We start from the raw sequence: 72,089 nt of genomic DNA, 5'->3' as shown, positions 1-72,089 counted from the left end.
GCATGATATGAGAAGTCAATTGTATACACAATTGAAATTGAAATCAACAGAGCTATTGATAAGAGCAAACTTGTTAAAGAAACATGCGTGAACATACCTGCTGTGTCATTGGAGTTTTGATTGGATCCTTCAATTTAAAAATAACTTTGTATTTAGTAAATACAGTGATACAAGAGCAAAGCAGTATGCACGATACCAATCATAGTTAAAAAAGGCACGCCTAAGCGAGCGCTTAAGCGCACCTAGGCTCTAGGCATTGGCAAAACGCATTGCGCATAACTATGCTTAATCTGTGCATAACTGCGCATAAGCATGCGCTTTGGTCAGTAAATCACAAGGCGGTGGCAAAACGCACAATTAACGCCTAACACTTTTTTGAACTATGATATCAATGGAATCTTAAATTAGAATAGTTGTTCTTCAGGTTTAGGCACTTGTTCTACATGAACAGAGTACAGTAAGACGCAAGAATATAGTACTTAAAAATAGAAAATGAGCTCATAGACCTTACCACATTCTTGGTTCGGGACCAGTACAGAACAAGGCGTTCCCAGTCATAGTCCAGTAAATGTGTCTTAGGAGAACGTAAGGAATTTGATGAGTTTCTTTCCCGGTGAAGTACATTTTCTTCAGGTACTTCCGATACTGCCACCAAGCATTCTTGAAGATAGCAGAGGTATTAGCACAGGTTACCTCATCTTGAGTTTCCAAATCGGTCCTTCTCTATAGAGAAAAATAGGAAAATTTGCTGTATTATAACCATCATGGAGGTAGGATGTATTGGACAAAGCAAAGTAATTGCCATGAATAACATTACTTACACATAACTCCTGGACAAACACCTGCAACTGGCATTTTCCTTCATCTTCAGTATAATATTTCCAAGATGGGAAGATATGCACATACGATTTAACAACATCAAATGCGATAGATGCTAAACTACGACTACCTGGTTGTGCTTCCTCCACAGGAATAGGCATACTAACTGGTGGAGTTGGGGTTCATCGTGGTAGTACTGGCCCTTTGGGCACTGGAGCTGCCTTACTAACTGCTCTTGTTTGGGAGCTCTGTGGTGGAGATGGTGTTGTGTCAACATGAACTGGGTTACTATCTGCTGGGGTTGGGGTTAGATTGGGTGAAGCTGGTTCTCTGTGCATCGTAGTAGGGGTACAATCTGTGAGAGTTTGGGTTATGTGTGGTAGGGCTGGTTCTCGTGCATGTACAACAGGGGTGCTATCTCCACCAAGAGGTAGCACTGTTTTATTTGAAGATCGTGTTTTTAGTCCGCTAGATACTGGCATCACCCGCTCCAATTCAAATGGCTGATAAATACAAACATTGTATGAGAGAAAGATGCAATAGATAGTGTGGAAAAAAGAGGGCATGAAATAGTTGACATGTATATTGTTTAACTAAAACGGATAGCATGACATAATTTCACATATATGATGTCTATCTAAACTGGATAGGATAGCATAACATAATTCAAAGATATGATGAATAACTAAACAGGATCGCATGACATAATTCGCCTACATGTTATCTAGGTAATCAGGATCGCATCATTTAATTCACATATGTGATTTATATGCTAAACAGAGGGCATTCGATATGATGTCTGAACTAAGAACATGGTGTTGAATATTGTGTATATGATGTCTAAACTATGCAATGCAAGACACCATATGCATGATATGAGCAGTATAACCGTGCCAAGTTAGAGCATACACCTCGGTGGGGGAATAGGACTGGTCATCTGTCTCTGAATCCATCTCTGAGGGGCTATCGGGACCCAACAAGAGATCTGCTTCGACATGTAGCACTGTTTGCTCTGAAGGCCTTGTTTTCACTCCAGATTTTTCCATCTCCCACCCAAATGGCTGATTCATAAGAAGAGTAGTTTAATGTACAAACATTGTCGACAAATGGAAATGTAATGAAGAAAAGGATGGGCAAGATATCATTCAAATATATGATGCCTGGTTAAACAGGATGGCATTGCACATTTCACATATATTATGGCTGGCTAAAAGACCTAAGACAACATAATTCCCATATATGATATTGAAACTAAACAGGTGGCACTACAAAACATGTCTAAACTAAGCAGTTGACAAATATGATGTCAAAAGTAGGCACTGCAAGGCAACATATGCATGATATGACTAACATCATCATGGCAAGGTAGAGCAAACACCTTGGGGGTAAATAGGACTGGTCAGCGGCGTCTGAATCCGCCTCAGAACAGATATCTTCCTCTGGATTACAATCTGGAGAGGGGTGGGGAGGGTTTTCCATTGAACCCACCATGGAGCAATGTCTGCATGACATTGTATTGCCGCGCAAAACTCTTCTCTTTTTCTCTACATGTTCAGCATGACTGTGTACAATATCTGACATGCATATGAAAAAAATATGGTGAGATTATGTAAGGAGAGCATGCAGAAATTTAGAGTGATGGTAACAACTAGTGGATGGATCCAAAAAAATGATAGCAGACTGATGATTGCTTTAATTTAATAAAAAGACAGATGATGATTGCTTTACTATTTGTTTCCCACCCAAGATGAACAACATAGGCATACCTTAGGTGAACCAGATATTAGACAGAGATACTATTCATTGCTTCCTCGATATGTGCCCCACAACTAAACATTAATTTGGACCTGACTTGGAGTCCAAGAGGTGAACAGGATGATAAAATAGCAGGTAATTTTAAGCAATGCATAACATAAGCAGAAACAAAAGAGTGCGACCTCTCTTGTGGACCCATGTACTCCTCAGGTTCATCTGCTGAGTCGATGATGGTGATGCCATTGCGGTGGGTGCCGGTGGCAGGGAAGGAGATCTGAGGCAGCCAAAGACGGTCAGGAGTCGTGATGTCTGGTTTGGTGGATGCTTCTGTCGATGAAGCAGCTCTGGTGAGGTGGACGATGTCGCGGCAGGAGCAGGACAAACCACACAAAGTTCCCTTCGACACCTACCTGTAACTGAAGTAATTCTGTAAGGGCTCATTTGGCTTGCATGATTCTAAAAATGCAGGGATGGGAAAAACACCGAAATAGGCACTACTAGGAAAAGGCCTACTAATGGCGCACCTAATTTGGCCATTAATGGCGCATTAGTGGTGCGCCATTAGTGCCACGCCATTAGTATATTTTACTAATGGCGCACCACTGGTGTGCCATTAGTATCTGGTATACTAATGGCGGACCAAAGATGCGCCATTAGTATATACAACAATGCACCATTAGTATGCCTCCCAGGGGGCCATGTATACCGAGGTGCTTTGGCATACTAATGGCGCACAACAACAAGATGCGCCATTCATAACTTCGGCATACTAATGGTGCACTATTTAATGATGTGCCATTAGTATCCTTTGGCATACTAATGGCGCACTGTGATGTGATGCGCCATTAGTATGAATATTAGGTTTTTTTATTTTTTTATTTTCTGTTTTTTGCACAGGTTACAAAATGTATAATTGGACAAAATATAGACAGCACACATCAACAACAGATTCATCGAATACAATAGAAGATTAGTCTCTGAATACAATTCATCATATTAGTCTCTGAATACAATTCATCATATTAGTCTCCGAATTGAAAAGACCGAACAAAGATAGAACATTATATTACAAGTCTCGAGACCGCGAGTAGCGAGTTTGTCTTCACATTACAAGTCGATATCGATCATCTAAACTACCATCACATAGAAGAGAGCTGCGGTCATCACGATGAGCATCATCACGATGAAACTCGTCTTCATCCGGTTCCTCCAACGCTCCCTCCCCTCTCCCGCTAGATAGCGGGCGTATCTAGATTCGGCCTCGGCCCTAGTGGTGTACCCTTTGTAACTGTTACCGCTGAATCGGTGAACCTGTCTCCGACACTCCTCCCAGTCGTCGTAGACTCCGGGAACCTTACCCTTGTACACGACATACGACGGCATCGCTATGCACTAGCCAAACGAAACGTTAGTACCAATTCACAGACAATACATAAGCAATATATAAGTATGCAACAGAACGATCGGAAGAGAAAAGCAAGACATTAATAGCATCGATTACATCTAAGTTGAACGACTCTCGAAACCAAAGAGACATACTACAAGTTCATTAAAGTTTAATTACAACATGAGCCAATCGATGTTTCAGAACTAGACACAGCATCACTGCTTTCGACTCGACTCAAGGGACCGGAGCGTGGATGAAGCCGCCGTCTATCGTGGGAGTCATGAAAGAACGGGCGTTGTCAGCCTGCATTTGTAGCATTGTGTCGATGTCACTGTTGGACGGTTGATTTCTGAGGTAGAACTGCCCCGAGGTACGAAGGACATCTTGATGGATGATTTCCGCAAACTCCGACTGGATGCGAAAGAATTCTTGTCTGATGTCCGCGTCCTGGATTGCCGACACGCTCGCGGCCCAATCTTTGAGTTTACTCGGTAGCAGAAGTTGATGATGGTCCCGTACGATCGCCCGCATGTGATGGATGGCGTAGTAGGCACCCTTCTGACCGCCAGGCGGCTGCTTGACGCAGCAGAACGTCGTATTGTGGGAGAACACGTGCTTGCCGTACTTACGAATAGGCCTGGTGAAGGTGCCTCCAGATTTGGCGTAGCCGGGGAGAACATCATCAAGAACCTTCTTGACATTTGTGTAGTCTACGTTCGACTGACGGTCCGGGTCGAAATACGTGGCCATGGAATATTTGGGGCTTAGGAGGATGAGCGTGCAATGTGTGTCACTGCAGAAAACACGGAATGTTAAAAGAAAAACGATCGAAATCTAAGAATTCATATGTTACGGGCCGGTTGAGGGGAGGACTTACTCGGGAAAGTAAGGCACGAGGAAGTTATCCTTATCTTGGTTTGCCAGAATGACGCCTTCGAGGTAAGAACTCGCGACTTGCCGGTCCCCAGCGCTGCCCAAGATCTTGGCACGCATGTAGAAGGGGTCGACTATCACGATGTCCGGGGTCTTGTCGCGAATGATCCGCATCTCCATACTCAGCGAAAATAGCCGAACGAAGGTGTAGTGCAGCGGATGAAGGTTCAACATAGCGTGGATGTCATCAAACCGCAGGACGATCGTACGCCCGATGGAGTTATCCACAAAGCCCTTGCCCTCTGGCACCTTGGCCGTGAAAACCGGGTATGCCACATCCTTCTCTCTGAGACGCCGCTTCTCCAAAGAAAGAACACTGTCATGCAGACTCCGCATAGCACCGGTTGCAGCATTGAGCATATTTGTCGGTAGCATCGCCCTACCCGCCACATGCACCCTCCTCGAGATATCCTTAGGTGAAGGTGGCCCGTCCTGAGCACGGATCGTACTCGGTGCCGGCTGGCTCGCACCCTTGTTAGTCTTTCTTTTGCGTGCCTTCTTCTTCTCCTGTAATGGGACCGAGTTCTGCTCACAGACCGCCTTCTTGAGTGTGTTGGGGCTGATAATATTTCGCACCTCGCCTATCTGAGGCTCGGTGAAGTCGGCAGCTGGAGGCGTCTCCTGAGAGCTGAACGGCAGACGACGCCTGTTGCAACTTGGCTTCTCCGCGGTACCAGCTAGATCGCGCACGTCTTTTGTTGGGTTGGGTTCTTGAGAAGGAGGCCCCATGAAGTCGCCATCGTACCCATGTTCGGCAAAGTACTGATCGACGTTGCCAAATGTATCGTCGTCGTCGTCGTTCTGATCCTGTGCCATATGCATGTTTGGATCCAGTGGCATAGGGATGTCCGGCACCGTTGCGGCGGTCTTGCCATGGGGCCGACTTGGCGCCGGCACGACTGGCGGTGTTGTCTTTGGGGTGGTGTCCCCCGCCCCCAAACGAATCTGGCTCTTCGGCCAAAGCAGGGGCCAGCTCAGGCAGGCGCTGAGGGTCATCACGTCATCATCGTCGGCCCCGACGGGTCGAATCGGAGGTAACAACTCGTCGCAGCCTGGCAGCACCCGAACCAGTTCAACCCTAAACAAGTTGGGTGGCATCTGGGTACCGTGGAACAAGGGGTTGCCCGGTTGAACGATTTTGCCCTTGGCGACATCGACCAACTCGTTGTTCACGAAGTGCAGGAGAGTGCACGGAACATCGGCGGCGCCCTGCGAAAACATGTAGGGCGTCAGGGATGCCCAGTCAAAGGCAAGGAGATGAAGTCCTCGGCCGAGAGAGGCTTAATTAGTTACCGTGATGATGGCGTCGAGCTCGGCTAATGTCGAGGCACCGCCAACGGCGGGCGTGCAGTTGACGGAGGGGCCGCTTGCTGCAGAGGTGCCGGCCGGCGTACACCCGGGTGCATTAAGCTCCCGTGCCGGCGTCGGAGACACCAATGCCGCCTCCGCCGGAGACACCAATGGCCCCGCCATCGCATTCTGCGAGTTGCTGGCCGTGAAGCTAGGAATCGGGGGCGGCCCCTGTTGGCCGCCCGCAATCCACGCACTCAACCCCTCGATCAAGGTAGGCACAATGGCGGAGATCGTCGCTCCGAGTTGTTGTTGCACTTGCTCTTGGACAATCTCCGGAATCCGCGCCACCTGTGCCTTGAGTTCTTGAACCTCGCGCGCCTGGCTTTCCGAGCTGGTCTTTTTCTCCTTCCGCACACCAGCGGTATAGTATGACCCCCATTTTGTGGACAAGCCTTTGCCGGCCACACGACCAGCTGACGTCGGCTTACTGAGCTTATCCTTGTTCTTCATTACATTCAACGCCCTATTTAGAGTGGTGTCCCAAGGGTTGCTCTTAGTCGACCCCGCGCTACTGCTTTCAGTCGCCTGCGGAAGGAATGTGAACCATTTAGAAATTTGGCTTCATTAATTAGAATGCAACCATATGGAGCTAATTACGCGGGGGTGTATTCCTTACCAGAACAAGCTCAAGCGCCCTGGTCTTCGGATCCGTGGTAAGCTCCTTTGTTATCGGGTCCTCCTTGTACCGGGCCCTGACATAGTTCCTGGTCTGCTTGTTACCGCTGTATTTCTCGAAGCGGGGCGGTAGGCCTTGCTCGGCACGCTCCGCGTCCTCCTTGTCCCATATAGGCTCCGCCACTCTGTAACCGCCGGGACCGAGTTTGTGTTCCCCTAAGTTCAACTCCCGCATTTCTTTCCCCCACTGACTTGATTCGGAGTTTGCGGTGCTCGAGCAATTGATCTTGAAGTCGTTGTAGTCATCTTCGGTGATCGAAGGATTTTTCTCCTTGATCTTCTCATAACTCTCACCTTTCTCGATCATTCTCTTCACATTGCTTTTCCAAGTAGACAGGGCCTTGCTCATCTTCGTGAGGGCAGCATTGTTCACTTTATTCCCTTTGAGGCTTGTGTTTTCAAATTCAGCGGGGAACTTGTATCGTTCGTGCAGCTTCGTGAAGAGGAGGTTGCGCAAATTCCCTCGGTCAGGATGCCTCAGGTTCTCGGTGTTGATCGAGACGGTGCTCCGGAGAATGCACCCGAGCTGAAGCGAGTACCCCTTGACTATTCGTTCGGGCGCCGTTGGATTCCCGTCGGAGTCCACTTCAGTAACTTCCTCCTTGAGGGTGCGGAGCACGGTCGGGCGCCGGTCCTTCCGTTGCCTCTTCGGTTGGCTGCCATCTGTGCGTGCGCCGCCATCATCAGTGGTGGCATCCTCGGCGGCACCATCAGTGGTGGCATCAGTGGGGTCATCCTCGGCGGTACCATCAGTGGTCTCAGGATCGGTGGGGAAGGCGGCGTCCTCATACAAGTGAGGTTGTTCCTCCATCTCCTGGGACAGCTTCCAGAATGCCTTGCCGCCCGAACCCCCGGCCTCATCGTTGTTGGCCATGTTTCTCTCTAAATAGGAACAAAGTTGGTTATTGTCAAGGAACAAGATCATGGTCTCATCATTTAGGGTTTGTCGACACCGAGGCATCCTAAAAGCTAAGCTTTTATCATTGAGGGTTTTTCGACGCCGAGGCACCCTAAAAGCCTAAGCTTTCATCATTAGTCACAAGTACCCCGGCCCATGCATTAGTCACAAGTACCCCATATGTCCTATTTTTAGCAAAGTCATGCTAAAATTCACGGAAAATTTCAGCATGACCTTTGCTGAAAATAGGACATATGGAGTACCCGAATTTGCTGGAACGGAAGTTAATCGACATTCCAGCAAACTCAAGGGCCTCTCGGGTGGACAAGGCAAAAAAGGCCTCCATCACAACATGGAAAATACATTGGCATGTGAAGAGGTGAAACAATATATGCATCTCCAAGCAGTATCATTCAACATTTTGGACAAACCACTACAAGCAACATGAGACACTGAAAACAATTGCTACCAATGAATCTACACTTCTATAAGAAAATAAATCAGAAACTTAGTCTGTCATCATTAGGCAGCCACCATTAGTTATTCCGTTATGTTAAAGCAGAAATAGAAAAATAGACTGAAAACACTAAAATCAGAAACTTAGTGCATGATACAGATGCAAAGTAGGTTCAAAGACAAATGAAGACCATATGGTAAGTACAGCAAGCGAAATAGGATCACCAACTAATAGCTGAATGAAAGGCATATATATGACAGGCATATTTTCCGGCTACAAAGTGTTGTGGCAAATATGCCAGGCACCACAATGTGATCACACAAACAAAATAGCCTCAAACCAGTTATTCTCGCATGATAATATGAAAATGCATATGGCACTGCCAAATTATACTATCCATATTTCGGTATAATGTCATTATTCCATACAGCAGGCAGCACTGTCACCACAAATCAGTTATTCTAGCATAATATAAATACGCAGAACAGAAGCAACAATTTACATTTCTGCATACGGCGTTGCCAATTTTTTTCTATCCATGTTTCAATTTGATGCCATCACTCCATTCAGCAAGCAGCATTGTAACAAAAAGAAATTCTAGGCGCAAATTTCTTCAGAATGAAATTAAGTTAGTGAAACTGTCACACATTTCTTCACAATGAACAGATTTATACTATCTATCAGCAAGTAAATTATGCCATTTGAACAGATTTGAACAGCGAGGGGGAGAGGGGGAGAGGAGGAGGGGGAGCTCACGGGGGCGGTGGTGTGGACGGGGCGACGAGGTGGGGCGACGAGGTCCGGGTGGTGGTGGTGCGACGAGGTCCGGGAGGCGACGAGGTCCGGGTGGTGGTGGTGCTCCGGCGACGGTGGTGTTGACGGGGCGGCGTCCGGGCCACCGGCGACGAGGGCGGCGGGGCGATGGCGTCCAACGAGGTGGGGCGACGGGGAGAGCGGCGCCGAGGAGACGAGGACGACGGGGCGGCGGGGCGGCGGCGTCGGGAGAGGAGAGGGCGGCGTCGCGGCGTCGGGGCGTCGGGGCGGAGACGAGGACGACGGGGCGGCGTCGAGGCGGCGTCGGGGCGGCGTCGAGGCGGCGGGGCAGCGGCGTCGGGAGAGGAGAGGGGAAGGGGATCGAGGGCGAGGGCGAGGGAGAGAGAGGGGATAGGTTTGGGCCGGGGAGGAAATATGGATGGGGGCGGCACAATACTAATGGCGCACCACCCCTCGGTGCGCCATAAGTACATCCATACTAATGGCGCACCTCGCCCTGGTGCGCCATTAGTATTTTTTTTGATTTCTGCTCGAGCCAACAGGTTATCTTCCACCTGACCTGATCCACATCAAGTTCCCTCTACTAGCTCGACTGGTCAGCAGCCAGTTCTCACACCAGGAGGTCCTGGGTTCGATTCCCAGGCTCCACAATTTTTTTATGCATTTAAAATGCTGTTTGATACTTATTTGTGTTTAAATATGTTCAAACTTGTTTAAATCATAACAGTAATATTTTTTTATAAGACAGTAATAATTTTTTAAAAATATCATCAAACAGTAATGCCGGTGGAGCGGGGGAGGGTGCGGGGGGTGCGGGGGTCGGCGGCGGCGGTTGAGTAGGGGAGGGGTGTGCGGGGGGTCGGCGGCGGCGGTTGAGTAGGGGAATCGAGGGTGCGGGGGGTCGGCGGCGGCGGCCGGTGGACCGGGGGGTGCTCGGCGGCGAGGGGGACCGGATCTGGCGAGGTGGGATAGCGATCGAGATGGAGGGGGATCGAGATCGAGTGTCCATGAAATTTAAAAATATTCATGATAGTTCAAAAAGTGCCCATGAAATACAATCGAGAAATGAAGGCTACGATTTAAATACAATCGATCTTAGCTAGCTATCTGTTCACAATCTTCTTGCCCTTCTTTTTCGCAAATGGAGTTCTTCTGTGGAACGGACGTCCTTTAGGTAGGGTGGTCCTGCTTCTTCTTGTGGTGTATGCTGCTACTTCATCATCGTCGTCATGTTCGATCCTCGGGTCGCCGTACTTGTCGAAGTCTTGCTCATTGGCTACTCCATCCATTCCGATGATCTTCCTTTTGCCTCTCCTCACGACAACACGACTGGGCTTTGGCGGGTCGGTAATGAAGAAGCATTGGTCCACTTGGGAAGCCAGTACCCATGGCTCATTTTTCGCGGTGACGTTTGCGCCCGCGGTCTTGGATTTGGCTTCGGGTATAACCATGGTGGTGAAATATCGGTCTTCTTTTAGGACGCTCTTGGCCCATCTGACACGGAACATCGGCACCTTCTCTCCAGCGTAGCTCAGCTCCCAGATCTCCTCGATCCTTCCGTAGTATCTGTCCTTGTCCTTACCGGTGTAGGATTCCATCGTTACCCCGGAGTTCTGATAACCATCGCTCTTCATGTCCTTGTCCTCGGTGTAGAATGTGTAGCCGTTGATATCGTACGCCTCATAGGTCATCAGGTTGTGCTCGGCGCCCTGTGACAAGGCGAATATGAGTTGTTCTTCCGCGGAAGAATCTTCATGTAAAGGGTACGACAGAAGCTTCTGCTTGAACCAACGCGTGAAACATGAGTTGTGCTCTTTGAGTATATCTCCGTCCGTCCTCTGTTGGCCTCGGTCATTGTACGTCTTCTCAATAAAGGTTTTGTGCTCTACCACCCAAGGATCGACCACGTCTATGTGTTGTAGCGCGACTAGGTTTGCTCTTTCAAAGTCGGCGAGTCGACCCTCGAAGTCGACATGCATTTCGCGGCGACCCTCACGGTGACCCCATCCAGCGAGCCTGCCGAGGTGCCTGTTGACGGGCAGACCAACGGGGTTCTCGATGCCTAGATAATTCGTGCAGTAGGAGATGCACTCTTCGGTCAGAAAGCCCCTGGCTATACTTCCCTCTGGACGTGACATGTTCCGAACGTATCCTTTGATGACACCATTCATCCTTTCGAACGGCATCATGCTGTGCAGGAACGTCGGCCCGAGTTGGATGATATCCTCCACGATATGGACCAGCAGATGCACCATAACGTCGAAGAATGCGGGCGGGAAGTACATCTCAAGCTCGCATAGTATCACCACGATCTCTTCCTGTAGCCTTCTGAGTTGCCTCACGCCAATCGACTTCCGAGAGATGACGTCGAAAAAGTTGCATAGGCCAAATAGCGTTTCACGGACGTGCGCGTCCATGATCCCACGGATTGCAACTGGAAGTATCTGCGTCATCAGCACGTGACAGTCGTGAGACTTCATCCCGCTGAACTTCTGCTTCGCTGGGTCTAGGTATCTGCTTATCTTCCCCGCATAACCGTAAGGAAGTTTTACTCCTAGGAGGCAGGTGAAAAACTGCTCGATCTCCTCCTGACTTAGAGTGAAGCACGCGGGAGGGTAGTCATTTCCAGTCTTCTTGGCCTTTTTGCCTTTGCGACGAGTTTCTGTGTCCTGCTTCGCCTCATCATCATCATCATCATCATTAGTGTGAAGCTCCTGCCTGATGCCCATTGATTTCAAGTCTGCCCTTGCTTTCGGCCCATCTTTGGTCCTCTCTGGCATGTTGAGCAGGGTACCAAGCAGACTCTCGCACACGTTCTTCGTGATATGCATGACATCAAGGCTGTGAGGCACACGGTGGATCTTCCAGTACGGCAAGTCCCAGAAAACAGACCTCGTTTTCCATACCTTCAGCAGCGGCTCTGGCGCCTTTCGCTTCTTTCCCGGCTCTGGCGCCTTTTGCTTCTTTCCCGGCAGTGGGCAGTCTTTCCAATTTTTCAACAGCTTGTCTATTTCCTCGCCGCTCCTCGTACACGGGCGTTTTCGGGGTTCGGTTTCACCATCGAACAGATCCTTGCGTTTCCTCCACGGGTCATCGTCGCGAAGCCACCTTCGATGTCCCATGAACACGGTTTTCGAAGACCCGGGATCTCTATCTAGCTGGCGATACGTTGTGTCATCCATGCACCTTACGCATCCAGAAAATCCGTGGACTACCTGCCCCGCGAGATATCCGTAACCGAGATAGTCGTGCACCGTCGTGAGCAGTGCGGCTCTCATAGGGAAATATTCTTTCTCTGCGGCGTCCCACGTATTGGCTGGCGTTTTCCACAGCGTGTCAAGCTCCTCTTTCAGCAGCCCCAGATACAGATTGATGTCGTTCCCTGGTTGTTTCGGTCCTTCAATTAGCATACTCATGTGAATGTACTTCCTCTTCATGCACAACCAGGGGGGAAGGTTGTACATCCACACAAACACAGGCCAGGTGCTATGTGTGCTTCTCTGGCTGCCAAACGGATTGACTCCATCGGTGCTCGCGCCCAGCATGATGTTCCTTGGATCGTTCCCAAATTCTAGGTCTTCGAAGTTCAACGCTTGCCACTGGCTCGCATCCTTAGGGTGATTCAGCATCTTGTCTTTTTTATCTATCTCCGGATCATTTGCGTCATCTTCTTGCTTCTTCTCCTCCCTATCCGCGTGCCAACGCAGGAACTTTGCTACCTTAGGGTCCGCGAAATACCGCTGCAGACGAGGAGTGATCGGAAAGTACCACACCAATTTTTCGAGGAGCTTTCTTCCTCTTCTTGTATCGAGTGACGCCGCACACCGGATATATGGCAGAATCCGCGTGCTCGTCCCGATAAATGATGCAATTGTTCATGCACACATGGTATTTCACGTGCGGTAAATCGAGAGGACACACGATTTTCTTCGCCTCCTCCAAACTGGTCGGGCACTTGTTCCCCTTGGGAAGACGTTCGTGCCAGAATGACATGTTCTCGTCGAAGCATGCGTCGGTCATTTTGTGTTTTACCTTCATCTCCAGAGCCATGAGCGTTACTTTCAGGCGGGTATCCTCGGGCCTGCATCCTTCATACAATGGAGTAACCGCGTCTAACTCAAGTTGATCCATCTTGGCTTTCTCTCGGGCGGCAGCTCTTGCGTTATCCGTCTGCTTGAGAAGCAGCTCTTGAATATGAGGGTCCTGCACCCAGCCCATCGATGGTCCAGCGTCGTCTGCTCCGCCGGCATCATCATCTTCATGATCATGCCCGTCGTCTGCTCCGGCATCTTCCTCATCATCATGTCCTGCATCTTCTACATGATGACTGTGTACAGCATCACCGTCGTGATCATCTCCTGGGGATTCTTCGTCTTCTCGCCCGCCCGAGCCGCGGTGGTTGTCTTGCTGCCCTTCCTCATTTCTTGCCCGGCCCCCATGGACGACTTCGTAGTCATCTTCATCACCTTGCCACCGATAGCCATCCATGAAACCACGCAAGAGCAGGTGGTCCCGCACCTGCCCGGAATCCGGGTCCGCAATAAGGCTCTTCAGCTTGCATCTTCGACACGGACATCTTATCTCCGTCTCGTTCTTTTGAAGCATCTCGGCCTTCGCGGACCTCAAAAACCTATTCACGATGCCTTCGGTCATCGTGCGGACCATGGTCGCCTGCGGGGTAGAGCAAAACGATATTTTAGAACCAAGAAAAAATTTGGCATGACTTTCCCTAAAAATAGGACCAAAAAGAATGCTTAATGCCAAAATTCTCGCCGAAACGGAAATGAATCAACATTCCGGCAAAATATTGGCAACTATCGCATTTCAAATACCGGTACACCTCCAAACACAAACACATATGCAACACCACAAACATATGCAACACCACGAACATACATAGATCTAGCTAGGCCATAAAAAGTGCATGTGCACATTGTTGTAGGGAGAACAACATAAATATAGCTTCCCCCCTTACTTACCTATCAAAACAAGGTAATTTAACCACTTAATTTGAATGAATCTATGGTGGAAATGAGGTGAAAAAGAGGAGGCACCCGAGACAAGGAGGAGGTGGAGAGAATGAAGTGGGGAGAAAGTGAGTGTGGGTAGGAGAGGCTGTCCAAAATATCTTGTTGCTGCCCACTTACTAATGGCGCACCAACTCTAAATGCGCCATTAGTAATCCAGGTTACTAATGGCGCACCTTCTGGTGGTGCGCCATTAGTAGTTTTGCAAAAAAAAACATACTAATGGCGCACTGTTCCACAGTGCGCCATTACTAGTTTAAACTAGTAATGGCGCACGGTGGAACAGTGCGCCATTAGTAGTTTTGCAAAAAAAGGAATAAAAAATATAATAAAAAAACATTAGTGGCGCACTTTCCGACAGGTGCGCCATTACTAGTTAGAACTAGTAATGGTGCACTGAGTCTGGATGCGCCATTAGTATGTTTGGACAGGCGCACTAGTTTAAAAAATTTTGATACTAATGGCGCACCTTGGGCCAGGTGCGCCATTAGTAGTTTCAACTCTAATGGCGTATCAGAAGGTGGTGCGCCATTAGTATATACTAATGGCGCACCGCTTGTCTGGTGCGCCATTAGTGTCAATCCCATCTATAGCCCTTTTTCTAGTAGTGAGGATAGGAATGCACATGGTAAACAAAGCATTTGTAAACAGAGGATTTCTGTCAACTTGGGTGTTTGGTTTACTGGAATTTGAAGAGCAGAGGAATGCAACGAAACATGGCCAAAATAAAGTGAAACCATATGAAAGCATGTACAGTTAAAATGTTATTCTGCCACTAGTGCACTTGGTCTAGTTTTCATGCATAGGATTTTGAAAAGTAAGTCCAGGTGGATGTTTTGCTTCATTCCTTTCAACAAAATGCAAGAATAATTGAATAGTAGAGTGCCATTGGAAAATTCCCAATTGCTATGTTTTTCCTTTGAACCAAAATAGCCCTAATGGATTGACATGAATGTATAGTAATAAGTGATGCAACAAGTGTACAACCTCTTTGCCGTAGCCGTGTCGACCTCAGCATTATTGGGTTGGTCGCTGAAGCAGTTGAGGCAGAGGTGGCTGTCAGAGGTGTGGAGGAAGATCTGAGGAATCTGTATACGGCGTCCAGGGAACTGCACTATTGTGGTGGATCGTTCTGTCATTGGAGCAGCTCCAATGAGTTGTAAGACGTCAAGGCTGAGCAGCACAAGACAGACATCGTCAATCTCAAGTGGGATTCTAATAGAATCTCCAATAGATGATGTAAAATGGATGTAAAATTTACATCACCAAAAACCACCTCACTACAACAAATGAGGTAAAAATTGTTGACTCTGAACTTAACTGTTGAAACTGAAATTTACTGTGGAATCTAAATGTTACTGTCGAAACTGAACGCAATGGTAGCAGAGAGGCACTTGACATGTAGTTTAGGGAGGGCCTGCAGTTCATCTTCAACCTGCACCCCCCTGAGCCGCCAGCCACCACCGGCCGAACTGCCGCCCCAGCGCCGCCTCGCCGCCTTGAAACAACTCCCCACTGCCGGTCCGCCGCCGCCCCACCGCCCCAGCCAGCCCTCTAGGCCCCCTGCCCCCACCCTAAACCCTAACATAGATAGTGGGGTACCTCTCCGGCGAGCCCCTGTCCCCGCTGCGGGTGGTTCTTCCTTAACTCAGGCGAGCCCCCCCCCCTCCCGTGAAAATCGTCTGACCCAAAAGTTGATTTAGTCGACTGAAGTGTAGCTAAATTGGAGCAGAGTAGCAGCACGAGCGAGGGGGAGAGCAGAAGCAGCAGTGCGAGCGAGCGAGCGAGAGCTGGAGCAGCAGTAGCTGGGCGAGCGAGCAATCGAGCGAGAGCTAGAGCAGTAGTAGTAGCGCGAGCGACTGAGCGAGAACCAGAGCAGCAGCAGCAGCAGATCCAGCTGGTATGGACGCCGCCACCGAAGGGGCCTCACACTCGGGGAGAGCCGCCGTGGAGATGTCGCCTGCGGCGTCGGCTTCAATGTAGCCTCTCCATGGGGGTGCGGGATGGAGCACCGTCGGTGCCAGGAGGTCGAGTTAAGGAGAAGGTGCGATGCGATGAGTGTACAACCTCTTTGGTGGCACCGAGTAGGCCTCGTCTTCATCCGAGGAGTCGGTGAGGATGCTGCGGTTCCGGTGGAGCAGGTTAAGGCGATGTTGTGGGGATGGAGCAGCCACGATAGACGAGGCGATCGTCGGAGCAGCTCCTTGGAGATGGAGGACTGGGCGGCTGAACCGGCGGGACGACAAGATGGACGACGGATCCTCATCCGGGGAGGTGGACGAGGGACGTCGAGCTATTGCGGTGGACGACGTCATCGGGGAATAGGCTCCGGCTGGGCAGTGGTGAGGTGGTGACCGGAGGAGGGTGGGGTTTCACGGCTGGAGCGGAGAGGTTATGTTGGCCTGGGATTTCAAATGGCGAAAAGGGGGCGATGGGAGGGGGTGAACCATGACTTAGCGACACGCTTGTCCAAAATGTAGGGTGTGTTACAAAAGTACCCCCCACCAATTTGAACTAGCAGCCCTTTCGGCTTAGGGTTAGAAGGGGGATTTCACATGTCGGGATTTGGCAGCTGGAGGGAGTTTTCGCGTGCATTGTAATTTCGGGATAGCAAGGCGCGGGTTGTGAAGGCGCCAGTTTTGGGAGCACGATATCTGAATTTTAGGGATATAACAAGGCGCGGGTTAAATTTTAGGGACAAGCCTAACGTGTAGTAATATTGTACTTGCACGTACCAAATCAATTCACACTTCCCTTAACCAAAAAGAAAATGAAAAAAATAAAACTATTCACACCACACAAAGAGAGAGTCTTGCCCTGTTTTACTATACAAATGCTATTCAAAGCTACTCCCTCCTTCCATCTATATAGGGCCTAATGTGTTTTTCGATGCTAACTTTGACCAAATATTAGAGCAATAATATATTACATGCAACTTACACAAAGCACACCGTTAAATTCGTCTGTGAAAGGTTCTTTCAATGATATAATTTTCACATTGTGCATATCATGTACTATTAATCTTGTCAATAGTCAAAGGCGGTCTTAAAAACTCATTATGCCCTATATAGATGGAAGGAGGGAGTATGAATCCATGTTATGTCCAATTAATTTTTTTCGCTTGCTGTATAATGCATGTAACCTACTCATACCAACATTTTAGTGCATTCCAAATGTCTATACTACCGCTGCAATTCAAACTAAATTTGAATTTGTTTCTCTATTTCAATAAGAATCTACAATCATGATTGTTGCCAACTTCAACCATCATTCATGTATTACCTTAATAACACACCACATGATTACTATAGAGATAGATATGAACTATGTGTACTACATGAACTCGAATTCTATTTTTTGAATACACTTGATGTTGATTCCAAATAATAGTACATTTGATGTACTAACTATATATTCATAATCAAACCATGTTCCATACGTACACCATGTTTATCACACAAAGTATAGTGCCCTGCCCCCTACATTATGACAAGTATTTAGACTTGAGCTGCAAAAGCTACACATTAGCCCAAATTATAATCAATGTTCTATGTATTATATGTAGTACTAGCAAGATGCCCATGCGTTCCATAGAACATCAACATGATCAAGGGGTCTAATTTGCAAATATTGAGAGGGGTGTGGGTATATTTTTTCAAAATTGCCATAGTTTCCTTCCTATCCACCAGATATAAATCGGACGGCCTATATTGCAGGATGGCAGACACACCATCATCAACGCTTCTGTTTTCTATAAGAGTAGAGATAAAATATATTATATGTAGTATAACATGTTCATAACCACACCATGTGTATCACCGTTATATATATTCACACATGTGTTGGTCTAAAACACTATGATAAATTCTTCAAATATCCGAATTCGCTTTTTATAATGAAGTATGATCTCTATTCATCTTTTACACCCACACAATCCTCTTATCTTGTAGCTAGCGCTAACTTTCTCTCATCCATGCACATGCCCGCATCCCTCTCACCCTCCCTCAGCATTCTCTAGCTCCATCACGCAAATTCATCTTTTCAGTTTAGGTCGTTCACCCATGGTGTGTGTAGGCCCCCCAGCTCCTTCTTTACGGCACACATCAATCGATATCCCTCTCTAGCCAGGTGTGCCTAGCACAAACACAAGCTTCCCCTCTTCTCTTATCACCGTCCATGCCTCACTCCCACCACTCTTTTCATCGATCTCGTACTCGCACACTCCTTCCCCCTCGGTATAGTATGCCTCTCGTGCCACCTCCTAAATGCATCCTCTCTCTCTCTATCCTTCTCCCCGTGCCTCATTTGCTTTTAACACACACATGCATGTATACCGATTGATCTTCCAACATATACCTAGATCGACTTTAAGTATCCCCCCCCCCATCGATCGACATACCTCACAAGTTATGTCTCTCCTTTCTCTAACAAAGGGTGATTGATCTTCCTATGTAGTTACGTCTGCTTACCACAGCCATATCGTCCCCCCTCATCATTCGTGCATGCCTCCTGGCCCGTCTCTCACACGCACGTGCACAGACAAGTAGCCATCTCCTCTCTTATTGATATTGCGGGCGTGCCCTCCGTTTTTCTAGCAAGCCTATCCCACCATTTGTTAGAAGCAACTCCACTACCACCCCCTCCAACACTCTAGCTCTGTCTCTCTCCTAACCTTATCCCTCTCCTACACATATGCATGGATGCCGATCGATCTCCCTTAATATATGAGGTAGATTGATCTCCTTAATACATGAGGTAGGCCTCTCTCCTCCTCCACACATATACCAGCCATTGTACCTCTATAGTTAACTAGGCCTCCCTCTCCCCACACCACACACCGATAGTCGAGCGTTGTAGGTAGGTATCCATGCCACAGAGACAAACTGCACATGTCCCCTCTCACGTTCCAGTAGGCCAGCCACTCTATATCTTTGACGTGGGCACACACAAATTCGATGGCACTGCTTATCGACCGCGCGCGCGCACACACACACACACACATCATCATCCCCCTCTTTGATTCTATGGACACCTCAAGCCGATGATACCTCCACTCTCTTCTCGTGGATCGCCCCCTCTATATATATGATATATCCAGGACTCTATTTCACACACATTGCATATGTTACATTTTTTGATTGACACCCCCCCAAAAAAAACTCTCACAAACCCACACACTATATCTCTCTAGGTTTGTATCTGTCTCACACAACCCCACGTAGGTGGTGTATGTATACAAGAAGAGAATAGGTGCACCGTGCATGTACTCACGCTTCGTGCCCAGCCACACCCGCGCGGGTACACGGTGGAGCTCATTTCTTTACGAAATGGCAGCCATGTGCTAATTTGAACGCGTGTAGCGGTTGTTTACCTAGGGAGGTCGTGTACCATGCGTGCATGAAACAAAATTCGACTTGACGCGTTATTTTTAAATAAAGTTATAGCGCTCAATGGCATGTACACAGAATATAAAATGATTTTTATGGAGAAAAAGGTAGTTCGCTCCACTATGTACAATGGAGCCTGCCTGCCTGGTTTGTCTCTCTTCAGAGTATCTCACACAAGGTTGCGCTGGCCTCTCTCTCTCATCGTTGGTCACTGATCTGGCCGCATCCCGTCTGCCGGCGGAAAGGGAGGAAGTGCATCATTTCTCCGGTCGACAGCGCCGAGGGAGCACGTCCCGATCTGTGGTACACGTCGTTCTCTCTAACCAAGATCTGGCACGGTAGGGCCTACGTCACCTGCTCGCTGCCGCAGTATGGGCAGATTCCGCCCGCCGCCGCTCACCCAGTTACATCCCGACGACCTCCAGGTATCCCCTCCAGCCTCGCTCCACTACCCGTCTTCCCACGTCTCTGCATGTGGATCTTCCATAGTTCTTTGCCCAAAACGTAGCTCATCCGGCGTACTTTCCATGTTGCAATCTCGTCCTGACACCGTTTTAGACAAACACAACCATGTTGTTATCTTCCCTTAGGACAAGGAATATGCTTCTTTTTTGTCGTCGCATGTGTCATCAACTGTTATTGGCTAGTAATTGTTTCCTTTCTACCTCTTTTTTGCAAATAGGGCTATCCATTTCACCTCGTTGCTATTGCGACCTTTTGGTGAACTGCACAAATCACTTTTTTCTTAAGAGTGTTTGTTGCAGTTGTACTAAAATGTCACACGGGCAACGTCTCTACATTTCAGTGTGACTGCACAAAAGGAGATTGGTTTTGCTCTATCCTCCTCATCCAACTCCGAGCCTAATCTTCTCAAACTAGTTAGTCTTAAGAGAGACAGCAAAGGTGACCGGCTTCTATTTGTGTGTTTATTGTTTCATCAGCAGTCCACTATTATCGTAATCACACTTAATATCTTTGGAACAGGGACGCTCAGCTCTATTTTAGTGGAACTGCACAAAATGATCGGAATGTTGCATGCTCCAGACAGCTACTTTTTTTCCCAACATGCCTTGTTGATTTAGACTGAGCTGGGGGGACGTTGCTACCAATGAAAGCATGGATCAATTTTAATTTAACACCTTCTCACAACTTTGTCTTCGGTTGTGATGTAAATATTAGCTCTGATCTGCTAATAATTAAGATGCATTAGCAAGGAAGTTAGTTTTTTATTGTTTCCGAAAGAGCATCAATGGCAAGACACACTAAACAAAAGCTGAAAGCTCACACCATTGTACAATTTCATGTCGCTTGAAAATTATTTGTATAGTACGTTGTTGGTGTCAAAACCGGCGGATCTCGGGTAGGGGGTCCCGAACTGTGCATCTAAGGCTAATGGTAACAGGAGGCGGGGGACACAATGTTTACCCAGGTTCGGGCCCTCTCGATGGAGGTAATACCCCACTTCCTGCTTGATTGATCTTGATGATATGAGTATTACAAGAGTTGATCTACCACAAGATCATAGAGGCTAAACCCTAGAAGCTAGCCTATGATTATGATTGTTGTTGTCCTACGGACTAAACCCTCCGGTTTATATAGACACTGGAGGGGGCTAGGGTTACACAGAGTCGGTTACAAAGAAGGAGATCTACATATCCGAATTGCCAAGCTTGCCTTCCACGCAAAGGAGAGTCCCACCCGGACACGGGACGAAGTCTTCAATCTTGTATCTTCACTAGTACAAATGCCTGTGCATTGCACCGGGCGAAATATTAAAGAGGAAGGTCCACTTTTGGTCAAATCTGGAGTAACAGTGATAGCAAGCAAAACCTGTTTGTTTGTGTTAGGCAAGATTAGGAATGGTACTTTGTGAACACCTTCCTAGTTCCTTCACTCCAACATTGCTCCTTTCTGGTCCCATATCATCTGTAGCCAGCATAACATCAGTGGTCGTGCGTCACAATAGGAGAAACTTTGACGTATATCCATACCTATTTGCAAAACACATCCGCAGTTCATGAAAATTCTACGTGCAAAATAGACCGTGCGTTGCAATTGACATGATAAAATAAATTTGAGTTTGCGTGCTATTTGAGAGTTTACCTGTTGTAACTCCTAATCAATTTGCTTCTGACTCCCTTATGTTCGCTTTGGTGTGAAATTGTTGGGTTGCGACATTAATCCTTGAAAAACAGAAAATGATACTATTTAAATACGTAAGATTTGGCTTATAAAGTTTTAATCGGATGATCGATCGAATATATGGCACTTCATAGATACACAAAGAGTGGTCCAAATTTTGTTGTTGAATTTGGATCAAAATAAACTTCTTTGATTTCTCAAAAAGAATCAAACTTGCTTTCAATTGGAGAATTACCTCTACACATGATGCTCAATGGAATCAAATATTTGTGTAAATCCATGCAAAACCAAATCAGTGAAATGCGCGATGCAATCTCAAAGAAGAAAATGAAATATTGTATCATCCTAACAGTTTGTATTTCATTTTCTTCATTGAAATTGCTATCAGGAAAATCATCATCCTGTCCAAGATTTTTAATTTAGGAAACAAAATAATTTCACCGAAATATGTGAAATTTTGGAATTTTCGCATATTTCGAAAATTATTTTAGATTTTGAGATTGCAAATGTCACCTAATTTTAATGAAAGCCGATGCTAATTTGTATTACTAAATAAGAGAACAATATACGTGGATGGTAAACAGATCGAAATTGGACATCGATAAGTTTGTTTACGGGCAGAGCAGTACCTACATACATTGGGGAGAGCTCTTAGTCATGGATCTCGAGTCCGTAAGGACGTCGAGGGTAGCTCTTGGCCGGACATAAAAGTTACTTGTACATCACATTGGTATTAGCCCATGAAAATTAATAACAAAATTGTCTGCTCGAAGCAACTTGGCCAAAACAGAACTGTGTGTGTCTACCATGGGAGTGATAGTAGTTACTAACTGTTCAACCATTCCAGATATTTCATATTCCAATCAAAGTGCAAAATGCAAGAGACTACGAACAGAACAATACACAATTTGTTGCATGCAACAAAAAAGGCAGAGGCAACCAATCTTCACAAGATTGTAGGTTTCAAATATAGAATAGAAAACCTAACAACGATTAGATAATGACTAAACTATTTTTGCATGCTATACCTTGTCAGGCTTACAATGGGACTTCTAGAAACAACCAAGTCAAATCAAAGGAAGTAAGGAAACTATAGTTTCAGAAGTAAACATTCGTCGGCCGTCGCCCAGCGCAGCTCACACTCAGTAAATGCTTCGTCAAACCGATGACTTGGGCAGAGCAAATGTATCAGCATGTTGCTTGTTGTCAGATCAGACAATTGCCTCTCATCTCTTTTATCATCTGTAGCACTAATTCAAGCCGTTTTCACTTGCACACAAGATCAGATATGTCGCCGTTTTCCCATGGCGTCCGCAGGACTGCTCCTCGCAACAGTGGAATATCTTTTTCCTCATTATCATCCCTCCAACGTCCTCCTTTTGAGATTTCACCACCAGGCATATCTTCTTCCTCATTGATTATGTAATTCGTTTTCCCACCCTTGCCTATTGATCCCTGTCGGCACATAGTTGTATTTAAATTGGTTTAAATCAATGAAAGGGGCAAGGTGGGATTATGTAATCAACGATCAAACGCTCTCCTTTTCACAATGTCATGGTTTAGCCCATTGGATGCCCTCTTCTGATATAAGCGGTGGGTTGCCTGTTCGATCCATCTTTCTCGTAATGTTTTTTAGACCGGATTCGTTTGATGGGCCGAGGCCCATGCTAGCCGGTTGGGACGTAGTGGGCTTCTTTTTGGGACAATGACGATGAATTTTCTCTCCTCACGAACGACATACGAAAGTTACCGCACATACGGATGAATAGATATAGATTAGTACTACCTCGCTTATATTACGATTTTCTCCATACAAATTGTAAAAGCGTATTATGACATGAGAAGAAATCGTATTGCGACGGTGAACCCGGACACTCAATTCGTGCTTTATTATTAGGGAGAGATAGTCCAACAGTCCGGCCAAAGTATATAGTCCGACTGTCCGAGGACCCCCTAATCCAGAACTCCCTCAGTAGCCCCTGAACCAGGCTTCAATGACGATGAGTCCAACGCGCAGATTGTCTTCGGCATTGCAAGGTGGGTTCCTTCTCCAAATACTCCATAGAAGATCTTGAATATGACGATCGTGTCCGGCTCTGCAAAATAATTTCCACATACCACCATAGAGAGCACAATATTTCACAAATCTAATTTGCTGACAACTTTTCATAGCGTGACATCACGCCACGACCCAGTCATTATTTGAACCGTTTTCTCAACCAGCTACTGCACACATTGCGAGGCGGTTTCCTTGGCACGTCTTGTCCAAGCAGAGACCGTGTCCCCTTATCACGGGATTCTCATCAATACGGGTGTCGGTAACCCAACCGTGCCATCAATCGTGGCGCTTGGGGAATAAGCGATTTTACCGGGCAAGTGGGGAGGCGCGCAGTTTCTACCGCCTTTATAAAGGGATAGGGATTCCCCCTTTTCACCCGCGCCTTCCTCTTTCCTCGCTCAACCATTCTCGCACACTCAAGCTCCAGCGCCCAAGTTCTCACCTTCTCCATAAAGCCATTCCAAACATGTCCGGAGCGGGAGGCAAGTGGATGGTCTCCTCCGTTACGGAGGAGGACATCACGAAGCTCCGGGAGGCCGGATACCTGGCCACAGACATCGCGCACCGGCTCCTGGACGCAGGGCAGACCGTTCCTACTCCAGAACCCCACAAGAGGGTTGTATTCCTTGCCCACTTCGTTCGCGGACTGGGATTCCCCCTCCACCCATTTGTCCGTGGGCTCATGTTCTACTACGGGCTGGATTTCCATGATTCGGCCCCCAATTTCATCCTCAATAGCTCGGTGTTTATCGTTGTGCGTGAGGCCTTCCTCCGCATCAAGCCTCACTTCGGCCTGTGGCTGAAGACCTTCAACGTGAAGCCGAAGATAGTGGTCGGCCAGCAGGCGGAGTGCGGAGGCGCCATGGTGGGCAAGATGCCCAACGTCACTTGGTTCGAAGGCTCCTATGTGGAGATCGTGAAGGGGTGGCAATCAGGGTGGTTCTAGATCACCGAGCCGCGTGACTCCAACTGGGCGGCGGCCCCTGAATTCCGATCTGGCATCCCCATGCGGCTCACCTCCTGGAAAAAGAAGGGCTTAGCCTGGGGTGAGCCGGTGGAGCTGACCGGACTCCAGAACTATGTCAAAAATATGATAAGCAAGAAAATCACGCTTGTCAACGTGGTCCAGGTCATGCTCTTCCACCGGATCCTCCCGTGTCAAAGACGGGCATTCAATATGTGGGAGTTCGACCCGGCCGAACACCAGACGCTGGGAGAGCTCTTCGACATGATGCACAAAGACGTCTGGAAGGTGCTGTTCAAGGCTGCCGAGGTACCTCCTCCCATTATCGAGGATCGGGGACTCAATGCAAAGCGCCGCGCCAATCCGGTAAGCTATCTGTATTTTAAAAGATGCTCCTTTTCAAGTTTATTCGTGGGAGGGATCTAAGCCCCCACACCAATTCAATAGGACTGGGTAGCGACAGTGGAGCGGGTCGACTGTCCAGCTCCACTGGCTGAAGATCCAGCAATGGCTCTCTTAATGGAGATGCTGTTTCTGGCGCCCTATGAGGTGCCGGAGAAGATGGCCAAGAAGAAGGTCGCGGGGACCAGAAAAGGTCTCCGACGCAAGGTTGTATCGGACTCATCATCCGAAGACACTGAGGCGCACTTCTCCAACGAAAACGAGGAGGAGGAAGAGGAAAGCCCTCCCCCCCAACCGGGGGGGGGGGGGGGGAAGAAAAGGAAGGCCGCCCCATCTGGGGAGGCCGAAGGGTCCAAGAAGGGAAGGACCCTCCCTCCAAACCACTCCACAACAGCCGCCTACAGCGATGATGAGTGGTTGCCCAGGGACAAGCCCCTGGCGAAGTTGTAAGTATCCGGACACTATAATACTTCCGGTATGTTTTGCTTTACTGCTTCTTATAATGTCAAATATGATTGTGCAGTCCGTCCAAAGCCCACATCAGCGCATCCTCCTCGGATGGGTCTTTGAGCCAGTCGGCGATGAACAGTGATTCACTCCTGATGGCCACCACCCCCCGGCCCGCGGACGACACCGAGGTGTTGTCCCAGAGGATTCCGGACCAGGGGGAGACAGTTCTGGAGACGCCCCAAGGCGAAATCCCCGATGCTCGGCACATGGGGGGAAGACCCCCATGGATTCTGATGACGGGGGCCGCGGCAAGTTTGACCCCCAGTCGGATACTACGCCGGAACCTCCAGCAGTTTCGGATTCAGGTAGGCAGCCCCTAGCTAAGGAGGGCGAGCCGCCTGTGCCGATGACCTCTGTCCATCCAGAGGCATCGGACAACCTGCTATAAGCGCTTCACGGCGCTTCCATTGATGAAGAACACCACACCGTCATGAGTGCGGTGATTGAGAAGGTCCGGTCTGCCAAGGGCGGATTGACCGAAGCCTGCGTCAGCCTCCTAACAGTCTTCGAGGTAAGTAGAAAATATCACAGTATAGACAGTAGCCCCTGATGCTCTGTTTGGTGTTCGGAAAGAAAAGCCGAACAGAGGATCATATACCAGTCACCGGAGTCTAACAAAATGTGACTATGTGAATAAGCAGGCGTCACTGCTGGCCGCTGCCGCCTGTACTGCGGAGATCTCTGGACTGAAGCGGGACCTGGAGCGGACCGAAGGAGAGCCCGGCCTCGTGAAGAGGCAGCTCGAGGAGAACAAAGGTAAATAATACCCTGTTTATGTATTGATAAAGAAGGAATGTTTTTAGCTTATAGAAGCTCCATGAATTTTAATAGGGGCCACAACCGAGGCGGCCCTAACTGTCTGAGGCCGAAGACAAAACAGCCAAGGAGCGCAACAAGCGCGAAAAGCAAGAGGCCCGACTAGACGAGGTCCAGCAAGAGCTCCAGTATTTCAACAAGAAATACGAGTCCTTGGAGCGTGACTCTAAGACACAAGAGTCTGAGCTTGCGAAGGCCCTCCAGAGCACACAAGATGCCAAGGCCGAAGCCCAGAAGGCCCTTCGGGAGATTCAGGTGGCCAAGAAGATAGCGGCGGGTAAGGCATTCATTATGCAAAGCAAGCATGTGAAGGAGACTTTCCTTTTACTTACCTGAATTCGGAGCTCTCCAGGAGCATTCGCAGAACTGCCGTGCAGTGTCTCTGATGCCGCAGAGTTCCGCCGAGCTGGGGAAGGGAGCTCGGCGGAGAAGTTGTTCTGGTCCCTGTATATTGGGGCCGAACATCCGATGCCCTTGAGCGACCAGCTGAAGCAACTGGTCGAACTTCACAAGGCGGCAGAACTGGCCATGAAGGATCTCATAATCGGGATGTGGCCTAGTGAGCTCCTGCCCAGCAGCTACTTTGGCTTGGTAAAGCGACTTGTGGATGCTTGTTCGCAGCTTGAAGCCATTAAGGGGTTAGTCTGCATTGAAGGTGAGCACAGGGCCTTCGCCCGTGGGAAATTGCACTGGGCAAAGATGGATGCCGAGAAGCTGGTGACAGAGGGGCTGCCGGAGGGCAAGGAGCATCACCACCCCAAAAAATACTATGACAGTGTCCTGAAGGGTGCTCACCTTGTGGCGGAGGAGTGTGCTAAAGATGTAATATTTGAATGAATGTACTCATGTGATACTGTAATATGAAAACGAGTTCATGTGCGCTATATAACGCTTGTTGATTTAAATATTACCTTCTGTGCGGCCGTTTATAAAATCTGAGAGTTGGCTAGTCGTCGGCTTCTGCCCCCATGTAACTAGTATTGGGGTGTTCCGGATAAATCTAAACACTCTTTATCCAAATTCTTGGTCCTTTAAGGAGGTATTTAGCGTAGCGAACAAGGCAATTGGACTATACAGCTTTATCACCCTCACTTAGCCATAGAAGTATACAATTTTAAATTTCGGCGAAGCCCGTAGTATTTGGAAGGCTGAACTTGGGGCGCTATACACGCCTAAATCGGACAAGGCTGATTCCTTGCCCAAAGCGGAAAAAATCTTTAAGGATTTGAGACCTCTCGAACAGCGACGAGCTCTCGCCGCATCATGAGAGTCAGTTTTTGGCTTTCTCTATTGAGGTGCTTGTCCGAAAGAACCGGGACACAATCGGAGTAGTTCCCCCTGTGCTACCTTAGCCGATATAGTGAAACATAAGGTACCAAAACATGGGAGCCGGGCAAACCGAACTATTGACCCAAGACATGATTCGGAGCTGATGCATATAATGCTAAAAGTTCGGGGTGCCGCACTGTCGAAAGTGTTCGGACTTTTCTTGCCGTGTTATGGGGTACACTGAAGTACCTGGCGAGCTGCGCGTACCGAAGTGTACGGGTGCAATATGTAATAAATAAGCAGTCAAGGGAAAAAGATAAAGGAATGTAATAATAAGCTAACGTTTTACATTATTTTCCATTGTTTATTTAAATAATACGTCAAAGCATATGTATACAAGTAGTGCGATAAGCAAAATGGGACTAGTTGACATGTCCTAGCCAAGGGTAAGCTGCATGTGTGGTATGTAAAACAGGTATAATGATCGTTATCAGAGACCACCTGGGTATTCCATTATACGTCAAAGCTTCTTGCCTCCTCGGTGTTTCCTTCCCGTAATGGGTCCGATAGTCTAGCTATCCGAAAGATCTTCCAGAGAATAGAGTCCTGAAAGAAAGAAAATGATGAAGGTATATGGGTCCTGGGGCGGTTGAGCCGCATTGTGGACCTCATTATAGATGTGCCTCCGCTTGTGCCAATGGTATTTTAGGTGCGTAATTATGTACGTGCGGCACAAATTTCACCGCTTGTATCGGACTGGGATGGAGGCCGAATTGCTAGGCGAGCTCTGAACATGCTGAAAGTCCTGTTGTAGGGTACTCCGGACTCGCTTGACGGTGTCCGGGGGCTTTATTGCCGAATTGGTGGTCTGCCTAAGAAGGCTTCTCTGTACTTCTGCTGCGAGGGCTGTAGTGTGCTCCTCCGAACGGAGTGAGTGCTATGTGTTTCCATTAACTGTTATAACCCTGCTAGGTCTTGGAATTTTGAGCTTGAGGTATGCATAATGCGGTACCGCATTAAATCTGGCAAATGTGGTTCGTCCGAGCCATGCGTGATAGCCACTGCGGAAGGGGACGATGTCGAAGATTAACTCCTCGCTTAGGAAGTTGTCCGGAGATCCGAAGACTACTTCCAGTGTGATTGAGACCGTACAACAGGCCTCTACACCTGGTATGACGCCTTTAATGGTGGTTTTGGTGGGTTTGATCCTTGAGGGATCGATGCCCATTTTGTGCACTGTGTCCTGATAAAGTAGGTTCAGGCTGCTGCCACCGTCCATAAGGACTCGTGTGAGGTGGAATCCGTTAATGATGGGGTCAAGGACCAATGCGGCTGAACCGCCGTGACGGATACTGGTAGGATGATCCCTACGATCAAAAGTGATCGGACAAGAAGACCATGGGTTGAATTTTGGGGCGACCGACTCCATCGCACAGACGCCCCTTAGTGCGTGCTTCCGTTCCCGCTTGGGAATATGGGTTGCGTATATCATGTTCACTGTTTTCACCTGTGGAGGAAATGTCTTCTGTCCTCCTGTGTTCGGCGGCCGAGGCTCCTCGTCGTTGTCGCTATGCAGCCCCTTTTCCTTGTTTTGGCATTCAACTTGCCGGCCTGTTTGAACACCCAGCATTCTCCATTGGTGTGGTTGGCTGGTTTATCGGGGGTGCCATGGATTTGACACGAGCGATCGAGTATGCGGTCTAGACTGGACGGGCCCGAATTGTTTCTTTTGAATGGCTTTTTTCGCTGACCGGACTTAGAGCCACTGAATCCGGCATTGACTGGCGTGTCTTCGGTGTTGTCGCCATTGTTGCGATGCTTGTGTCTGTTGCGCCGTGGCTTGCCGTTGCTATCTCTGGCATCTGAAGTGCCAGGGTTCTTTGATGTGTTGTTGCTACGAGCCAGCCAGCTGTCCTCGCCCGCGCAAAAGCGGGTCATGATTGTCGTGAGGGCTGCCATGGACTTTGGCTTCTCTTGGCCGAGGTGTTGGGTGAGCCACTCGTCGCGGATGTTATGTTTAAAGGCCGCTAGGGCTTCGACATCCGGACAGTCAACAATTTGGTTCTTCTTAGTTAGGAACCGAGTCCACTTTTTCCTGGCTGACTCTCCGGGCTGTTGGGTTATGTGACTTAAGTCATCAGCATCCGGTGGTCGCACATAAGTGCCCTGGAAGTTGTTAAGGAATGCGTCTTCCAGGTTCTCCCAACTGCCAATGGAGTTTGTTGGCAGGCTATTCAGCCAATCCCGAGCTTGTCCTTTGAGATAAAGTGGGAGGTACTTGATGGTGTGTAGATCATCACCGTGGGCCATGTGAATGTGGAGAAGGAAATGTTCAATCCATACCGCGGGGTCTGTTGTACCATCATATGATACAATGTTCACGGGTTTAAACCCTTCTGGGAATTCATGATCCATTACTTCATCAGTGAAGCATAGGGGGTATGAGGCGCCTCTATGTCGGGCTACATCACGACGCAGTTCAAATGAGTCTAGTTTGTTGTATTCTGCCCGGCCGGACTTGTTTTTAGTATATCCAGCATGACGGTCATCGTCACACGTTGGGGCGCGCCCCCGTGATCCGTAGATCGATCTTGACTGTCCTGCTTTGTTTTCCAATACGTCTCGCAGGTCCTGCGTGTACCCCCAGGACTTGGTGTTTTTGTTTGACTGACCCGCTTTGTCTCGGCCACGAGGTGGCCGGTCAGCCGCATCGTGCGCTGGTAGTGTGGGCTTTAATGCCTCCTCCTCGAGTTGAGGTAGCAACCTATGCTTTGGGTAACTTTTGGTTGGGCGCTCGAGTCCGTATTCCTCGGCTGCCAGGACCTTAGTCCATCTATCAGTTAGCAGATCTTGATCAGCTTGAAGCTGCTGTTGCTTCTTCTTCAGGCTTTTTGCAGTGGCTATAAGCCAGCACTTGAAGCGCTCCTACTCGACGGGATCCTCAGGCACGATGAATTCTTCGTCGCCAAGGCTCACTTCGTTGTCGGAGAGGGGCATGTAATTTTCATGCTCTGATTCTCCATCTGTTGCCTTTTCCTTGGGGCTAGCTTACCCATCCTCTCATTCGGCCTGCTCGAAGCCTGGCTGGGCGGGATTGTTTTTGTCTTCGGCACCATCCGGATTGCTATCATCTCTTGTGCCGGTATCGCTATTTTTGCCATGGTGGGGCTTAGAGCGGCGCCTATGACGCCGGTGCTTAGATTGCTTTTCGAGGGGATTATCCTCCGTTGCCTCGTCGCCATCGCCTTCTTTGGGGGTGTCCACCATGTATATATCGTATGATGAGATGGCTGCCCAGTGCCCCATGGGTGGTGGTTCCCGTTCTTCTCCTGGATCATCGTCCATACCGTCGATGTCTTCGGAGTAGAAGTCGAGCATGTCGGTTAAGTCATCGACAACGGCTATTAAGTGGGTGGTGGGTGGTGGGTGGGGAACGAATTTCTTCGTCGTCTGCTTCCCACTCAAGCCGGACATAGTTCGGACAGGAGTCCCCTAACAGAGAGAGAGACCTCAATGAATTTAGCACGTCGCCTAAGGGCGAGTGCTGAAAGATATCCGCGGAGGTAAACTCCATGATCGGTGCCCAATCGGATTCTACAGGCACGGACGTGCGCGGTCCGGAGCCTATGACCGGAGATGAGTCCGAGGGTCCGATGACACAGACCTCTTTGGAGGCGAAGTCTGTGTTCGGCTCTATCATCGATGAGTGTGCGGTCTCCGGGGCGGGGTCTATCCACCCATCCTCGGATGGCACGATCTGCTCCAGATTAAGGGCCGGGTGGGCCGCAGGTGTGATCTCCCGAACACCGTCCGATGGCAGATCTAAGTCATGCTCATCATGGCTGTTCGGCGCACCTGACATGGGCTCGAATCCGTCGAAGACCAAGTCTCCGCATATGTCGGCAGTGTATTTCAAGTTTCTGAACCTGGCCTGATGGCCAGGGCGTAGCTATCGATCTATTCCAAATGGCCAAGCGAGTTGGCCCGCAGTACGAAGCCGCCGAATACGAATATTTGTCCAGGGAGGAAAACCTCACCTGGATCGCATCGTTGCAGACGATTGAAGGAGCCATCAAGCCTTATCGTGACGACAGAGTGGAACTCTCAATGAAAGCACCAATGTCGGTGTCAAAACCGGCGGATCTCGGGTAGGGGGTCCCGAACTGTGTGTCTAAGGCTAATGGTAACAGGAGGCGGGGGACACAATGTTTACCCAGGTTCGGGCCATCTCGATGGAGGTAATACCCTACTTTATGCTTGATTGATCTTGATGATATGAGTATTACAAGAGTTGATCTACCACAAGATCGTAGAGGCTAAACCCTAGAAGCTAGCCTATGATTATGATTGTTGTTGTCCTACGGACTAAACCCTCTGGTTTATATAGACATCGGAGGGGGCTAGGGTTACACAAAGTCGGTTACAAAGAAGGAGATCGACATATCCGAATTGCCAAGCTTGCCTTCCACGCAAAGGAGAGTCCCACCCGGACATAGGACGAAGTCTTCAATCTTGTATCTTCATAGTCCAACAGTCTGGCCAAAGTATATAGTCCGGCTGTCCGAGGACCCCCTAATCCAGGACTCCCTCATACGTCAATTATGTAAAAAAATGTTGGAAGCTTGATAGAATTGCCAGAAGCCTCTTCAGCATTCGGGTCCATGTGCCATGCACAAAATTATACTCCTACGTTCCTAAATATTTGTCTATTTACTTATTTCAAATGGGCATATTTTAGAGTGTAGATTCACTCATTTTGCTTCGTATGTGTACTCCCTCCGTTCCTAAATACTCTATTTGTCTTTCTAGAGATTTCGACAAGTGACTACATACGGAGCAAAATGAGTGAATCTACACTCTAAAATATGTCTATATACATCTGTATGTAGTAGTCCATTTGAATCTCTAAAAAGACAAATATTTGAGTAGTCACCAATTGAAATATCTAGAAAGACAAATACTCTGGAGTATATTTAAGAACTGATGGGGTAGTGCACTACCGCGTGAGAGACTCAGCCCGATCATTGTGCCGCATTAATAGTGAGTAATGAGCAGTCAAATCATAAGACCCACCTTTCCCACTGTAAGTTGCTCGGAAGAAGCAATCATCAATACGCTCTTCTTTGAATCCGCTCATACTACTCCATCTGTCATTGTTTATAGAGCGTGCTTCAGAAAAAAGAAAAAATCCGTGGGACCAAGGCGACTAGCGATCGGCCCGAAAAACAGCATTGGTAGTTATAGCACGGCGTCTATTACTAGAGGAAATTATGCGTACACACATGCATGCAGTGCTTCCACCCCGGGTACACACATGCATGCACTTACTCCACTCCGTAGTAGTACATCGAGAGAAAATTGTGGACTTGATTGCGGTTACCACGCCCTAATTAATTGAGCATTAAACCAAACGCATCTAAAGTCTCTCTGGTGGTGGAAATGCATTGAGAGAAATGCATCATAATGAAGCGCGCCCTGTAAACTATGATGGAGGGAGGAGTAGTATGAAGGTACAAAACCAAGTACGCGTATGGCCAGTTGGTCAACGCACCTCCTCTTGGCATATCACTGACACGTGGGACTGGAGTGTGAGCAAACCGATCTCAACTGACGGCAAAATGGCCAACCCTCCGTTCCTTGAGAGAGACGAGGAGCAAGAACACACAGATGGGCTCGCACGGAGGCCAAGATATATTCGAGCATGGTTGGTTGATCGATATCATCATTACATGTTGGGCTGCCATTTTCCGCCCTTCTCCGGAATAAACGTGTACTTTATCAGAGATTAAAAAAATAAGAGTATAGATGCTCCACCATGTGGTTCTAGTAGTAGTACTACTCGTACTACTACACCTTGCGCTTGTCTCTTCGCCTCTTCGTGAAATCGAACAATGATGGTACTCCACATGTTGGGTACTACAGTGTATGCCTCTGACAATTTGACACCGAATGGACTAATGCATGTCCACCGCCTGCGCGAGGGTAGGTTGCATTAGTCAAAAGGTGTAAGCGAGCTTCACCTTGTCCTGCAAGCTTCTCCTTGTTCCAAGAGTTGACAGGACACACCAAAAAGTAGTGCTAGTCCATACTCCCTCCTTTCCGGTTAATATGGCTTAATCTTTTTTTCCGGGTAAATGAGAGAGCTTTATTCATATATAAGCATTCTTAGGACGATCAGCCAAGACACTGGTCACTAGGAAGCGAGGTACCCCACAAAAAAAGAAGTAAGAAGCGAGGTGTTTCATCAAGCCAGCTCTCGGCCACATTCAAAGTGCAGGAAGCACGGTTCGCACAAAGATGCGCCGCAAGTTTTGCTGACCTGTTTACATGCTGAATAACAAAAAAAGAAGAAATATTACCGAGCTCTTCTATTTGTAACAGGATATGAGCCAGAATTAAGAGAGAATTGTGGTGAGTGCTCCATGCAATCAACTTCCATTATCACATGCGAGAACCCTCGAAGAGAACCAAATGTGTTGAAGATTGCTTTATCACATTTTAAAATTAATATAAGAGTGCAGACGCTCCTCCATCCAGTTCCTAGTACTAGTATAGTACATACCTCTAAAGACTATAGTAGTTGTACTAGTACTACTAGTAAACTTTGCGCTTGGCTATTCGCCTCTTCGGGAAGTCGAACAATAATAGTACTAGTATAGTGTATGCTTCGGGCAATCTGACACCGAATTAACTGTTGCACATCCACCGCCTGAGCGAGGGAGAGCTTGCATCAGTCAAAAGTTTCCCCTTGTCCTGCGAGCTACCGCGCGCAAGCTTCTCCCGTCCTGCAAGCTTCTCCTCGTTCGGCAAGTTGATGGGACACAGCAAAGTAATGCTAGTCCATACTGCCTCCTCTCCGGTTAATATGGCTTAATATCAAACGAGATAAATATAGTGTCTGTCACTGTATATTTGTAAAAATATGGTCAGTGGACTTCATAATACGATCATTGCGCTCAATATATATATATTCCTATATTTATACGGTCACTAGCTCACCCTGACTGAGTATGTGTGTGCATGCACGTGTAGGTTGAGCACTTGAGCATGACCGTGTGTGTTCCGTCGTGTGCTCGGACATGCATGCATTAGGGTGTCGCACGCGTTTTTGCGGCCATGTGTACATGTGACTATTGCATACATGTAAGGGGAGTACGTGTAGGGGCCACTAAGGAGCAGTCAAATCACACAGTAAGTTAGTCGGAAGAAGGAACCATCATTTCACTCTTCAATGACATGTACGCAATATAAAATGGTTGATACGGAGAGAAAAAGAAAACCACTATATATGCACTAGCAGGAGCCTAAGCTACAAGCTTGCTTCCTTAGGTTGCTCTCTTCACAAGCATAGAACGACGGTGGCCACACCGCTGGTCACATATCCGGCCTGATCCAGCAGCTGGGGGAAGGGAACAATGTTCTGCGTACACGCGGTCGACATCGGCGAGGGAGAAAACCCACAATCGGTGCGTCCCAATCAGGGGTCACCACGGTATGGGCCGATGCCGCATCCCAACCGCCCTTCTAGCTACAGCCCGACGTCCCAGGTAGTCCATCTTCCTTTTGGAGCCAGCTTGCTCCACTGCAACAGCTCCCCACGTAGCTCCATCTCCATGTCAATCTTTCTCTACTTCTACCGGCTTCTACTTGTAATGAGTTTATGTCTCATGAACTAGTGCCAGTACTATTATTCCAATCACACTTCTTAAATATCTTTGCCATCAGGGATGCTCAGCTCGATTTTAGTGGAACTACACAAAAGCATCGTATGATCCGAGGGTGCCAGCCATCTTTCCTTCAACAGGTTCTACCTGGCCAGGAAATTAAATCATGTTTAGGGTTTAGGGTTTAAGTCGTAGTGACCTCATTAGTAGTTTTTCTTTCGTACACGCTCTCACAACTTTTGTCTTTAGTTGTGAAGTAAATATTGGCTATGATCTGTAAATCATTGAGATGCATCAGCATGCATGTTAGTTTTCCTTTGTATTTGATGGAATGTTGTAACGGGGAAACCTTGAATAGGAATGAAAATGGAGTGGAAAGTTTCCGTTTTTCCGGAGAAAGAATGGAAACAGAGAGAAACCAACGTTTCATTTTGTTGGATCGCGCCATCGAGCAAAACCAAAGTTTAAATCACGTCTGTCGTGTTCGTGTCTCACCCTCCTCCACGGCTCGACCCCGCACGGTCGCTCGGCATACCACTCACCGCAAACCGCGTATACGATAACTTTCTCGCCTGCTTGTCAATGGATTGCGCCATGGAGTACTAGCACTACTCGAAGAGATTGACGAGTTGGGGGAGGACAGCTAGTTGTAGCACGAACTCGCAAGAACTTTTTACATGCATGTTGTGCCCGGCTATTGCGACCTTTGAATGTAGAGCAGTCGCGTGCACCAGGAAGCGGCGCGGGCGACGCTCTCTCGGCCGGCGCGCCGCTTCAATACCCGCGCCAGTGAGTGGTTGCGTCTGCTCTAGCCGGGCATGAATGCGACACTGACCGTTTCGGGCGGGAAGCACGTGCGGGTGATGAAGAGGGTTCGGGTTGGTCAGGACCAGCCGTGGCAGCGGTCGGGACGCCCGCAAACAAGAGATGTTGTACATTAATATTGCTGCATAATTAACAACATAAATAATGTGCTAGTTGGACAAATATGATTGGAGATGGAGATGGAAATGGAATTTTACGTAAACACAGATATGCATGTCTAAGTCTATGTGTGTGTGCGCGACGACTCTCGCAACCTGGAAGCGGGGGCGTGTTTTTGATCGAGTTTTCTTTCTTGGTACGTTAAAAATTGTCCGCCAGTTTTCGTTTCTTTTTTCCGGGAACGCGTGTATTCTATTTAAAACCACTTATATGGAGAGATTTTTTTACTCCATTATAGCCTCTTGTTTGATAGAGTTTCTCGCGTCTCACTCTCTCACCCTCTCCATATCAAAACAAGATGACAGTGTCCACTCTATCTCTCTCCTCACCGGTGGTCACAGATCCGGCCGAATCCCGTCCGCTACGGGAGGTGAGGAGGTGCAGCGTTGACGTTGTCGCCATCGACGATGGAGGAAGCCGATGCGCACCGTCCTCCCGGAGCCGATGCTGGCACGGACGAAGGTCCTCCGCACCCTTGTTCGCTGCCGTCGTGTGGGAAGATCCTACCCGCCTGCCTAAACGACATCTCGCCCACCTGAGGTATAACTTCTTGTACTGGTCCAGCTCCCCAGGTCACTGCGTGCGGGTTTTCTTCTATGCGACTACTCCCCAGCTCCCCATGTATAGTGGTTAGGGTTCGTCGGCTGGTCCAACATCACAGACTATTATAGAGGAAATGCCACTCGAAAAGTTGTCCTGATTTATGCCTCAGTGGAGGTATACATGTTGTTTCGACAAAAAGTACATGGTGGTTGTGCGGTCATTGTCCATATGCTCCTATTGCTGCTGCTAATCTAATACTATCACTGGTTAAATGAAGAAATGCTTTTTTTCTCGGGTATCCTGGTTTAGTTCCCATCAAGATAATCATGATGCTTCTGTTTGTTGGTGTACTTTTCATTAATTCTTATTGACAATTGAGATGTCGTTGTTAATCTTGTAAAACAAAGTAACAACACTATATCCTTTTTTATATTTTTGGAAACAGCGATGCGTATCTCCTTACCCGGGCATGTCTTCCTCAATTTTAGTGGAACTGCACAAAATTGGATGGCCATTGTTGTTCCGCCTCACTATCTTCTGCCACATGGTTCTTCCTTCCTCGAGCTTGATTACTGAGAAGAAACAGACCACAATGAGGATTTGTCAAACTTCATAGGTGCCTCACCCAAACTTGATGCCAAATGGATGATGCATCACCACGATGACCTATCGATGCTCATGGTTGCGCCTCATGGTTGCGTCGGCTGGTGAAGCTGATCAATTTTCAATGAAAAACAAGATGTCTTCCATCAATTCTCTTTGCTTGTTACGCACAAAGATGATATCCTTCGTCAGTTCACCTTGGTTGCGTTGGAGACGCAGTCATCTTTCACGTTGGTGCAATTTTATCACACAATTGGCTATGAACCAAATTTTTCCTCGAAGAAGGATCGACATTGGTACTAAGAGCATAAGTTTTGTATTGATTTCTAAGCCTTCTCACAACTTTGTCTCCAGCTCCCCTGTAGTTTTATTTGTCCAACTATTAACTTTGATTTAAAAAATGGTGTGGACTAAAAACACGGATGGACGTAAGTAGCCCTCCTTTTTATTTACTCCACATATTAGATTTGATTGAAGTCAAACTTTGTAAAGTTTGACCAAGTTTAGGTCGAACACAACAAACCATAATTATTAGAGAGGGCAAACTGTACATACTCTCAAACCTTTCCGATAATTGAAATTAAAATTCTTTATTTGTACACACTCTCACACGTTTCCGATAATTTTGCGCATGTGTGGTTGTTCACTTAAGGGAGGGTAGTGTACCGCACGTGAAGGACAGGAAGTGGGACCAGGACGCATGGATCGTTAGTTCATCAGAAGTAGTAGTAGTTTTCTTCACTGTATGTTAAATAAAGAGTTTCGTTTTGTACTTACACAATTTAAAACGATTGTTATGGAGAGAATAAGAAAACCACTCCACTATATATTAGTCGTATACACGAGTACTATATGGACGCAGCTTCATTGACTTTAGTGCACCAGCCTTTTGGTTTATGACAGGTGGGCCCAAAATGTGGCTGGCTCACCTGTTATACAGCCAAAAGCAGGTGCAGTTAAGGCACCGGAGCTCAGTCAGTACTACAGTAGTATATATATAAGCTGTAGCCTCAGCACTTGTTCGCTAGGGTTTTCACTCTCCACACTCTCGCCGCACTACATATATATATATATACACGCTGGAGGCTCAACGTTCCTTTGCTAGGGTTTGCTATATTCATAGTCTCTCACCCTCTCTTCACCAGATCTAAACAAGACTGCGTTGGTGATACGTCTCCAACGTATCTATAATTTTTGATTGTTCCATGCTATTATATTACCCCTTTTGGATGTTTATGGGCTTTATTTTACACATTTGTATCATTTTTGGGACTAACCTACTAACCGGAGGCCCAGCCCATATTGCTGTTTTTTTGCCTATTTCAGTATTTTGAAGAAAAGGAATATCAAACGGAGTCCAAACTGAAACCTTCGGGAGCGTGATTTTTGGAACGAACATGATCCAGAGGACTTGGAGTGCAAGCCAAGACGCTGCCGAGGCTCCCATGAGATAGGAGGGCGCCCCCCCCCCCGTAGGGCGCGCCCCCTGTCTCGTGGGCCCCTCGGGCGGCCAACGACGTACTTCTTCCTCCTATATATACCTCTGTACCCCGAAAACATCCAGGAGCACCACGAAACACAATTTCCACCACCGTAACCTTCTGTATTCGCGAGATCTCATCTTCGAGCCTTCGCCGGCACTCTGCCGGAGGGGGAATCAACCACGGAGGGCTTCTACATCAACATGCTTGCCCCTCTGATGAGTTGTGAGTAGTTTACCACAGACCTACGGGTCCATAGTTATTTGCTAGATGGCTTCTTCTCTCTTTTTGGATCTCAATACATTGTTCTCCCCCTCTCTTGTGGAGATCTATTCGATGTAAACTCTTTTTGCGGTGTGTTTGTCGAGATCTGATGAATTGTGGGTTTATGATCAAGTTTATCTATGAATAATATTTGAATCTTCTCTGAATTCTTTTATGTATGATTGAGTTATCTTTGCAAGTCTCTTCAAATTATCAGTTTGGTTTGGCCTACTATATTGATCTTTCTTGCCATGGGAGAAGTGCTTAGCTTTGGGTTCAATCTTGCGGTGTCCTTACCCAGTGACAGGAAGGGTTGCAAGGCACGTATTGTATTGTTGCCATCAAGGATAACAAGATGGGGTTTATAACATATTGCTTGAGTTTATCCCTCTACATCATGTCATCTTGCTTAATGCGTTACTCTGTTCTTATGAACTTAATACTCTAGATGCAGGCATGAGTCGGTCGATGTGTGGAGTAATAGTAGTAGATGCAGGCAGGAGTCAGTCTACTTGTTATGGACGTGATGCCTATATACATGATCATGCCTAGATAATCTCATAACTATGCGCTTTTATATCAATTGCTTGACAGTAATTTGTTCACCCACCGTAATACTTATGCTATTTTGAGAGAAGCCTCTAGTGAAACCTATGGCCCCCAGGTCTATCTCTTATCATATTTGCTTTCAATCTACATTTACTTGCATCTTTATCTTTTGCATCTATATTATAAATTACCAAAAATATATTTATCTTACCATACTATCTTTATTAGATCTCACTTTTGCAAGTGGCCTTGACGGGATTGACAACCCCTTTATCGCGTTGGTTGCGAGTTCTCAGTTTGTTTGTGTAGGTGCGTGGGACTTTTAAGGAGCCTTCTACTGGATTGATACCTTGGTTCTCAAAAAATGAGGAAAATACTTACGCTACTATTGCTGCATCACCCTCTCCTCCTCGAGGAAAACCAACGCAAGCTCAAGACGTAGCAAGAAGGATTTCTAGCGCCGTTGCCAGGGAGGTCTTCACTCAAGTCAAGACATACCAAGTACCCATCACAAACCCATCTCCCTCGAATTTACATTATTTTCCATTTTCCTCTCGTTTTCCTCTCCCCCACTTCACCCTTGCCGTTTTATTCGCCCTCTCTTTCCCAATCTCCTCCTCTCTTTTTTGCTTGTCGTTTTTCTGTTTGCTTGTGTGTTGGATTACTTGTTGCCATGGCGCAAGATAATACCAAATTGTGTGATTTCTCGAATACCAATAATAATGATTTCCTTAGTGCTCCGATTGCTTCTCTTAATGATGTTGAGTCTTGTGAAATCAATACTGCTTTGCTGAATCTTGTTATGAAAGATCAATTCGCCGGCCTTCCTAGTGAAGATGCCTCTACCCATCTAAACAACTTTGTTGATTTGTGTGATATGAAAAAGAAGCAAGATACGGATAACAATATTGTCAAATTGAAGTTATTTCTGTTTTCACTTAGAGATCGTGCTAAAGTTTGGTTTTTGTCTTTGCCTAAAAATAGTATTGATTCTTGGAACAAGTGCAAACATGCTTTTATCTCTAAGTATTTTCCTCCCGCTAAGATCATCACTCTTAGGAATGATATTATGAATTTTAAACAACTTGATCATGAGCATGTTGCCCAATCTTGGGAAAGAATGAAATTGATGCTTCGCAATTGCCCTACTCATGGTTTGAATTTATGGATGATCATACAAAATTTTATGCCGGTTTGAACTTTGCTTCTAGAAATCTCTTAGATTCAGCCGCGGGAGGCACGTTTATGGAAATCACGTTAGGAGATGCTACAAAACTTCTTGATAATATTATGGCTAATTATTCTCAATGGCACACCGAAAGATCTTCTAGTAAAAAAGTGCATGCTATAGAAGAAATCAATGTTTTGAGTGGAAAGATGGATGAACTTATGAAATTGTTTTCTACTAAAAATACTCCTCTTTATCCCAATGATATGCCTTTGTCTTCTTTGATTGAGAATAATAATGAATCTATGGATGTGAATTTTGTTGGTAGGAATAGTTTTGGAAACAATGCTTATAGAGGAAACTTTAATGCTAGACCGTTCCCTAGTAATTCCTCTAATATTTATGGAAATTCCTACAATAATGCTTATGGTAATTTTAATAAGATGCCCTCTAATTTTAGAATAGTGTGAAAGAATTTATGATTTCTCAAAAGAATTTTAATGCTTTGCTTGAAGAAAAATTGCTCAAAGTTGATGATTTGGCTAGGAACATTGATAGACTTTCGCTTGATATTGATTCTCTTAAACTTAGACCTTCTCCTCCTAAGCATGATATCAATGAGTCTCTCAAAGTAATGAGAATTTCCATTGATGAGTGTAAGGAAAGAACCGCCAGATTGCGAGCTAAGAAAGATAGCTTTATAAAAGCGTGTTCTTCTAGTTTCCATGAAAATAATGATGAGGATCTTAAAGTTATTGATGTGTCTCCTATTAGATCTATGTTTTTCAATATGAATTTTGATGATTATGGGACTGATGATGAATCAACTTTCCCTAGAAGGCGTCCCAAGAATTCGGAGTCTTTAGATCTTAATGCTAAATTTGGTAAAAGTGAGATTGGAGAGTCCTCAACTTCTAATAACATTGAACCTACTATCTCATATTTCAAGGAATTTGATTACGATAATTTCTCTTTAAAAGGTTGTATTTCCTTGTTGCAATCCGTTGTTAATTCTCCTCATGCTTATAGTCAAAATAAAGCTTTTACCAAACATATCGTTGATGCCTTGATGCAATCTTATGATGAAAAACTTAATTTGGAAGTTTCTATACCTAGAAAACTTAATGATGAGTGGGAACCTACTATAAAGATTAGAATTAAAGATTATGAGTGTTTTTCTTTGTGTGATTTGGGTGCTAGTGTTTCCACGATTCCGAAAACTTTATGTGATATTCTAGGTTTCCATGATCTTGATGATTGCTCTTTAAATTTGCACCTTGCGGATTCCACCATTAAAAAGCCAATGGGAAGGATCAATGATGTTCTTATTGTTGCAAATAGAAATTGGGTGCCCGTGGATTTTATCGTTCTTGATATAGATTGCAATCTTTCTTGCCCTATTATTCTTGGTAGACCTTTCCTTAGAATGATTGGTGTGATTATTGATATGAAGGAAGGGAATATTAGATTCCAATTTCCATTAAAGAAAGGCATGGAGCACTTTCCAAGAAAGAAAGTCAAATTACCTTATGAATCTATCATACGGGCTACTTATGAATTTAGTGTCAAAGATGGCACTCTTTAGATCTATCTTTGCTTTTATGCCTAGCTAGGGCGTTAAATGATAGCGCTAGTTGGGAGGCAACCCAATTTTCTTTATGTTTTTTGTTTTTGCTCCTGTTTAGTAATAAATCTTGAATCTACCTTCTGTTTAGATGTGTTTTTATCTTTTAATTAGTGTTTGTGCCAAGTACAACCTATAGGATAACCTACGATGATAGTTGATTTGATTCTGCTGAAAAATAGAAACTTTGCGCGCATGAATATAATTTTGTTAAATCACAGGAACGTGATTTTGCGTTGATTATTTTTTCTGCTGTTCAATAAACAAATTGTACAGTACTTCCTATTTTTTTAGGATTTTTAGAGTTCCAGAAGTTTGCGTTAGTTACAGATTGCTACAGACTGTTCTGTTTTTGACAGATTATGTGTTTCGTGTGTTGTTTGCTTATTTCAATGCATCTATGGCTAGTAAATTAGTTTATAAACCATAAAGAAGTTGGAATACAGTAGGTTTAACACAAAAATAAATTAATAATGAGCTCATTACAGTACCTTACGTGGTGATTTTGTTTTCTTTCACTAACGGAGCTTATAAGATTTCCTGTTGAGTTTTGTGTTGTGAAGTTTTCAAGTTTTGGGTAAAGCTTTTATGGACTATGGAATAAGGAGTGGCAAGAGACTAAGCTTGGGGATGACCATTGAACCCTAAGATATTCAAGAATAGCCAAAAGCCTAAGCTTGGGGATGCCCCGGGAAGGCATACCCTCTTTCGTCTTCGTTTATTGGTAACTTTACTTGGAGCTATATTTTTATTCGCCACATGATATGTGTTTTGCTTCGAGCGTCGTGTATTATATTAGTCTTTGCTTTTTAGTTTACCACAATCATCCTTGCTGTACACACCTTTTGGGGGAAACCTATTTGATTAGAATTTGCTAGAATACTCTATGTGCTTCACTTATATCTTTTGAGCTTGATAGTTTTTGCTCTAGTGCTTCACTTATATCTTTTAGAGAACGGTGGTGTATTAATTTTGAAGAAATTTCTAGTCTCTCATGCCTCACTTATATCTTTTTGAGAGTCTTTTAGAACAGCATGATATTTGCTATGGTTACAAAGTTGGTGCTAGAATGATGGGCATCCAAGTTGGGTATAATAAAAACTATCATAGAAAAAGAATTGGATGCTATGATCAATTTGATGCTTGATAATTGTTTTGAGATATAAAGGTAGTAATGTTAGGGTCATGCTAGTGGGTAATTATGAAATTGAGAAATACTTTTGTTGAAGTTGGCAAGTCCCGTAGCACGCACATATGGTAAAAGTTGTGTGACAAATTTGTTGCATGAGGTGCTCTTTTGATTGTCTTCCTTATGAGTGGCAGTCGGGGATGAGCGATGGTCTTTTCCTACCAATCTATCCCTCTTGGGGCATGCATAGTAGTACTTTGCTTCGAGGGCTAAGTAGACTTTTGCAATAAGTATATGAGTTCTTTTTGACTAATGTGAGTCCATGGATATATGCACACTCATCCTTCCACTTTGCTAGCCTTTATTATTACCGCGCAACTTTCGCTGGTATCATGAACCCCTTATTTACCTTCCTCAAAACATCCACCATACCTATCTATTATGGCATCCATAGCCATTCCGAGATATATTGCCATGAAACTTTCCACCGTTCCGTTTATTACGACACATTCCATCATTGTCATATTGCTCTTTGCATGATCATGTAGTTGACATCGTATTTGTGGCAAGGTCACTTTCATAATTTTCATACATGTCGCTCTTGATTCATTGCATATCCCGGTACACCACCGGAGGCATTCATATAGAGTCATATCTTGTTCTAGCTTTGAGTTGTAATTCTTGAGTTGTAAATCCATAAAAGTGTGATGATCTTCATTATTAGAGGATTGTCCTAGTGAGGAAAGGATGATGAAGGCTATGATTCCCCCACAAGTCGGGATGAGACTTCGGACTCTACAAAAAAAGGCCAAAAAGAAAAAAAAAGGCCAAAGAAAAAAAAGAAAGAGAAAAAAATAGAAAAATAAAATGAGAGAAAAAGAGAGAAGGGACAATGCTACTATCTCTTTTTCCACACTTGTGCTTCAAAGTAGCACCATGATCTTCATGATAGAGAGTCCCCTAGGTTGTCACTTTCATATACTAAGTGGGAATTTTTCATTATAGAACTTGGCTTGTATATTCCAATGATGGGCTTCTTCAAAATGCCCTAGGTCTTCATGAGCGAGCAAGTTGGATGCACACCCACTTAGTTTCTTTTGTTGAGCTTTCATATATTTATAGCTCTAGTGCATCCGTTGCATGCCAATCCCTACTCACTCACATTGATATCTATTAATGGGCATCTCCATATAGCCCGTTAATACGCCTAGTTGATGTGAGACTATCTTCTCCCTTTTTGTCCTCACAACCACCACCATATACCACCATAGTGCTATGTCCATGGCTTGCGCTCATGTATTGTGTAAGAGTTGAAAAAGCTGAAGCGCGTTAAGAAGTATGAAACAATTGCTCAGCTCGTCATCGGGGTTGTGCATGATGGGAGTATTTTGTGCAATGAAAATGAAGCATGGCCTAACTATATGATTTTGTAGGGATAAGCTTTCTTTGGCTATGTTATTTTGATAGGACATGATTATTTGTTAGTATGCTTTGAAGCATTATTATTTTTATGTTTTATAAGCTTTTATTTTGAATCATTTGGATCTGAACATTCATGCCACAATAAAGAAAATTACATTGAGAATTATGCTAGGTAGCATTCCACATCAAAAATTTCTTTTTATCATTTACCTACTCGAGGACGAGCAGGAATTAAGCTTGGGGATGCATGATATGTCTCCAACGTATCTATAATTTTTGATTGTTCCATGCTATTATATTACCCCTTTTGGATGTTTATGGGCTTTATTTTACACATTTATATCATTTTTAGGACTAACCTACTAACCGGAGGCCCAGCCCATATTGCTGTTTTTTTGCCTATTTCAGTATTTTGAAGAAAAGGAATATCAAACGGAGTCCAAACGGAATGAAACCTTCGGGAGCGTGATTTTTGGAACGAACGTGATCCAGAGGACTTGGAGTGCAAGCCAAGAAGCTGCCGAGGCTCCCACGAGATAGGAGGGCGCCCCCCCTGTAGGGCGCGCCCCCCTATCTCATGGGCCCCTCGGGCGGCCACCCACGTACTTCTTCCTCCTATATATCCCTCCGTACCCCGAAAGCATCCAGGAGCACCACGAAACACAATTTCCACCACCGTAACCTTCTGTATCCGCGAGATCTCATCTTGGAGCCTTCGCCAGCACTCTGCCAGAGGGGGAATCAACTACGGAGGGCTTCTATATCAACATCCTTGCCCCTCCGTTGAGTTGTGAGTAGTTTACCACAGACCTACGGGTCCATAGTTATTAGCTAGATGGCCTTTTCTCTCTTTTTGGATCTCAATACAATGTTCTCCCCCTCTCTTGTGGAGATCTATTCGATGTAAACTCTTTTTGTGGTGTGTTTCTCGAGATCCGATGAATTGTGGGTTTATGATCAAGTTTATCTATGAATAATATTTGAATCTTCTTTGAATTCTTTTATGTATGATTGAGTTATCTTTGCAAGTCTCTTCGAATTATCAGTTTGGTTTGGCCTACTAGATTGATCTTTCTTGCCATGGGAGAAGTGCTTAGCTTTGGGTTCAATCTTGCGGTGTCCTTACCCAGTGACAGAAAGGGTTGCAAGGCACGTATTGTATTGTTGCCATCGGGGATAACAAGATGGGGTTTATAACATATTGCTTGAGTTTATCCCTCTACATCATGTCATCTTGCTTAATGCGTTACTCTGTTCTTATGAACTTAATACTCTAGATGTAGGCAAGAGTCGGTCGATGTGTGGAGTAATAGTAGTAGATGAAGGCAGGAGTCGGTCTACTTGTTATGGACGTGATGCCTATATACATGATCATGCCTAGATAATCTCATAACTATGCGCTTTTCTATCAATTGCTCGATAGTAATTTGTTCACCCACCGTAATACTTATGCTATTTGGAGAGAAGCCTCTAGTGAAACCTATGGCCTCATATTTGCTTTCAATCTACTTTTATTTGCATCTTTACCTTTTGCATCTATATTATAAAATACCAAAAATATATTTATCTTATCATACTATCTTTATTAGATCTCACTTTTGCAAGTGGCCGTGAAGGGATTGACAACCCCTTTATCACGTTGGTTGCGAGTTCTCAGTTTGTTTGTGTAGGTGTGTCGGACTTTTGTGGAGCCTCCTACTGGATTGATACCTTGGTTCTCAAAAACTGAGGGAAATACTTACGCTACTATTGCTGCATCACCCTCTCCTCTTCGAGGAAAACCAACACAAGCTCAAGATGTAGCAGTTGGCCTCCTGTCTCTCCCCCTCCCCTCACGGCTGGTGAAGGAGGCATCCGGATCCCGTCGCACCAGGAAGGGGAGGAGGTGCAGCGTTCACTCTATTGCCTTCGGCGAGGGAGGCAATCCACTGCCAGCTGTGTTGTTCTCTTTCACCCAACGCTGTGCGGGAGGGCCACCGACCCCTTCTTCCTTGCTGTCGTACATAGTGTGGGCAGATCTGGTCTCCCGCTGCACGCCTTGCCACATCCCAACGACCCTAAGGTATAAGTTTCTCTGAAACCGTCGTTGCTCTAGCTGCATGTGGATCTTTTTTGATCTGTAGTCGAATCTAGGTCTTGGTTCAAAGAGGAAAGAAGGGTGCGGTGGGCTGGAGCATGGATCCAGGATGTGGTTCAATGAGGAAAGGAGGGACGGAAAGTAGTATAGACTGGCTATCCAGCCGTTTTGTTGGTCGAAAAGGAAAAAAGGGGGTAACCCAGTACACACATCTATAAGGAACCGATCTCTTTGTTGAAAAGGGAAAGAAATTGGGGGGGTCGGGTAGTTTGTGCAGGACTAGATTTGCTGCCCTCACATAGGAAAAAGGTTCAAAGATAACAAATATGGGACCAACGCAGATATGCTGCATGGCTACATACTCTGCATCACCCATTTATACGTGTGGACGCACATGGTCTTGGCATGTCCCATACAACTATTTTGTTGTTCTTAATCTAAGAATGCATCAGAAAAATTGAAGCAATGCCACTATTAAAAGTAAATTACATTTTTTAATGAATGTTGTTTTAAGAAATGTCTCTGTTAATATGAATCAATGCAACCATTTTAGAATGCTACTATCCTACTTTGTTTTCCATCAAGATAAGTTAGATGCTTCTTTCTTTCACCGTTTGTTTCATCCTCCTTTATCGGCAAGTAATTGTTTCTTTTTTGCCTCTGTTAAAACATGGGTATCTATTCAACTTGTTGCTATTGCGACACTTTGCTCCTCTACACGAAACACTTTGCTTGATTTCAGTGCAACTGCATCAAATGAGATTGGATTTCCTATTCGTGTTGGCAGATTCATAGGTGATCTTGTGTGCGTCATGACAGGTTGGTACTTGCCTTCATCCACATGATCGTGCAGTGTGTTTTGAGATGATGTGCTACTTGTATTGGTACTGTTTTAAATAAATGTTGAATTGAAGCTATTGTATTGCTACCTTTTCCCATTAAATAGTGAACAAAAATGGCACCAACCTAGAAATGATGCTTGTTGCTTTGTTACAACAAACTCTGCATCACCCCCTTTATAAGTAGATGGAAGCACATGGTGTTGTTGCGCCCACTCTCCCCTGGAACTGTTTATGCTTTTTGTTAATCTAATGCCGCTTGTAAAATTAAGCAATGCCACTCTTAGAATTAACTACTGAATCTTATTTCAAAACTGCAACACTTGTTAGGGATTGGCGGGATTACCATTTTTGTGGCCGCATGTTTCATCCTCCTTTATTAGCTAGTAACTGATTCTTTTTTTGCCTCTATTTAAACAGGGATATCTATGCAACTTGTTGCTATTGCGACATTTTGCTTCGCTACGTGAAACACTTTGCTTGATTTCAGTGCAAGTGCGCAAAACGAGATTGGATTTCCTATTCGTGTTGGTAGATTCGTATTTTATGATGGTGGTCTCATGAAAGGTCAGCACATGCCTTCATCCACATGATTGTACAGTGTGCTTTGAGATGTTGTGCTACTTGTATTGGTACTATTTTAAATAAATGTTGAATTGAAGCTATTGTATTGCTGTCTTTTCCCATTAAGTAGTGAACAAAAATGGGACCAACCCAGACATGATGCTTGTTGCTTTGTTACAACAAACTATGCATCACCCCCTTTATAAGTAGATGGAAGCACATATTGTTGTTGCGCCCACTCTCCCCTGGAACTGTTTATGCTTTTCGTTAATCTAATGCCTCTGGTAAAATTAAGCAATGCCACTCTCAGAATTAACTACTGAATCTTATTTCGAAACTGCAACACTTGTTAGGGCTTGGTGGGATTACCATTTTTGTGGCCGCATGTTTCATCCTCCTTTATTAGCCAGTAATTGATTCCTTTTTTGCCTCTGTTTAAACAGGGATATCTATTCAACTTGTTGCTATTGCGACATTTTGCTTCGGTACGTGAAACACTTATGTTTTAAGAGTGTTTTCTGCAGTTCAACTTGAATGTCACACCGGCGACTTTGCTTAATTTTGGTGGAACTGCACAAAAGGAGATCGAGATTTCATATATGTGTTGGGATATGTGTCCAATCTTCCTCTCGATCTATTTCAAATCTTGGTCAAGAAAGGTCAGTACCGACTTTCATCCACATGATGCTGAAGTGTGCTTTGAGATGTTGTGCTACTTGTATTGGTACTGTTTTGGATAAATGTTGAATTGAAGCCATTGAACTGTTGTCTTTTACCATTAAGTGAGCAAAAATTGTTCCAACCCAGACATGATGCTTGTTTCTTTGTTACAACAAAACTCTGCATCACCCCGTTTATAAGTAGATGGAAGCACATGTTGTTGTTGCGCCCACTCTCCCTGGAACTGTTTATGCTTTTTGTTAATCTAATGTCGCTGGTAAAATTAAGCAATGCCACTCTCAGAATTAATTAACTATTGAATCTTAGTTCAAAACTGCAACACTTGTTAGGGATTGGTGGGATTACCATTTTTGTGGCTGCATGTTTCATCCTCCTTTATTGGCCAGTAATTGATTCCTTTTTTGCCTCTATTAAAATGAATCAGTCACATTGTTTTAGGAATGGTACTATCCTGCTTTGTAGTTCTTTCTACATGTTTAACCAAGGTATTGTTAAGATAATGTCTCTGTTAAAATGAATTAGTCGCATTGTTTTAGGAATGGTACTTTTCTGCTTTGTCGTTCTTTATACATGTTGAAACAAGGCATTGTTAAGATAATGTCTCAGTCAATATGAATGAATCACACTGATGGAGTGCTTTGTTTCCCATTAAGATAAGGTAGATCAGTAGATGCTTTTCTTGTGGGAGTACAAGTCATCAACCATTATTTCTCAGTAATTGTTTCCCTTATACCTATTGTTGCTTACAGGGATATCAAAATTAAAGCTCGGCTTTATTCCGACTTTGATTTTAGTTGAACTGCACAAAAGGAGCCAATGTGTCCAAGGCAAACTGCTGCATTACTGGGTCCAGTTGGTCATTCCACTTTGCAGAAAGAAGTAGCCACTGTTTGCGCTACATTACAGATGGAATGACCAAGAAGCTTTACAGAGTATTAGTAGACGCTGGTGACATGACTAGTCTGCAGAGAGCATAGGCAACTCTACAACACGTGGAGTGCACTGGTCAAAAAGTGCCCAAACAAGTACAAGAAGCCACGACAGGACTCCATGATCATAGGCATTACATATTTTGAATGGGAAAGCTTGTCAAAGTTTAATCATTGATGCTAGCAAGAAGACGTTAGTTTAATATATTGGAACTGGAAAACCTTGTCGAAATTTGCTCATTGATGTTGGCCAGAAGACATGCATTTGATATTTTTGAGTGGGACACCCTTTGCTGTGAGCAGCGTCGATCGTTTTTTTCCTATTCCTGTGTTCATTTTAGAAGTAAATAGTTACTCTGCTGAGATATTCCTGTGTTAAGAGTTTGTTCTGAATATTGTCTATGTAATGCCAGGCCTTGTGTTTGATTGCAAAGTTGAGCTTTGAATGTTGTGGCATGCGGCATCACGAGCTGTTCACCGTACCTCCTGTGAATAATGCTTTGTATTGTTTTGCATGTGGATCTAATGCCAGTGATTTGCTTGTTAAGAAGATCATCCTCTTCTATTGTTTCCGTGCTTAAGAAGTTCATCTTCTTATGTTTCATTCATAGCCTATACGACAAGTCGGGTAGGTTAGACGTGAAACCATATGATCTTCTGAACAACTCATCATCTTAGGCCGTGATTGGATCGTTGTTTTCCTACCAAAACCGCTTGTAAAACTGACGCTTGTAAATAAAAGCAGATGGTCTCGGGCGAAGCGCTTGGTTGGTCGATTTTGACTAGTAAAATATACACTGGTCTCTCAAATTACACGTGTAACCCACCGGTTTTACTTACAGACCTCGGGCCCTCGGTTTCATTACGCCTGTATTTTACCCATTGTTTCCGATGACGAGTAAATTACACTTGTATGTTAATACATGTGTGAAATAAACCAGAGCTCCCAAGCGTGGCCTTACCGTTTCATGCCATCTTAGTCTCTCGAAGGTGCTCATAGGTGTCTAATGATCCTGGCTTCCTGAATGAGCAGCGGGCGTTGTATCAGACCATCCGTAGGGCCCGCGAGGCCCTCTCTGTCGTACTTCGACTTGTTGCACTCGCCGTGGCGCCGAGCATTGTTAACATCGTCAATGAACATGAGGATTCAGGAGATGACTTTATTTGGACTGGATGACAGTAGGGACCCATTAGGACCATAGTCGTATGTACACAAGTGCCTCCTTATTATGTACAACTATATTTTTTTTGCTTCCTCCTGGTTTCCTGACATCACGGTCCCACACCATTGTCAACCTATGTAGTCAATATAAACAAGAGAATTGCACAAGGTGGGGCCGACAGCTAGGACCAAGCAGCTCGAGCAGTATTTATATTTTTGAGGCGTGAGCACTACAGAGTTTTTCTGGGCAATGATTTAGTTGTTGTTTAGAGAAGAGCAGGGTATTAACTGGGCGGGTTGTGGCCCGTCTAGCCCAGGCCAGATATCCAGCCCAGATATTAATTTTTTCAAGATGAAAATGGCTAGCCCAGCGATATGTTTTTTTGAGGAATAACCAGGCAAGGCCAACTTGTTATTCTCCACCCCGCTGGGCTGTAAATCTTTCCTAGGAGGGATCATTAGGCTTAACAGGAAAATGGGCTTTAAAAAATAATAAATGGGATGTAATTATAAAAACTGGGCAGTAACTATAAAAAATGCACCAAACACGAAATTGGTTTATCAAATATTATTTATGGATTTTGAAACTCTTAATTTTTAATTGTTGCGCGTGCAATGTTTCGTCGGATTTTTATGTAACACAAATTTATATTTAATGTGACTAGAAATTTCGGGATAAAAATATTTTGAAGCCCATCAAATTGTGAGAAATTTTATTGAATTCTGTCTTGAACGGTTGGTTGAAATTATTAATTGTTGTCCTAGCTAGAAAATGGGATATACTTTTAACAAACTGTAAATGGGTTGTAGTAAATTCCATTAGAATTTAAAAATGGGTTGTACATTCTTACAAATCGCAAATGGGCTATAAGTTCTCTGCCACACACTTGTGGGCCTACTAAGTTGATGCGTCCCCTAAAAAAATTAGTTGACGTGTATGCAAGGCTTTGTCAACTTATTATAGTCAACACATGGTTCTAGCAGCAGTGGCCGTCGGATGTCTGTCCAACGGATGTCGTGCTTCTTCTTCAATCTCGGATATTCTAGCTTTGGACGCCCAAAAAATGATTCCTCCCCCTAACATCTATGGGCCTACTAAGTTGGCGCGTACTGTCGGTGTCAAAACCGGCGGATCTCGGGTAGGGGGTCCCGATCTGTGCGTCTTAGGCTGATGGTAACAGGAAGCAAGGGACACAATGTTTACCCAGGTTTGGGCCCTCTTGATGGAGGTAAAACCCTACTTCCTACTTGATTGATATTGATGATATGAGTAGTACAAGAGTAGATCTACCACGAGATCGTAGAGGCTAAACCCTAGAAGCTAGCCTATGATGATTATGATTGTGATCGGCCTTCTAAGGACCAACCTCTCCGGTTTATATAGACACCGGAGAGGGCTAGGGTTTACATGGAGTCGGTTACAAGGAAGGAAATATAATATCCGGATCGCCAAGCTTGTCTTCCACGCAAAGGAGAGTCCCATCCGTACACGGGACGGAGTCTTGAGTCTTGTATCTTGACGCTCCGATAGTCCGGACGATGTATATAGTCCGGAAGTCTGGATACCCCCTAATCCAGGACTCCCTCAGTAGCCCCTGAACCAGGCTTCAATGACGATGAGTCCGGCGCGCAGTCTTGTCTTCGGCATTGCAAGGCGGGTTCCATCTCCGAATACTCCAAAGTACCTATTATGACGAATAGTGTCTGGCTTCCCATCAATGTTGTACTCCTCGGCTTCTGTACCTCAATAATGACCATATCCATGTGTCGAGCGAATGCGAGGAGCCGAGGCATTTTTGCCTTTGCCGCCCCCGATCCTTCGGGTTAACCGTCTATTTGAAGAGACGGGGATTCTCAGATCCAAACCTCACTCCCCCCCCCCCACGAGCGAGCATCCAACAGAGCGCTCCGGAAAAACCATTCCAACATGGCCGGTCATCGCAGCTCTTCTTCTCGCTCTCCTCGCTCCAAGCCGGGGGACTGGGAAGAGTGTTCAGTTCCTCATAGCCATCTGATAGAGTTAAAACCCAAGGGTTTCTCCCACCGGCATTCATGGTCCCCGTCCGAGCCGGAATAGCCACCTATAATGGCGGGGAACAAGCGGAGGGATCTCCTAATCCATCTCCAGAGGAGCGAATATGCCTCATTCTGCATCTTCTAAGAGGCGTCGGGTTTCCCATCCACCCATTCCTTCGCGGGCTCCTGGAGTTTTACGGCCTCCAGTTGCACAACTTCACCCCTGCCTCCGTGCTACATATAGCAGGATACGCTGCCCTTTGCGAGCTATTTCTAGGCTGCGAGGCTCACTTCGGGTTATGGAAGAAGTTGTTCTGCCTTGTCCCTCGCAACCAGGGAGAATCCCTATGTCAAGTGGGCGGGGCCGAAGTATGGCGCATTGCCGATACAGGATACCTATCCGGCACTCCCAAGAAGGCACCAGAGAACTGGCCTTCGGAGTGGTTTTACGTTGATGACGTTCCCCTTCTAGATCCAGTCCGGACAGGTCTCCCCAAGTTCAGTAACGCCCCGCCGAGGGCACGTCTAAGCTGGCGCCCCCGAGGCCCCCGAGAGGAGGATACCAGGGAAATACACTTCCTGATGAGCAGGATAAAGTTACTGGCAAAATCCGGACTGACGATAGTCGAGGTTATGGCAATATGCATAATGCGGGGAGTGCAACTGCTTCAATATCGGGGGAAGCCCATGTGGCACTACAACGGGGAAGATGATGCCACCCGCTGTGGTCGTAAGGGTCCGGACTCCGCCACTGCCCTGGCAAGGATATTGTCCGACTTATACAAAGGAGAAGAGGAAGAATTCCTTCACATTAAACCGCGGGATGGATTCTCTATGTACAACCCCCCAAACTGGGTAAGTTGTCATTCCTTTCCCTGCTTCACTTATTGTGGCATTCTTCACTAAGATTATCTGCCCTGATATTTCCGAGCAGGAACTGAGGAGGGCCGTAGAAGGAATCTCCAGCCCTTCCCCGCAGCCAGAGGACCCCGAAAGGGCCCTCGATCCAGGATTCGAAGAAGATCCGGATATTACCCTGGAGCTTGTCAACGGGATGTTTTATCAGGCGAGCTGCGACGGCGCCTCAGTGTCTATTATTGCCGACTATCCCGGACTGCTACCTACGTCGCGTGTAAGCCAAGCCGAAAACTCTATCCTTCGAAGAGGATTCCTTTCTGATGTCATGCCTTACCCCTGAAGTGTCGTGTTTTTGTAGAGACGACGGTCGGAGCGTGGGGCCGAGCCCCTAGGGACCTATCGGCAAAGGGCGTCTGGATCGGGCAGGCTCAAGAAGAAGGCGGCTAGGGTCGAAACACCACTATAGAGGTAAGGCAAAAACCCATCCTGCGATTATTGTATTTGAAGTGTAAAAGCGCCCTTCGTGTCCTGGCAGGAAGAGGAATGGCCGGACTATATCCGAGGATCCTGCCAATCACGCCTCCACCAGCCGGATTCCAGAACCGGCTTCGAGAGAGGAGGCGGACGTGGGGCCGATGCCGCATAGTTCTCCGACAAAGGACGCAGATATGCTCCCTGCCACGAATTCCAAAGTAGAGAGCGCCATGAATCACCGGCGCCGACGGGCCATACTTCACACCAACATCTTTTCCGAAGAGGCATTTAATGCTTTCAATTCGGGAGACGCATACATTCGAGCGACGGACCAGTATACCAAAGATATACGGGTAAGAAAATTTGATAAGCATGTATAGCAGTAGCCCCTGAGACTTGAAACGGTTGGAACAACTGTTTTAAGGATCAATTTATGCACAGGTCCTTGTAGATAAGAATGAGCAATTATCTCGGGAGCTGGAGGAGTGCAAGGCCCAGCTGAGGGCCACGGTTGCCAAGTTAGAGGAATCCCAGAAGGCCTCATCTGGTAACATTTGTCTCAATTGTACGAAGATGCACCCGTTAGTAAGTGGCTGGTATGACTAGTCTAACAGAAAATTCCGCAGACAATCCCGAGGTGAATCCGGAGGGCGTAAGAGATGACGAGTCACATCTCAAAAGGCAGCTAAAGGCTGGCGAGCGCGTTCTTACGCAAGTTAGGCAGGAGAAGAACAATCTTCAAGATGCCAATGTCCGGCTGGATGTGGAATTAAAAGACGTCCGCGCTCAGCTGGCGAACTCCGTGAAGGAGAACAAAAGGCTTTGACGCGTCATTTATGGTAAGTGCCTAGACGAACTGTAGTACAGCTCGGCGTGGAAGCATATTGAAAGAATTTTGCAAGTAGGAATGTTAACGGGCCGCCCTAAGGAGGAGATGCCCTCATCTACAGGAGATTTACTACAAGACCTCTCACAACTGCACGAGTGAGCTCGGCAGGTGATGCAGGGCGTTGCTCAGGCCTTGTGGCCATCAAGCTTCCTGCCGAATGGCATGGGGGAGCTTGTGGACATGCTTCAAGGAGCACGGCGGCGCTTCCGATTGTGGAAGATGTCAGCCTGCCAGCAAGGTGCAAGAGAAGCCTGGGCTATGGTGAAGACGCGCTACACAAAGCTGGACCCGAACCATATGGCCGAAGTCGGACCGGCGGTGCCAGATGGGCAAGAAATTCCCGTGAGTCTGGTGTATGACCAGGTAGCGTTAGCCGCAAAGTATTCTCAAAGGGATTGTAAGCTAGATAGCCTGTTGGATAGTATAAAGGAGGAATATAGTCAGTCCAGGTGATTGTGTAATTCAATGGACATAAGTAGTCCCTAGCCGGATTAAAATCATTTGTCATGGCGGACCTTTTCGCTTCAGCCCCCTAATCTTACAGTCAGGGGTGTGTCCGAATACCCGCTCAGTTATACAGAACCGGGGTATGCGTGGAAACCAGGCGTAGGGGTCACAAGTGCTTGAACAGACAAGTACCCAACTAGTTATGTTATATTACATGGATAGTAAGAGACATCTTCCAGGGAGAATAGTTCCGTTAGGGGTTCCTTTCCCTGGGTATGTATGCGACGATGCACATGTCCGGACTGCGAACAAGGACGCAGGATACAAAACTTCTGGGGATTTACGTTGTAATAAACGAATACATCTTTTGTTCACCGACCGAATATTCTCTTAAGGACGCTGGCTTTCAGCTTCACCCAGTCTGAGGTACACATCCGGCTGAACCGGCAGTAACAATCGCAGAGGTGCTCCCCTTATGCCCTAGCCGAATTAACAGGAACATAGGGCATAAACACAAGAGCCAGGAAGCCCAGCTTGGCCACATCTTAAGTCATATCGATGCATATAATGGTGAAGAAAAGGCACATATGGAAAAAGGAACGCATATGTGATGGGCGAAAATCCATTAGAGTAATTATTTTTAGCTTTCGTATAGGAAGCCCCCAAGTATTGCTTACACACATAGTGCGGCCGGAGTGATCCGGGAGTCCGTACTGTATTAAGTACTTTCTGTGAAGAGGAAAAAAGGCTGAGAAAGGAAAAGGGAGGGAGCATAATGAAAAAGGAGGGGGTAAGGAGACAAACACTTAGTTCGGCGCTAGGCGTAGAATCTCCAGAGTCTGGCCGCGTTCCATGGGTTCGGCTCGAGTCTGTTATCAGATGCATTACGTAAGCAGTACGCTCCTCCGGTGAGAACTTTGTCAATGACGAAGGAACCTTCCCACTTGGGTTTGAGCTTGTCCTTCTTCTTCTCCGGTAGGCTTAGAACGAGCTTGCCAATATTATAAGTTTTGGCCCGCACTTCTCTGCTTTGGTACCATCAAGCCTGTTGCTGATAAAATGCGGAGCGGGCTTTTGTGATGTCGCGCTCCTCCTCCAGGGCATCCAAGTTATCATGCCGATCTAACTTGGCTTCCTTCTCTTCGTACATGCGTACGCGTAACGAATCATGTATTATGTCGCAGGGTAGTACTGCTTCCGCGCCGTACACCATGAAAATGGTGTATATCCGATGGTGCGATTCAGCGTGGTCCGCAGCCTCCAGAGTACGAAGTCGAGCTCTTCAACCCAGTGCGTGTCCGACTATGTCAAGGATCGCACTAGTCTGGGTTTGATGCCACTCATGATGAGACCATTTTCCCGTTCGACCTGGCTGTTTGTTTGGGGATGGTAGATGGAAGCGTAGTCGAGCTTAATGCCTATTTTGCTGCACCAAGTTTTCACTTCAACGGCTGTGAAGTTTGAGCCATTGTCAATGATGATGCTATGGGGGACGCTGTATCGGTGTACGACCCCGGATATGAAGTCTATTACTGGTCCGAATTCGGCCGTTTTGACTGGTTTGGCTTCTATCCATTTGGTAAACTTGTCCACCATGACCAATAAGTATTTTTTTCTTATGGCTTCCCCCTTTAGGAGGTCAGACCATATCCAGCCCCCAGACCGTGAAGGGCCAAGTTATGGGGATTGTTTGGAGAGCGGTAGGGGCATATGACTCTGATTGGCAAAGAGCTGGCACCCGACGCAATGTTGGACAAGGTCCTGTGCGTCTGCTCCGGCCGTCGACCAATAGAAGCCTATGCGGAAGGCCTTGCTGACTAGTGCTCGAGCCGCGGCGTGGTGCCTGCCCAGTCCGGAATGGATTTCAGCCAAGAGCTGCCGCCCTTGCTCTTCGAAGATGCACCTTTGGAGCACTCCGGTCGCACTTTTCTTATAGAGTTCCCCTTCATGGACTTTGTAAGCTTTAGAATGCCGAACGATGCAACATGCTTCATTTTGGTCTTCGGGGAGCTCCTGCCTGTTTAGGTAGGCCAAGAAAGGCTCAGTCCACGGGGCAATTACAGCCATGATTTCGTGGGTCGAAGATGTTATTTCGGTGGTAGAGCCTCCGATTATGTCTGATAGTCTGGAACCTGGGGTTGTATTCGGATCCGTGCCTGTATTGCCGGACTCCCCTTCCCATACCACGGATGGCTTGAACAGCCTTTCCAGGAATATGTTAGGTGGAACAAGGTCGCGTTTAGCACCGATGCGGGCGAGGAATCCGCCAATTGATTGTTTTCTCGAGCCACATGGTGGAATTCGAGCCCCTCGAACCGAGCTGACATTTTGAGGATGGCATTATGGTAGGCCGCCATTTTCGGATCCTTGGCATCAAAGTCTCCATTTATTTGTGATATTGCGAGGTTTGAATCCCCGTGCACTTCTAGGCGTTGAATGCCCATAGAGACTGCCATCCGAAGACCGTGCAACAGAGCCTCGTATTCGGCTGCATTGTTGGAGTCTGTGTATAATATTTCGAGGACGTACTAGACCATGTCTCTGATGGGAGACGTCAGGACTACACCTGCTCCCAATCCGGCCAGCATTTTAGAGCCGTCGAAGTGCATGATCTAGTTAGAGTACGCGCCGTACTCTTTAGGGAGTTCAACTTTTGTCCATTCGGCGACAAAGTCAGCTAGTACTTGCGACTTGATGGCCCACCATGGCTTGTATGTTATGTCGAACGGAAGGAGCTCGATGGCCCATTCAGCGATCCGGCCCGTAGTGTCTCGGTTATTTATTATGTCGTTGAGTGGTACTTCGGAGGCCACCGTAATCGAACACTCTTGAAAGTAGTGTCGTAGCTTCCGGGATGCCATGAAGACCACATATGCTATTTTTTTTATAGTGTGTGTATCGGGATTTGCATGGGGTGAGGACCGTGGATACGTAATAAACCTGCTTCTGGAGCAGGAATTTGTATCCGTCAACCTCTCGTTCGATGATGAGCACTGTGCTTACAACTTGATGTGTTGCAGCTATGTACATTAGCATAGGTTCGTTGATGTTTGGCGCTGTTAGGACTAGATTACTGGCCAATAAGGTCTTTATTTCGTCTAGTTCGGCCGCGACCGCATCCGTCCACACAAAGTGCTCGGTGCACCGAAGAAGGCGGTAAAGAGGTAATGCCTTTTCTCCTAACCTGGAGATAAAGCGGCTCAAAGCAGCCACGCATCCAGCTAGTTTCTGGATGTGCTTGAGGTCTGTTGGTATAGCCAACTGCGACAGAACTCGGATTTTTGCCGGATTCGCTTCAAAGCCTCTATTGGAAACAATGAAGCCCAGCAGTTTCCCAGAGGGGACGCCAAAAACGCATTTTTCCGGGTTCAGCTTGATGTCGTATGTTCGGAGGTTATCGAACGTAAGCCTCAAGTCATCTATTAGGGTTTCGACGTGTCTTGTTTTTATGACCATGTCGTCCACATATGCCTCCACTGTTTTGCCGATTTGCTTTTCCAGGCATGTTTGAATCATGCGTTGATAGGTTGCACCACATTTTTAAGCCCGAAAGGCATAGTGTTGAAGCAGAAAGGGCCATATGGCGTTATGAAAGCTGTTGCAGCTTGGTCGGACTCTGCCATTTTTATTTGATGGTATCCAGAGTATGCGTCGAGGAAACACAGCGAGTCGTGTCCTACTGTGGCGTCGATGATTTGATCGATGCGAGGGAGGGGAAAGGGATCCTTGGGGCAAGCCATGTTGAGGTCTTTGAAGTCGACGCATAGGCGCCAGGATTTGTCCTTCTTTGGTACCATTACCAGATTTGCCAGCCAATCCGGATGTTTGATATCTCTGATGAATCCGGCCTCGAGTAGCTTGGCTAGCTCTTCCCCCATGGCATGCCGTTTGGGCTCTGAAAACCGCCTTAGAGTCTACTTGACGGGTTTGTATCCTTTTAGTATACTGAGGTTGTGTTCGGCCAATCTGCGTGGGATGCCCGGCATGTCCGATGGGTGCTAGGCAAAAATGTCGCAATTCTCGCGTAAGAAGTTTCGCAGTGTGGCGTCCATCACGGGGCTCAACTGTGTCCTGATGGAAGCTGTCTTTGTGGGGTCCGTTGGATGGACTTGGAATTTGACTATCTCGTCTGCGGGTTTAAATGAGGTGTACTTGGGTCGCTTGTCGAGTATCACGTCATCCCTATCCATGGTGGCATGCAGTGTTGTTAATTCTTCTGCTGCTAGGGCTTCGGATAATGCTTCCAGGGCTAGTGTTGCGGTTTTGTTTTCGGCGCGAAGTGCGATGTCCGGATCACTAGCTAGAGTGATGATTCCATTGGGTCCGGGCATTTTAAGCTTCATGTACCCGTAATGGGGTATAGCTTGAAAGCTTGTAAACGCGTCCCGCCCTAGAAGGGTGTGGTATCCGCTGCTGAAAGGAGCCACTTGGAATGTCATTTCTTCGGACCTATAATTCTCCGGGGTGCCGAATACCACATCGAGTGTGATTTTTCCCGCACACCGCGCTTCTCGACTAGGGATAATTCCCCTGAAGGTTGTGCCGCTTTGTTCAATGCGGCTTTTATCAGTTTCCATCTTGTTGAGTGTTTCTTCATAGATCAAGTTTAATCCGCTTCCGACGTCCATTAGTACTTTAGTGAGCCGAAAGCCGTCCACGATTAGGCTAAGGACCAGAGCGGGCGGTACCCGAACGGTCTGGAATCAAGGTTCGTCACTGGCATTGAAAGTTATAGCAGTGTTGTTCCACGGATTTATTTTTGCCACATGGCAGATTTCAGCAGAGCTTCGATGAGCTCGCTTGCGCCTACTGTTTGAGGCGAAAGTCTCGAAGACTGTTAGTACCGTATGGTGTTCTTTGGCAGGATGTTGTTCTGCTTTATGGCTTACAAGAAGATCCTCGCCACTTTTTTCTACCTGCCGGAGTATCGAACATGCCCTAAGGCTATGGGTTGGTGTTGTGTCCGGCGTACTGTGGAGTTTACATGGCCCATTGAGCCATTCTTCCAATACGGTTCCATGCCCTGGGGTGGGCTTTGGCTTCTTGGGGATTGGATCGGCCGACTTGCGAGAGTTCGCCCGTTTAGCTCGAACAAAGGTTTTGGTGAGAGCCGGACTATCCCAAATTCTGTTTGGGTTTTCCAGGCGCTTTCCATCGCACAGTACTTCTGTACTATGGTTGCCAAGTCAGCAAAGTGTACTATGTCACGGCGAATTATGGAATTAAGGATTCCTTTGCTCGTGTAGTTTTTGCAGAAAAGTGAGACTGCGTCTCCTCACGACAGTCCTTGACCTTATTTAGCACAAGGAGGAATCTGGCCCAGTAGCGATGTACTGTCTCATGGAGCTCTTGTCTGAGATGGGAGAGATGGTTTAAGTACGGGCGAGTGTTTGTAGCCGAATCCGGATTCTGATTCGATCTAGCGCCCAGGGGCAGAAGAGCCTCTGATTTCGAAAGCTCGGGATCCGGGGTGCTGCCCAATTTTTTCGGCCCAATGCCCAATTCTAAGTCAATGGTCTGGGTCATGTCTTCCCTTGAGCGGGTGTCCGGCTCAGAGAGCTCGGTGATCCGGACATAATTTGTCCTCAAAATAGAGAAGTGATCCATATGTGGCTCCACTACTACCGCTATCTCGTGGGTGGCCGGCGGGGATTTAATGTCCCTTTGGTCGGGCTTAAGCCCGATCCGGTCATAGACTGTAGCGACTCCCAAAGCAGCGATGCGATCCAAGAGCTCATTACGGGAGGAGAGCTCTATCGGATCCATCTATTCGGCGAGTTCCGAATCGAGGTGAAGGTTATGCGTGATGACCCGAGAGGTCATCGTCGGTGCGACAGCTGATGGGGCAGCCATGATGAAGCCGCCAAGTCGGAGAGTTTGGCCTACAGCCAGCACTCCACCAAAGGTGATGTTGTCCTCGACAACGAGATGAGCCATCGAGCCTTGCAGCGACGACACAGAGGAACTCTCAATGAAAGCACCAATGTCGGTGTCAAAACCGGCGGATCTCGGGTAGGGGGTCCCGATCTGTGCGTCTTAGGCTGATGGTAACAGGAAGCAAGGGACACAATGTTTACCCAGGTTCGGGCCCTCTTGATGGAGGTAAAACCCTACTTCCTGCTTGATTGATATTGATGATATGAGTAGTACAAGAGTAGATCTACCACGAGATCGTAGAGGCCAAACCCTAGAAGCTAGCCTATGATGATTATGATTGTGATCGGCCTTCTAAGGACCAACCTCTCCAGTTTATATAGACACCGGAGAGGGCTAGGGTTTACATGGAGTCGGTTACAAGGAAGGAAATATAATATCCGGATCGCCAAGCTTGTCTTCCACGCAAAGGAGAGTCCCATTCAGACACGGGACAGAGTCTTGAGTCTTGTATCTTCACGCTCCGATAGTACGGACGATGTATATAGTCTGGCAGTCCGGATACCCCCTAATCCAGGACTCCCTCACGTAACAAGGGCTTTGTCAACTTAGTCAATATAAACGATTCTAGCTTCATTGACCGTACGATGTCCATCAAACAGCCGTAGTGCTTCTTCAACCTCTGGTCTTCTTGCTCCAACCGCCCAAAGCAACGCCGGTCGTGCCACCTGCTCCTGCCTCCCGTGGCTGGTTGTGCTGCCGTAGAGGCCTCAACGCCCCCACACTACTCCCACTGCTGGCCAGGCCATCCCTCCACTCACCCACACCCTCTGTTATTCTGCGGCGATGACAGCCTCACGTCGCAACCGAACCAGTGAACCCTCGTACTCCTCTCCGCGTGGGCATCCACTGTCACGTCTTCCCCGGCTCCGTGTCGTCCCCTTCCTAGGCCTCGCCATCGTCCACCGCCGTGGTGCTCTCGGCGTGGCGTGGTCAATGTGGTCAACAGCCGACTTCCATCGGAAGAGTACTGTACATGGAGAGGCTGACAGCTGGGTCCACGGCACCCGCATGGAAGTGCCTCCTTATTACAAGCAAAATAATTATTCCTCCATTTGACAGCAGGGACCCACCGGACGGGCAACCGTATTTCGCGAAAAAAAACGTTTCCCCCCTGACTGCTGGGACCCACTGGACGAGCCACCGTATTTAGCAAAAAAAACGTTCACCCCTGACTGCTGGGACCCAGTGGACGGGCCACCGTATTTTGCGAAAAAAACATTCCCCCTCTGTAAGCTCGGACCCACCGGAAGTGCCTCCTTATTACGCACAAAAAATGAATACTCCCCCTGCTAGCTGGGACCCTCCTTGGTGGGAGGGTGACTTGTGGGCCTACTAAGTTGACGGGCACGGAGGGCTTTATCAACTTAGTCAATATGAACGATTCTAGCTCCAATGACCGTACGATGTCCATCCAACGGCCATAGTGCTTCTTCAACCTCTGGTCTTCTTGCTCCAGCCGCCCAAAGCAGCACCGATCGTGCCGCATGCTCCTTCCTCCCGTGGCCGGCTGTGCTGCCGCGGAGGCCTCACCGCCCCCTACTATTCCCACCGCTGGCCAGGCCCTGCGGCGACAGCAGCCTCACACCACAGCCGAACCAGTGAACCCTCGTACTCCTCTCCGCACGGGCTTCCACTTCCGCGTCTTCCCCGGCTCCGTGTCGTCCCCTTCCCAGGCCTCACAGTAGTCCACCGCCCTGGTGCTCTCGGCGCGGTGTGGTCAACATGGTCAAGGAACGACTTCCATCGGACATGGACTGTACGTGGAGAGGCTGACAGCTGGGCCGATGGCCGTAGCAAGGAAGTGCCTCCTTATTACACGGAAAATAATGATTCCTCCACCTGACAGCAGGGACCCACCGGATGGGCCACCGTATTTCGTGAAAAAAACGTTTGCCCCCTGACTGCTAGGACCCACCAGCTTCATTTTCGCACGCAAGGAAGTGCGTCCATATTATGGGCAAAAAAATGATTTGCCCCCTAACTGCTGGGACCCACCAGCTACATCTTTGCATGCCAGGAAGTGCGTCCGGGCAAAAAAAACGACTCGCCCCCTGACTGCTAGGACCCACCAGCTACATCTTCGCACGCAAGGAAGTGCCTGACAGTCGGGACCCACCTGGTCGAAGCGTACGTAGCGTTGTCATTCTGGTCGCGAACATGTACGTACATACTGGTCGATGTAGAGGCGCGTATGTAGCATGTACACATACGTACAGCGGCCAGTGTGCAAGAAAGAAAATACGGCCACTTACGTACATACGGGCGGGGTCTCGAACGCCTACTCGCGCATATGTACGGCCTTGTGTACATGGTTGGGTCGGAACGGAGAAACTGCGTCGTCGTCGTGTTCATGGGGAGGCAACGGAATGTGTCATGTTCATCGGGAGGCAACAGAATGCGTTGTGTTCATTGGGAGGCAACGGAACGCGTGGCATCCAACTGGCTTGGACGGAACAACCGATGGAAATGAGGCCTGACATACCGCAGAACAGAGGAAATGGCCTTGTGTTCGACCGGCCACGTTCGAAACAGGATCCTATTCATCGGGAGGGGTCTGGCGTACCGCAAAACGGAGGAAACAGACTTGTGTTGGACCTCCTATGGTCGAAACAGGGTCCTGTTGATCGAGAGGGGTGTGGCGTACCGCAAAACGAACGAAACGGACTTGTGTTGGAGCGCTACGGTCGAAACGGGGGTCCTGTTCATTGGGAGGGGTGTGGCGTACCGCAAAACTGGACTCCATGGGATACTATTCATCTCCACCGTCGACCTCCTCCAGCCTCCACAGGCTACTGTTCATCCACTGTCGACCTCCTCCAGCCTTCACCTATGACTGTTCATCCACGGGCTCCTGTTCATCCAGCCTCCACCGCACGCTACTCCACCGGCTTCTGTTCAACCACCCCTCTCCATGGGCTCCTGTTCAACCACCCCTCCACGGGGCTATTGTTCATCCACCCCTCCACCATCTACTATTCATCCAGCCCTCAACGGGGTCGTCCTATTCATCCAGCCCTCCACGGGGTCCTATTCATCCAGCCCCAACCGGCTCGATCGATCTGGGTCCTGTCCATCCAGAGGTAACACCACGGGGTCATGTTCATACACCCCCACCGATGACTGTTCATCCACCCCCCCCCCCGCAACGCTCACTGTTCATCCAGAGGCAGCATCGATCGGCTTCAGTTAGCAGCAGTAGCGAAGGAATTGCTCGATCGGGTTCAGTTAACAGCCATCGACCGATCGCTCGGGTTCAGTAACGCGTAGCCTGCAGTGCAATCGCTCGGGTTTAGTTAGAGTCCAACGCCTCGCTTGGGTTCAGTTAGAGCCCAACGCCTCACACACATGTGCGTACGTGTATGAGAGAAACGCGCATTGCTCGGCCCCGACCACCCACCATAACGGGAACACCCCGATATATTCCTCGGCCTTGCTTCTACCAGGGTTTTTTCCGTCATGGATGGCCCAAAGAATGTCATGCAGCTGCGTCTCCGGCCCGCCCAGGACGAAAAGCCCATTTTCTATCATGATTTTTTGTCATAGAAGTAGGAGCCCACCACATCTATGATGATACCGGGTTTTGTCACAATTATCGTCATAGAAGTGTCATAAGTATGACCGAAAAAAATTCGTTCGACCCAAAATGTCACGGATGTGTCTTTTTTTGTAGTGAATGCAAATTGTTTCATGATCGAATCGTGTCCAAAAATTGTGATGACTTGATTTCCCTTGCACATCATAACAAACTTAGTTTGATTTTGGGTTATGAAGAAATGAAACATATAACTAAGCATATTCCAGAATATAACCTTGAGAAATTCCTTGATATTGATCTAGAGAAAATTGATATGTATTGTGCGGTGAATTGCATTGAAAATCCTTATATTGCCAATTACGTAAAGAAAAGAAAGCAAATAGAAGATGAAGAGAATACTAATGAAAGGGAAGAGACTTCCCAATATCCTCATATTATTTCTAATGATGAATCAGGTAACGAGGAGGAGCTTTCTATTCAATCAATCTCATTAATAAGGATCTCAAAAAGAGGGTTAAACCCACACATGATGTGAAGAAGAAAAAGAAAAGACGGAGAAGCAAAGGTAGAAAGGTATCCTTTCCAAATGATGTTTCTCCTATTACTCATTGTGATGATGATAATTGCTATACTATTGGTGCTATCCATACTATTAATGATGAGAGTGATTATTCTTATGATATGAAAAGGCCCAAGCTTGGGGATGCTATGTTTGATGAGAATGACATGTTTGAGAATACATTTGCTACAATTAATGTTTGTCCTAAGCCTGGGGATGCTTCGTTTAATGAAGATGATATTCTTTAGCCTCCCAAGTTTTGATGAGCAAATTTATTATGATGATAGCATGCCTCCTATTTATGATGGTTATATTAATGAAAGTGGGTTTGGAAGAGTGTCAAATTTAGGAAGTAATGATCCCACTATTTTGGAGCGTGTTGAGTCTTATGATATTTATGAAAGTAGATTTGGAGAGGTCATGACTTTATTTCGTGATGAATCCACTATTTTGGAAGAGGTTTCAATTGATTATGATGAAAACAAAGTTGCTACTTATGATGATTATTGTGATGAAACTTATGCTATAAAAAGTAGTGATGATTATATTTATAAAACTTGTCATGATCATGATTACCCTTTTTCTGAACATTACTCCTTTAATGTGGAAACAATTTATAGTATTCGAGTCTCTTATGATACTCCCACTATTCATGAGAAGAAATTTGCTTATGTGGAGAGTAGTAAATTTTCTATGTTTGTAGATCATGAAAAGAATGCTTTTATGTGATGGTTATATTTTTGAATTCATTCATGACGCTACTGAAAATTATTATGAGGGAGTAATATATGCTTGTAGGAATTGCAATAATGTCAAGTTTCCTCTCTATGTGCTTAAAGTTTTGAAGTTATGCTTGTTTAGCCTTCCTATTGAAAGTGTGTTACATCGACTAGAGGGGGGTGAATTGGCGATTTTTATGAATTCTTCACTGAGGAATTTCAGGGTGAGGAAATTCCTAAGCAAAGAACTACTTGTAGCGGAATAAGTACTCAGGTATAAGAAAAACAGAGGAACAACATAGTCATCATGATGAAATGAAAGACAAACACAGAGTACAGAAAGCATAAACACATCATAAGCAGGATGAAGACAAACAGACTGAAGAAATAGGATTGAGGAATTAGAGAAAGTCTTCAGTCAAAGTCTTCAAACAGTAATGATCAGGTACATCAACATATAACTGAGGAAATGAAAGGGTTGAGGAAATAGAACCAGTTGGCTTGGTGAAGACAATGATTTGGTAGACCAATTCCAACTGATGTGATAGTTTTACGTCTGGTTGGAGCGGCTGAGTATTTAAACTTGAGGACACACAGCCCCGGACACACAGTCCTCACCGTATTCTCCTTGAGCTAAGATCACATAGACCTCGCCCAACATTAGTGGTAAGTCTTCACAGGTGACTTCCAAACCTTCATAGACTTGGTCACTCGGCAATCCACAATTCCTCTTGGATGCTCAGACCATGACGCCTAACCGTCTGGAGGATACACAGTCCTCAAAGGTAACAAGCGTCGGTTCCACACAGGAACAATCTCTTCAGTGATGCTCAATCACTTTGGGGTTTGTAGGTTTGGGTTTGGGATTTGGGTTTTCCTCACTTGATGATTTTTGCTCAAAGTCCTCGGAGGAATGGGATGCTCTCAAATGACAAGTGTCAGTTTCTCTCGGAGCAGCCAACCAGCTAGTGGTTGTAGGGGCGGCTATTTATAGCCTAGGGAGCAGCCCGACATGATAAGACATAAATGCCCTTGTCTGATATGACCGTTAGGTGGTAGGATATTTTGGGACAGCTGGCGCACGGCACAACAATGGTCGGATTTGAGGTTCGAATTGGGCTATCATGTTCCTCACTGTGTAGGCAATCTGCACTAGCGAATTCCTAACTCCTCAGTCAGAACAAATTTCTCAAAGACCAGAAAGAGAGAATGAAACTACGAAATCTGTTTGGGTAGGTGTAGGATTTTGAGATGAGCATCACTTGGAAATCTGTTTCCTTAGTATTACCTCGACCCCCTTTAACAGTAAGGTCTTTCCTATGACTCAAGAAAGAGAGAATGAGACTACGAAAACAAAAGTCTTCACGCTTCAAATTCCTCGCATGAATATCGAAGTCTTCACGGTCACACTGATTCTTCACTTTCAAAGTCTTCAGGAGAACCAAAGTCTTCAGCCGAAGACATTCATTTTTAGGGGTCGACTTTCACTGTAAATATCAAACTCCTCATTGACTTATGTAGCATGTGTACACTCACAAACATATTAGTCCCTTAACCTATAAGTCTTCAATACACCAAAATAATTAAGGGGCACTAGATGCACTTACACCTATGCTAGTTGATTATTGTTCCCATAAATTGTTTGCTCACAAAATCCCTATGCATAGGAAGTGGGTTAGACTTAAATCTTCTAGTCATATTGTTCATGATGGTCTCTTTATGTTTCAACTCTTATCTTTTAGGTGAGTATCATTGAAATCATCATGCCTAGCTAAAAGGCATTAAAGAAAAGCGCTTCTTGGGAGACAACCCAATATTTACCTTTACTGTTTTTGTGTGTTAACATGATTATGCTACTGTAGTAATCATGTTTTATAGCTTTTTTTCAATAAAGTGTCAAGTAAGACCTTTAGGATAGCTTACGGTGATAGTTGTGTTGATCCTGCTGAAAATCGATAACTTCTGCACCCAGTAATTTAGTTTTCATAATTCACAGAAACGTGATTTTGATCTGATTCTTTTTTATATGGATTGGAACACAAATTTCTCAGATGTTCCTAATTTGGTAGATTTACATATTACTACAGACAGTTCTGTTTTTGACAGATTCTGTTTTCTATGTGTTGTTTGCTTATTTCGATGAATCTATGAGTAGTATCGGAGGGTATGAACCATAGGGAAGTTGGAATACAGTAGATATTACACCAATATAAATAAATAAATGAGTTCACAACAGTACCTAAGTGGTGATTTATTTTCTTATACTAACGGAGCTTATGAGTTTTCTGTTGAGTTTTGTGTTGTGAAGTTTTCAAGTTTTGGGTAAAGATTCGATGGACTATGGAATAAGGAGTGGAAAGAGCCTAAGCATGGGTATTCCCAAGGCACACCAAGGTAAAATTTAAGGACAACCAAAAGCCTAAGCTTGGGGATGCCCCGGAAGGCATCCCCTCTTTCGTCTTCGTTCATCGGTAACTATACTTGGAGCTACATTTTTATTCACCACATGATATGTGTTTTGCTTGGAGCGTCATTTTGTTTTATTTTGTTTTGCTTGCTGTTTGAATAATATCCCAAGATCTGAAATTCTTAAATTTTAGAGAGTCTTACATAGTTTCATAATTATTCCACTACTCATTGATCTTCACTTATATCTTTCGGAGTAGTTTGTCATTTGCTCTAGTGCTTCACTTATATCTTTTTAGAGCACGGTGGTGGTTTTATTTTGAAGAAATAGATGAACTCTCATGCTTCACTTATATTATTTTGAGAGTCTTAAACAGCATGGTACTTTGCTTTGGTTATAAAATTAGTCCTAATATGATGGGCATCCAAGAAGGATATAATAAAAACTTTCATATAAAGTGCGTTGAATACTATGAGAAGTTTGATGCTTGATGGTTGTTTTGAAATATGAGGATGGTGATATTAGAGACATGCTAGTAGAGTAGTTGTGAATTTGAGGAACACTTGTGTTAAAGTTTGTGATTCCCGTAGCATGCATGTATGGTGAACCGTTATATGATGAAGTTGGAGCATGATTTATGTATTGATTGCTTTCCTTATGTGTGGAGGTCGGGATCGCGTGATGGTTAACTCCTACCAACCCTTCCCCTAGGAGCATGTGTGTAGTGCTTGGTTTTGATAACTTGTAGATTTTTGCAATAAGTATGTGAGTTCTTTATGACTAATGTTGAGTCCATGGATTATACGCACTCTCACCTTTCCATCATTGCTAGCCTCTTCGGTACCGTGCATTGCCCTTTCTCACCTTGAGAGTTGGTGCAAACTTCGCCGGTGCATCCAAACCCCGTGATATGATATGCTCTATCACACATAAACCTCCTTATATCTTCCTCAAAACAGCCACCATACCTACATATTATGGCATTTCCATAGCCATTCCGAGATATATTGCCATGCAACTTTCCACCATTTCATTTATTATGACATGATTCATCATTGTCATATTGCCTTGCATGATCATGTAGTTGACATCGTATTTGTGGCAAAGCCACCATCCATAATATTTCATACATCCCACTCTTGATTCATTGCCCATCCCGGTACACCGCCCGAGGCACTCATTTGAAGTCATATTTTGTTCTAGTATCGAGTTGTAATCTATGAGTTGTAAATAAATAGAAGTGTGATGATCATCATTATTAGAGCATTGTCCCTTGAAAAGAAAGGCCAAAAAAAAGAGAAACACCAAATAAAAAAAAGAGAAAGGCCAAATAAAAAAAGGAAGGCCCAAAAAAAAGAAAAAAAAGGGGGACAATGTTACTATCTTTTTCCACACTTGTGCTTCAAAGTAGCACCATGATCTTCATGATAGAGAGTCTCCTATGTTGTCACTTTCATATACTAGTGGGAATTTTTGTTATATAACTTGGCTTGTATATTCCAACGATGGGCTTCCTAAAAATGGCCTAGGTCTTCGTGGGAAAGCAAGTTGGATGCACACCCACTTAGTTTCTTTTGTTGAGCTTTCATGCATTTATAGCTCTAGTGCATTCATTTCATGGCAATCCCTACTCCTTGCATTGACATCAATTGATGGGCATCTCCCAAGCCCATTGATTAGCCGCGTCAATGTGAGACTTTCTCCTTTTTCGTCTAATCCACACAACCCCTATCATCATACTCTATTCCACCTATAGTGCTATATCCATGGCTCACGCTCATGTATTGCGTGAAAGTTGAAAAAGTTTGAAAAGGCTAAAGCATGAAACAATTGCTTGGCTGAAACCGAGGTTGTGCATGATTTGGATATTTTGTGTGACGAAGATGGAGCATAGCCAATCTATATGATTTTGTAGGGATGAACTTTCTTTGGCCATGCTATTTTGAGAAGACATAATTTCTTTGTTAGTATGCTTGAAGTATTATTATTTTTATGTCAATATTAAACTTTTGTTTTGAATCTTATGGATCTGAATATTCTTGCCACAATAGAGAAGATTACATTGATAAATATGTTAGGTAGCATTCCACATCAAAAATTTTGTTTTTATCATTTACCTACTCGAGGACGAGCAGGAATTAAGCTTGGGGATGTTTGATATGTCTCCAACATATCTATAATTTTTTATTGTTCCATGCTATTATATATCCATCTAGGACGTTCTATATGCACTTATATGCTATTTTATATGATTTTTGGGACTAACCTATTAACCTAGATCCCAGTGCCAGTTTCTGTTTTCTACTTGTTTTTGAGTTTTACAGAAAAGGAATACCAGACGGAATCCAATTGACGTGCCAGTGTTTGACAATTTTTATGGACCAAAAGAAGCCCCCAGAGTAAAAGAGTTGGGCCAGAAGAGTCCCGAGCCGTCCACGAGGGTGGAGGGCGAGCCCTACCACCCTGGGCGCGCCCCCTGCCTCGTGGACGACTTGGAGACCCCCTTGACGTGAGACCGACGCCAAAAATTCCTATAAATACCCAAACCTCCAGAAAATAACCTAGATCGGGAGTTTCACCGCCGCAAGCCTCTGCAGCCACCAAAAACCTCTCAGGGGCCCATTCTGGCACCCTGCCGGAGGGTGAATCCATCACCAGTGGACATCTTCATCATCCCGGCGCTCTCCATGACGAGGAGGGAGTAGTTCACCCTCGGGGCTAAGGGTATGTACCAGCAGCTATGTGTTTGATCTCTCTCTCTCTCTCTCGTGTTCTTGAGGTGATACGATCTTGATGTATCGCGAGCTTTGCTATTATAGTTGGATCTTATGATGTTTCTCCCCCTCTACTCTCTTGTGATGAATTGAGTTTTCCCCTTGAAGTTATCTTGTCGGATTGAGTCTTTAATGATTTGAGAACACTTGATGTATGTCTTGTC

The sequence above is a fragment of the Triticum aestivum genome, chromosome 2B (genome assembly GCF_018294505.1).
Source record: "Triticum aestivum cultivar Chinese Spring chromosome 2B, IWGSC CS RefSeq v2.1, whole genome shotgun sequence".
NCBI classification, from domain to species: Eukaryota; Viridiplantae; Streptophyta; class Magnoliopsida; order Poales; family Poaceae; genus Triticum; species Triticum aestivum.
This window is presented reverse-complemented; position numbering follows the sequence as displayed.